This window comes from Clarias gariepinus, chromosome 3 (genome assembly GCF_024256425.1).
Source record: "Clarias gariepinus isolate MV-2021 ecotype Netherlands chromosome 3, CGAR_prim_01v2, whole genome shotgun sequence".
NCBI classification, from domain to species: Eukaryota; Metazoa; Chordata; class Actinopteri; order Siluriformes; family Clariidae; genus Clarias; species Clarias gariepinus.
The window spans coordinates 43,943,778-44,010,000 of NC_071102.1; the positions used below are offsets into that span (position 1 = coordinate 43,943,778).

Consider the following 66,223-nt stretch of genomic DNA (forward strand, 5'->3'; position numbering starts at 1 on the left):
CATTAATCTAATTAGACTACAATTGTCCCATTATACGTACAAGCATGGCAGTGGACCTCCTTTCAGCTAATTACTGTAGTATTGGGGCCAGGGGTAGCTCAGTGGTTAAGGCATTGGACTACGGTTCGGAAGATCCCAGGTTCAAACCCCACAACCACCAAGTTGCCACTGTTGGACCCTTGAGCAAGGCCCTTAACCCTCAACTGCTCAAATGTGTAATGAGATAAAAATGTAAGTCGCTCTGGATAAGAGCGTCTGCCAAATGCCCAAATGTAAATGTAAATGTATTGGATCTTTTTCCAGTTTACCCATTACACCATGAACCAACTGATCAACAAACAAGTTAGCTAGCCATCAACTAGTTGCATGTCGCACGGTAGAAACATAGACGACAGTGCTGTACATCACGTAAGTTTTTGCATTACAAATGTGGTGCACACGTTTTTAGCGGCTTTTTCTTCTGTTACGCATTTGTCGACTTTCAGGTCAAAGCCGGGGTGGGAACAGTGGAGCATGCACAGAGTGCCTCGGCTGATTCCTGGGTCTGACCGAGTTACTGTGCAAAAGAAGCTTGACCCCAACTGCATTATCTGTCTTTGCCAGTCCGACATTAAAAAGCACAATTGATGTCAGTCAATACAAAACGTTTACATGTATTTTAAAACTCATTATATATATATATATATATATATATATATATATATATATATATATATATATATATATATATAAACTTAAAATATGGCCCCTAAACAATTTTGAATTCTATGAGACATTTTGCTTCTGCACACATTGCATCTGTACTACAAAGCACAATTCTAATTATCTAAGAAGGAACAGAACCTTAAAAATGGTAGCTAAGACATTTTCCCATGTCCATGTAATTAGGGCCAGAACTCTCTCCAATGCAGGGTTTCTCTCCAATGCTGGCTCCACTTCAAAACCCACTTCCAATGATGATAGCCATTGGCGCTATACAGTATATTCCCCAAAACACTTCAGACTGCCATTGGCAATGTCCCTTTCAGGTTCTAATGCATTCATCATCAAATGTTGTGCAACAACAATATTTCTTGTTTTTAGCCTGCAGCCACAAACAGAAAATGACTTTGCCTCCAATAATGCCACCTGCGCCAGGGGCAATGATCCTCCATGAATAAAATATTAGACCAGCAAATGACTATTGACGGGAGCATTTATTAACCTCCAGGTCACAAAAAAGGAACAAACTGCTATTCAAGCCTGTTAACAGCCCAGCAAGCCAAGTCTTTAGAAAACATCCAAGCTGCCAAGATAAAGATTAGAGAATGTTGGTCAGAAATTCCGAAAAAAAAAAATGCAACTGTAATATTCTCTTGGACACAAGTTATGTAAGACTAGGTGGAGATCTGCCACCTAAACCAGCTCGATTCAATGTGTTAATAACTTTGAATACAGCTAGAGGTAATACTGAAGCTGTTCCCATCACTTACAAACACTGCATCAAACAGGAAAGTTCATAGTTCAAAAAGTTCGCTCTCATCTTTTTAAAAATATTGATGAATGTCATCTCGACTTGCAACATCATCACTTATACATTGAGTAGGTTTGTTGGGTAAGGTTGAGCAATATCTACAGTAAGATGGAATACTGGTTGTGAAAGTAATGTTGATGTAATACAATATACTTAACCTTTACTGTATATACTGTAAGACCTTTATGTGTCTTTTATGTACCGTAAACGTGAACAAAAAATGTCTAATGGCCTGAAATTTTTTCACATTTTCTCAGTTAAATTTTGACATTTACAACTGACAAGTATAGTTTCTCTAATATAGGTCAGAGTTTTCTTTTCATTTACATTTGTATATGATAGCTTACAATTCCAAGGTCTTGACTAGTATATAGAAATATTGTTTCATTACAAAAGAATGAATCAATTATTAATAAAGAATGTAACATTGTGTTGATGCCAGAACAGCTAATCTGACAGATTCACAGCTGATATCCCATCCAGGGTGAATTCCTGCCTCACACACTGGATTTCCATGAGTTTCCTGGGAAGCAAAATATGGACTAGTTGTTTGTCTGAATTTTCCCCTTTCGATTCCTAAGTATACTATACGTGTTTTCCCATCTCAATTATGTTCTATCTATACAAGGAAATGAGTAATAGGGCCTTTTATCTGTTTTTATTTGTCGTGGTCGAGGGACTTGTTTTTTTATTTATGCAGCACTTTTAACGAGGAATTTTGATAACAAGCGGCTTTATAGAAACTAAGACAGCTCTCTCTCTCTCTCTCTCTCTCTCTTTGCATGGCAGGATGTAAAGAAGGAACAGTGCCTGCATTTCCTCTCGGGCCATTTGCAGAAGTGAAAAGAGCTTCGAGCAGCTCCTTCACGCCCGTCTTACCTCCCTCAACTCCCTCTACATCCCTCTGTGAAGAAAAAGCGAGGGAGCGAAGGAGCACTCTGTGAGCCAATGGTTCACTGCCATGCGCTCACATGAGCGTCCGAAGAAAAGAGGAACGGACTTTAAATAAAGCGCGTGGACTTTCTGGAAATGTTTTGAAAGGGTGTTGTGAAACTGCAGGCTCATCATCAGGCTGGGATTATTTGGGTTGTGTGGGTTGCCATAGAGGAATGTAGAGGTAAAAAAGGGACAAATTGTGGACCGCAGAAACCGATCGACAAGTGAAATCCGACTGCCACAAATAAAGCAGCGGAAATAACAAATGTTTATGATAATGCAATGGAGAGTGATGTAAAGATATGTTTCATGGCTGAGTTAGAAGCTACACACAATTTGTCATACTAAATACTATAAAACCAGGAGTCAGGGGTATCTCAGTGGTTAGGGCATTGGACTACAGTTTGGAAGGTCCCAGGTTCAAACCCTACAAACACCAGGTTGCCACTGTTGGGCCCTTGAGCAAGCTGTGACCCTCAACTGCTCAGATGTATAATCAGATCACAATGGAAGTCGCTCTGGATGAGGGTGTAGGCCAGATGCTCTAAATGTATATAAAATACGTCCTTTAGCTAGATAAGTGACAAGCAACTGTGGTGGGCCAGGGGTAGCTCAGTGGTTAAGGCATTGGACTACGGTTCTGAAGATCCCAGGTTCAAACCCCACAACCACCAAGTTGCCACTGTTGGGCCCTTGAGCAAGGCCCTTAACCCTCAACTGTTCAGGTGTATACTGATGTAAGTCACTCTGGATAAGAGTGTCTGCCAAATGCCTAAATGTAAATGCAACTGATGATCTACCAGTGATGGAATTTAGCTTTCACTCAGTAGTCGATCGTCTAGCCACTATAGCAACCTATTGGCCAGAACACTAACTCAAACTCTTTTCAACACTCCTTCCTGATGCTGAGCTGTAATTCACTCCTGCTGTCAACTCTCCCTTTCTTGCTTTGTCTTTGTCCTGCTGTCTTGCTTTGTATTGCTGGAAATGTCAGCACACAAATGCGCACACACACACACACACACACACACGCACACACCTGTAAATGTATGTGGCTACATCCAAAACCACAACACTATATTACAGCATAACGACACTATTACACTTTCAAATAATTTATGGGGCTTATTGGTTACCATGACCACTGGACAAGAAAACCGCAATACTGCCACGCTCATCAAAACAAAAGATCATTAAAACCACGTGCATACACTCACAGAGTCTGTAATGACGATACATTCACAATAGTAAGGAATATAATTGCGATACATTTATTTCCCCCAGATTTTGTAATCAGTCAGATTTGTGTGATGTGATTCCCTGTGATGTTGCACAATATCGTTCTGCTTTGTTTTTAGCAATGGGAATGTCTTAGCATTCATAATAAGGAAGAAACTACTACTGTACTGTATGTATCTGCTGTAAAGTAATAATATACTGTAGTACCAAAGAATGTCCTCTATCTCTGATAATCCGCAACCTCACCTAACTTACTTTACTACTTCTTCAAAACCTACCCAGTCCAGCCTAAACCCTCTATACCACCTCAGAACCTCACCAACACCACATCAAAACCTTCAATAAAACCTCCCCTCAATTCTCCCCAATACCATTTCAAAACCCTTCTCTAAAATTTCCTTCCTCCAATTCCTCTACTAATGTACCCTCAAACACTCCTTGAATAGATAATATATATAATATAGATAATACCCCCTGACATTTCTGCTAATAATCCCCCTTAGAGCTTCCCAACACCATTTCAAAACCCTTCCTACATTGATCTCGAATTCCCCTTAGTGTCTCCTCAAAACATCTTCAAAACCTCCTAAATACATACCTACAGTAATACACCATAAACATCATCTAATCCTCCCCCAGAACCTCAACAATCCATCTAGACCGCTTTATCCTGAATTCAGGGTTATGGGCAGCCTGGAGCCTATCCCAGGGGATATAGGGCACCAAGACGGGGTACACCTTGGGTACTCAAGGCAGGGCATACAGTACATACACACACTCACACACTTATTTCACACACTACAGTGTCCTCCCTTACAAATATACTCTCAAAATGTCACATAATGTTCTTTCAAAACCTCTTCTCTTCTAAACCCCCCTCAATACCTCTCTTAATAACTCTACAAAACATACCGTACCCCTTAACGCTTTTCAAATGCCCCTCAACATGCTTAATTCCAACATTAGTTCTTGAAGTACTGCTAAACCTTTTCCAATACCCATAAAATCTGAAACAAAACAATGAAAACCTCTTCTAATGCCACAAATAATACCCTATTACAACCTCTTATTTATTGAGCCATATAAGGACATATTTGTAAAGTGTGCACTTTTCTCCAAATTAATTTCCGTCATGAGAATAATGAGTTAAAAGGCCTGGAAGCAACGTTATGCAAGAGTCCAGGTGCTACTGTTCAGCATTCTTATCTAGAGATCACACACACCTCTCATGGCTCGAAGGCGCATGCTGTTCAATGCAAATAGTCACCAAAGTGAAAAACATGAACCTAATGTCCTTGAAAAGAATCCACTTCTCTTTTCTCCGACTTGTCGAAAGACAAGTTTTTTTTTTATGAGCAAGCATGTGGCGCTGTAAATTTTTGGGGACGATAGATCATAGGGAAAAACAAGGACACAACGGAAAAAACAGTCGTTAGTCACTCACTGGCCGACTGGCTGAGAGATACGTGGGCCTTCAACTGTGTGTGTGTGTGTGTGTGTGAACACACACTGATACTCTCCAACCAATGGGTCCAGTGTTTTCGACCCCTTGGAACAGGAAGTGGTACCTAGCGACTAGATGAAAACACAGGAAGTTCAAACTGCGTTCCTTACATTCCAGTATTGTCTTAGTATGAGCACACACATACGCACTTCGGGAGGCCGACAGGCATACACACAAAAAGGTGCAAGACAATAGCTGACACACACATCGTCGGTTATGAAGACAAACATGTGACACAAAGTGTGTATCCTCAGAACAGCATGTCCGAAGAAAGCCGATAAAACCATCTAACGTTCCTTTATTCACAACCCGAAAGATCTTCAATATTTAAGACCAAATTAGACCAAAGTCTCAGATCTGATTTTTTTCATGCCAGTGTGAACAGCCCAAACCACATGGATCTCTGATCTCTCGGGCCACTTCCACAGGTGCTCCAATGTGCGATACGGATCGGATTTGTTGCAATGCGTCCTCAGTCTGAACAATCAAATCGGAATTCACTGCTTTTTCCCGCCAAGCCAACACAACACTCGTCACAATTTTGTACTAGAAAAGATGCAAGATAACAGGGAAGAAAGATTTCAATGACGAGATAGTGAGGGTGCTCCTCCCATTCTTTCCTCCAAATAAGGAGAAATAATATTTACACAATCCAGCTGAAATTTATATGCATTTATATAAACAATCTAATCATTAGATTAATTAAACATATGTCATACAAGGAAATTGATAAAGCATTCTTTCACCTCTATCGCTAAACGAACTAGTTCATGCTTTTATCACCTCTAGGTTGGACTATTGTAACGCCTTACTGTCTGGTTGTTCAACCAGGTGCATGAACAAGCTTCAGCTAGTCCAGAATGCAGCAGCGAGAGTCCTCACTAGAACCAGAAGATACGAGCACATCACCCCTATCTTATCTTCACTGCATTGGCTCCCTGTGAAATTTCGCATTGAATTGTTCAAGCTCAGGTTTGTTGACGGTGAGGTGATTGGTCGCTTCACATCTCAGTTCCCCCTCATGTTTCTGTTCCCTCTGGCTCTCTCCTTTTAGTTATGCTGTTATAGTTAGTCCTGCCGGAGTCTCTTCTTGCACTCTACAGTTAATATACATTCACATTATATATTGTGTAACACTGACCAGACCCAACTGTCCTCTCTCCTTCTCTTCTGCTATCTCTCTTCTCCTGGCATTTTCCCTCACTCTTTTCTCCTCTCTTTCTCTCTCTCTTTCCCTTTCCCCATCTCTCTGTCGAGCTATACATGAGCTGCCAATGATCCAGACTTCCTCTGCCCTCTGGATCTTTCTGACTCCTGCTTCTAGTAGGAGATCTCGTCACATGGATGCCCGGTGTGGTCTGATTGGGATGTTTGTGGTGACTGGGGACGGTTCCACTTTTCCACAAAGACGTTCCTGGCCTTGGCAGATGCTGACAGCTGTTCTCTGAGGAGTAATAACTGCAGTTGCTCGATAGTTCAGGACAGGAGTTTCCTGTAATCTACCTGAGCCTCCAATAACAAACTGGACTCCACATTAACTTAAACACATCTCCTGTTATACTGACCAGCCTCCTACAGTACCACATGGGTTAGGGTTCCGTCCACACAGTATGATGCAGATCAATCCCTGCTATCCGTTTTCACCCAGATGAGGATGGGTTCCCTGTTGAGTCTGGTTCCTTTTAAGGTTTCTTCCTATTACCATCTCAGGGAGTTTATCCTTGCCACTGTTGCTGTCGTCCTCGGATTGCTCATCAGAGACAATCTTATCATTCTGATTCATTTACAATCACATTTTCATACAAACTTGAATAATTCTAATAATGTCTATTGTTAAAAGTGCTATACAAATAGAATTTAATCAAATTGAATTGAATAAAAACAAATGAAATGGTTAATTAAACTTTAGGGTGTGTTGATTAATTTGACATCACATAAACCTTAAAAGTTGGCAATAGGATTTCAGCCTATCCTACTCATCTGGACTGGTAGCTAACTACACCCCAGAGAAATGAGTATCTGGAATAGATAAAAAAGGGAACTGTGAAAAAATAATGCAGATGTCATGAGTCTGTACACGTGCAAATGTGCCCGTGCTTCAGATCGAGCGCCGCTGCTCAAACAAATAGCACTACACCTAATAAACATTTGGAGTGATGTTGCTATAAAACAAAATAAAAAGTGACGTTAAGAAAGCACATACAGTATCGCATGTACTCAGGGTTTAAAGATCTCAAACGAAATGGCCGAACTTGACTTTAGTAGAAAAGGAACGCTAAAAGAAACTAAAGAAATGAGCCAAAGGAATTTTTTACTGTGAGCTTGAACACATCACGTGACATCCTGGTCCAAAAATCTCTACTGAAAAGCAATCCTGGCCCCAAAGAATACTGGACTAATTGACTTAATGCACAAACAGAATCAAGCTACAAAAGTTCTGCCCAGAGCTTTATAACATGCTCAAAGAATCAGAAGTATTGGCTTAATTACTTCTCAAAATAATGAGAATAAATCAATCTTTTTCGGACGGAACACTGACCCATACAAACATTAACCTAAAAAATGAACACTACACTAATTTGAATCTAATCCCGGCATAAACTAAATCCTAGCTAAAATCAATGCTGACTAACTGATACTAGCCTAAACACAGTTCTACTCGAGGCTAACACTATTCTTCTGTAAATTATAACACACTCACCTGAATAAAACCTTTCAGTACCTTTAAAACACCTTTGGTTACTGACACTCCATCACACACTGTTATCTGAAAGAGATAAGATAAGGGAAATCTGTGCCAGCAGGTGTTTTAATACGTGTGAATCATAAAACCAATTTATTTTATGGGCTGTAAAAAACAATGGCTAACGGCTTTTTTGTTGTTGTTGTTGTTGTTGTTTTTATCTGGGGCGGCGGGTGATTACATGGAATTTTGTTAATTGTAAAAATCATTGTAAATGGTTAAAAAGTTAATTATATATCTTTTTTTTTTTAAACATATACATGATCAAATCAATATCTGTAAAATGTTTCTCGACCAAAAGCAAACGAATGTTCACTGATGAATAAAGAATTATCAGCATGTTCATCATTTACTGGATGTAATAACTAGGGCTGTTTTGGACTTTTATATCTTAAGTCTGAGATTCATTTAGGCCAAGATTAATTCAGTCCATGATTTTTTTTTTTTTTATCTAGACTTATTTTGGGATCAGTTTTCAGGTCAATTTTTATTTGGAATAGCATTCATTTCTACTAGTGTTCCACTTTAAGTCATGATTTGGATGACATGGACTTCTGATTCGGATTCAGCCAGAAGTCATTCAATCCATTATCCCGATTTGTCCTTTTTAGAGCTAAAGGCATTTATTAAATAATTGTTACTTTCCAACACCCAAATTCACATGTCAAATAACCACATTTATTTATTTATTTATTTATTTATTTATTTATTTAATAATTGAAGGAAATTAATTTGAGTTAAGGACAATTAAGCTAATTGGACCAGGAGTCATTTAGCATAAATACCTGATGATGTCTCATAATAAAGCAAAATAAAAGATCACGAAGCCTCACAGAGAGATTTCCTTATTAAGCAGTGGAAGAATAATGCCACGTCAGCGTTGTAATCCCTGGGGGTCCTCGGGGACAGTGCTCCTGGTGTGGACGGGAAATCTAACCAAAAGTGGTGTGTCACAAACTTATTCACATCATGGTGACGAGCTCATATTTAATAATGATGATATCACAGTTTGCTCACTCTTCTTCTTTCATTCTTAAAACACAGGCCCACTCTTCTTAGAAACACTGATTTGTTCCTTTTCACCATTTCCTGTGCTTTCTTTTTCTTAGAAACCTTTAGATCGTATACATCTGCTCATTCATTCATCCGTTTAACTGAGGCCACGGTTAATTCAGATTAATTCTGATGAGTTCTGTACTCATCCACAGCGGACCCAGAATCTAACCAACACAATTTATTATTCAGAATGGGTTAAATAATTTCCTTATGTACTTCAAATTCAAATTCTAATTTTTATTCATCACTTACACAACCATACACAGTTGATAGGCAGGGAATTGCTTACACGACAAAAAAAAAGAAAAATGAAGTAAGGAGGCATAAATGCTTATAGGAAAGAACAGAGAATAGAAACTATAAAATCTACTATCATTGTAACAATTAAATAAAATAGAATAAAATAACGTATGAGATAGAAATATGGAAAAACAAGTATGTAAAAATATAAAACTCTTAAAGCTAAGAACTGTATAAATAAACTATAAAGTATGGGAGGTGCAGGCAGCAGCAGTACGGTGTGCTCATGGAGTGTGAAACAGAATGAAATAGAATGATGAGCCGCAGTGATATCGTCCATATGTCTCTCTCCTCTTCTCTATGGATGAAGAGGACTTTCTGACTAACTTTTTGCTTAAAGAGTTGTTTTGTCCAGGGGCTACTGTAGGTCATCCACAATTCTGGTTCGACAGAGTCACTTAGCTTGGATAGCAGGGTTCAGTTCAAACCTGCACCCATTGTGTCCCTGACTCTTTTTGAACCATGAGTCATTAAGCTCATGAGTCTGTTCATGCCAGGAGTCATTTCAATTATGATTCTGTTTGTGTCGGGAATCATGAAGCCTTTGATTCTGCTTGGAAAAGGAGTCATTAAACCAATCACTGTGTTTCAGCCCAGAGTCCTGTAGCTTAAGGTTGTGTTTGGGCCAGAAGTCATTTTAGCAAATGATGCCGTTTGAACTAGGAGTCATTTAGCCCATGGTTCAAGTTGACGCAGACTCACTTAGCCGCTGATAAGTTGTTGTTGTTGTTGTTGTTGTTTTTTTGATATCTCTATTGTGTTTTGCCCGAGAGTCGTTTAGATCATGATTCCGTTTGGGCCAGGAGTGATTTATTCCATGATTTGATTTCAATCAGAGGTTATTCGGCACATTGGTCTCCTTGCTTTGGACTCATTTAGCTACAGGTAACTCTGTATGGACAACATTCCAGTTCAGGCCTTGATTCAGTCCTTTAGATCATGGTTCGTTTAGAGGATCATTAGATTTTTTTTGGCCCAGATGTAAATCATTCAGTGATTGTCGTCCAGGCCACGCCCGTGGTTGGTGAAATAGTCGTTTGTAAAGTCAGGAGTCACTCAGGACATGATTCTGATTCAGAGTCGTTTGCTCATTTAGTCATTAACTCGGAACAGAACGATTCAGTAACTGACATGACTCAACACATAATTAATATCACTCACACAAATCAGCATGTTACTCTAAATAACGCCCCCCCTCCCCCCCCTCTCCACCCCCCTCTCTCCCCCTCCCCCCCCTCTCCCCCCCCTCTCTCCACCCCCCTCTCTCTCTCTAATACAGTATGATAGCTCCATTAGCAGTGATGAAATGAACATTAGTGGTTAATGATTACTGCGTGTAAGTTATAATGAATGTGTCTGCTCTCTCTCGCTCTCTCACACACACACACACACACACACACACACACACACAGCCTTAATGATCTTCATCAGTCTCCATGTGGCTATATAAAGAGCTCCACTCTATCACTACATCCGCCAGAGATAGAGAGGGGAAAAGAACAGGGGAGACGGAGGAAAAGACATAAATTAATACTGCATCCATGCACTAACTTTAGCTCCGAGTGGCCACAGGCAGCGCACACACACGCACACACACACACACACACACACACACATACCTTAGATACAGCTAGGAGCACACACAGGCAAGGTGAGGCAGACAGCAGAGAGAGAGAGAGAGAGAGAGAGAGGGGGGGGGAAGGAGACGGAGACAGACAAGGACAGATGTTGTGATCCGAGACAAACGATGAGAGAAACCTAAGAGACAGAGAGACAGGTAGAGTGAGATAGAGAGCAAAGGAAAGGGAAAGGACAAATGCAGAGGACCGAGACGGTGGAACACGAGAGACACAGAGAGAGAGAGAGAGAGAGAGAGAGAGAGAATGACATGAAGGTGAAATGGAGCGAGGAGGAGAGAAAGGGGTCAGAGTGATAGTGGTAGGAAAGAGAGAGAGAGAGAGAGAGAGAGAGAGAGAGAGGAGATAAGGCTGTGTGAGAAGCAGGCATGAGGGCACTCTGAGAGGGATGATGAGAGAGAGGGAGAGGGAGAGAGAGGGAGAGGGAGAGAGAGAGGGATGATATGCTCAGAGATGGACAGATGTGTATATACTGCATGTAGGCAAAAAGAAAAAGACATGGAAGTAGAAACGTTCAGGTAAAACATAAACACACACACACACACACACACACACACTTGAAGGTGACACATTTGGCAAAGGATCTGCCTCCAGGTGCACAAACACACACACACACACACACACAGGATGGAGTTACACACACTGGCACAGAGTCTCTCTTTCTCTCTGCTTCCTCACACACACACACACACACACACACACACACACACACACTTTATGTTCTAGCAGACAGTGTGTGTGTGTGTGTGCCTGCGCTAGAACTGAACCAATAGAGATGTTGACTGCTCAGAACTTCTCCTCACACACACCAGGAATAAACTCAGCTTAGTGATTAAAAAAGGGCTTGTGCTGCCCTCTAGAGGACACTCTTTCTGTACTTCTGTTCGATGACTCACTCTGTCGTCATCTGGACCACGTTATCTTGTACCGATCCATCACAAGACGCACACACACTACAGGCGATTTGGGAAGGCCAATCACTCTAGCCTACATGTCTTTGGACTGTGGGAGGAAACCCGCGTACCCGGAGGAAACCCACCAAGGACGGGGAGAACATGCAGACTCCATACACACAGGCCCAATGGTGGGATTCGAACCCTGACCCTGGAGGTGCAAGGGGACAGCGCTAACCACTAAGCCACCATAATTATTACATAGAGTATATATATATATATATACAGTATTTATATCCTAACAGCATTAAATTATAGCCCTCAGAGCACCCAGTGCATCATGGGATGTATCAGCAAGTTGGGAAAATCTCTCATCGCACTTTAAATCCTGTATATACAGAAGGACATGAGTCTCTGTAAAAGGCACAGCCCTGCGTGGAGAGATGTGTGACGTCATCACTGAGAGGAATAAGGTTAACACTAATTACTGAGTCGCTATAATTACTCTAAATTTACAGGAAATATAATAATATAATATATATTAAACATTAAATATATGTTTCATTTCCTAAAATTTAATCAGATCCAGACACAAGCTTCTGTCTACTACAGCTGTGTTCTCAACTTCAGTTAAAGCGTCAATAAGGAACTTTTCCCCCCTCACTAATATACATTTTATAAAAATTAATAATGACTTTTCATGCTATCTATGCAATCTGGGTAATATTAATGAAAATATTTTATTTTCATATTTATATTTATTTTATAGTATTTATATTTATGTATGGATTCTGTAAAATGGATGATTTGATATATTAATTACATAACCCGACCAGTTGAAGATGGATGGATGGAACTTTTATTAGAGAGTTTTCCACAACTGCCACCTAGTGGTCGGTATTAGCAACTACAAACACATACTGGGGTTTATAATACATGCTGGGGTTTACATAATCAGCATATTAAATGTAATTTCTTTGGCTTAAATTTGTATTATATTGCACACAATATAATCTAATAACCTAATACAATTCTACTGTAACACTATATATATTATATTGTAATATTTTGTATTGCTTTGTAATTTTTAACCAACTAATCAATACAGTTTTTGTAGAAAATATATGTTTACATTATTATTATTATTATTATTATTATTACTATTAATATTATTATTATCATCATCATCATCTTTACAGTCACGCCAATAAAGAACTTTGAACTTAAAGAGAGAGAGAGACAGAAAAATAAGAATATCAGATAAAAAAAGACAAAGTACTGTAACAAACACTGAAATGAGAGCAATGACGAAAGGAAGAAACAGAAAGACAGAGAGATAAAGAAATGAATGAACAGAGAGGCAAAAAGATAGAAAGTGAGAGGAGACAAACAGAATGAAAGTGGCAGTAATAGTGAATGTGTGTGTGTGTGTGTGTGTGTGTGTGTGTGTGTCTCAGCTGCGAAAGAACAGCAAGATAATATGTACATGTGTATAAAGGCCTCAGATACACTCACTGACAAGAGGAAATACATGCTGGAGCTTTACACACACACACACACACACACACACATAGACGGATATACTGTAGAGTGCATCTCAAAGCTTTTCATTTTCTTTCACAATTTAAAAAGTGAAAGTCTTACAGGTAAATTCAAATATTCCAGGCTTATTTTAGATTACATGAGAGATCACACAAATTACACGAATAATTATGGCTTAAAGATCCTGAAAATCAAACATCCAGTATCTGAAAATATTAGACTATTTCATTTTAACTGTTAGTAAATGACTTGCCATTTTAGTTGAGTACACGCATGGAGAAGACACAGAGTTTGACTTTCTCAAATAAAATTACAAACAAAAGCTGACTTTTTATACCATTTAAAATTTTTCAGGAAACTCTATGGAAACAGTATGCGTGGTTGAGTGCTTGAGTGTGTGGTCTGCTTATACTACAGGGCTCGGTACTGGAGCTGGGTAACTGGTGAAGGAGAGCAGAGGGGCTTCCACCAGGACATACACACTCGCACGTGGCAGGGGACCGAGCGTCTCTGCTGTGGATAATCACTGTGAATGCAAACCAAACTGGAACCATGTTACTCTTAAAAGTCGCGATTTGTTAAAAACCTGAACACAGTTGTGACGTGTCACTGACAATTCCTTTATTGGTTTATATGGTTCAGCGACCATAACCTGCTGTGAGTTCTGTCACCACGTCACCAGAGCATATTACGTCATCGGACATCGCCTTCGCTAGTTTAAACACCTCTGAAAAGTTATTCTTACTAACCTCTGACTGACGGAGGCGTATATCGTCAGCTCCAGCATGGACCACTACCTTGGAGAACCTGTGCTGTCCTGGAGCCCTAAGATTACCTGCTATGTCCGGTGCTCTGGCTCCCGGGATACACCTAACCACTGCCGCTGACGCCCCTAAAGGCCTGGCTAATGTCACGTATTTAAAGTTTAAAATGGCTGTGTGTTTGTGTGTGTGTGTGTAACATTAACATAATATTAAACATTCTTATCTAAAATGGGTGACTTGTGTCGAAAAATGCATTTCCCTGAAGTGCTTGTTCCCTCAGCTCACAGGAGTTCAATTCATAATCTTCTCATGATAAGCTGGACACTTTTCTGTTGCACCACTTGGTGGCCTACTAGGGCTTTTAAACAGGAATGATTTGAAACGAGGTATAAAATGACCACATGGCTGAAGGTAAATGATAGAACGATATAGAACAGTGCACAGGAAGTTTCAAACCTGCTATTGACAACAACAGTTTAAGTATTATGTCAAATTCAAATTCGAATTTTATTTGTCACATACACAAACATACACAGTACGGAATGTAGTGAAATGCTTACACGACTGCCAGTGACCTTAAAAGAGAATTAAAGTTAACAAATAAGAAATAAATATAAATAAAAGAAATACGATAGAAACATTAAATAGAAGAATTAAATTAAACTAGGAAAAATAGAACTAAAAATAAAAATAGAAATATGCTGTACATAAAAATAGAAATATACTGTACAAATTGAAATATACTGTACTGGGTGTGCAAATATGCATAGAACAAAGTGTCTTTGTGCAGAGGTTATTAAAGTGTCTTTGTGCACTGGTCCGGGATGTAAACGTACAACATGTAGTGTAGATATGAAGGAAGGTGTGCGTGTAATTATCCATAGTGTCCATGGATGTAAAAAGATTGATTGATTGATCAATTATGGAAAGATTGTGTTAGTCACGCCATCCTTTGTCTATTCTTTTCTTCTGGATCATGAACAGACTCCTGCTGTCGTCCTGTCTTAGATCAACAGACTGAAAAAAAAAATATATATATATCACAGTTTCAGTTCAGTACAATTTGGTTAAAAATACAAAATATTGATATGTACATGCACACACAGCCTATTGAGAACAGATGCCGTAAGATTATGTTGTTTATTCCATCTCAAAAACTCCATTTCCCATGATTCCTAGCCAATGAAATACAGTTACTTTACTGAGTAATATGGTGGTGCTCCTAAGGGGCAGTGGTGGCTCAGCTGTGGGTTACTGGGTTACTGATCGCAAGGTTGGGTTTTGAGCCCCACCACTGCCATGTTGCCTCTGTTGAGCTCTTAACCCTATCTGCTACAGGGGTGATATAGACTGGATGGATAGTTTTACTGTGCTATAAGGTACATGTGACTATAATTAAATATGATATCACATAATAATAATAATTCTAATAGTTAATGACACTAACTGTGGGTCGCAGTATGGGTGAATGTAGGTCTGTACGGTCCGCTGTACTGAGGAGAGAGCAGCTACCTGCCAAAACTCATATTCACAACCAACTCACGACAGAAGCACTTTCAGCAAGAGAACCCATGTGATAATGTTATGGCATCTTAAACTCTTACATTGTCTTCACGTTGTCATTCTGAATCGCCTCTAAACAATCTGTTTCCTTTTATTTACAGCTACAAAGACACAAGGCTGAATTCCAAATCTCTCTCTGATCTCTGATCAAAAAACTCCTGATCAAAGGCACTACTTGATACTTTGCATTACTGGGGCACTACAGTATACTCTGCACAAGCTTTTTATTTAATGCTATTTGGGATTTAATCCTAGAACCCAGAAGTTAACGCAGCTGATATTCTAAAGTGGAAATATAAGTTTGTCAGGATTGTCCACCACCTCTATGGTTTATTCTTTTCACCTTTTGGCTACATAGTAATCCTAAAACATTTAAAACTACTTTCAAACCTGTTAATTACACTAACTGTCGCTGGCTAAATGTCGGTCGCCAGCTCTGCCCGTTGTGGTTTGTTCGTTCCACCAGGCGTGAGATAAATAAATGGTTAAATAAAGAAACAAATCATTATCTGTTGGTAAAAAGTGGTGTTTGTTGAACCACTGTATAAAAGCAATATCACACTCAAGGTCATGCTGTTGTGCTGAATATCAGCACGGGTTGCGCCGTCGCGTCTACGAGGTCATCACAGCTGTGCTAAAACTCGGTACAAAAACACCACTTCATTTTACATAAATAAAAAGCATCAAATTATTATAGTAAAATGACAAATTTGCAATATAGTGAGTGTCAGGCAGCAGTGTGGGTGTCATTAGTGAGGACACATTGCAACAGGTTCTCATATTTGGTTCTAACGAGATGCTGATTGGATTTTTTTCACTTGCATGGCGGTTTTGTATTTCCTGCCTCATTCAATCCTGTTTGTAATTTTTCTGATTCTAACGGCTGCGCTACCCTTTTGATTTGTTTGCCCTGGTTTCGCTAAATAACCCGAACCTGCTCATGCGTCTGACTTGTGTGTGTCCCTGACAAACCTCGTCAGCTCTCACGTCACGTCTCCTATATTATAATCCTATAAAAGGAAATTCCTAAATCCTGTAATTTAAAGAGAAGGGAGGGGACAGAGATGGGAAAGAGGATGTCAGAGGGGGTTTTGTGTCAGTTTGACACTGGAAGGCGATTTGACCATTAGGGTCAATGTTGTGCTAAGCTAGTGCAGTACATTTCTAAAATGTATCTAAAGAACATTATTCTGCAAGATAATACACTCTCAGACTCAATAAAACCTGAATTTATACATTTAAATAAAGTCTTTCACTAATTCCACAAAGTAAATGGAAATATAACTAGGCTTTTACAAACAGCCAGAACAAGCGAGTTCCCTTCTAGTTACTTAGCTAGCTAGCTACATTTAGTGCTTTAAAAAGCCTAGCTGTCTAGCTAGCTACAGTAACTACCAGAGTTGTCAAGTAACGAAGTATAAATACTTCCTTACCTTACTTAAGTAGAAATTTTGGGTATTTATACTATACTGGAGTAATTGTTTTTTTAGCTGACTTTTTACTTCTACTTCCTACATTTTCACGCAATTATCTGTACTTTCTACTCCTTACATTTAAAAAAAAAGCCTCATTACTCCTATTTTACTTCAGCTCGTCATTCAAAAAACAAACAAACAAAAAAACATCTGGATAAATCGCGCCATCCGGATGGAGTGAATTTGATTGTGGTTGGATGAGAAGAATAAACACACCATTCTGACACCCTATTGGTTGGTAAGCGATCCATCGCACCTGCACATGACGTCACGTCACACACTCCAGCAAGGACGTTTGAATAAAATAGCATTTTCGGTTGATAAGGTTGTGATAAGTAGACGAAGATGTCCGTGATAGAGACTCAGGATTCCAGCGAAATGTCACAACCAAGCACCAGCGAGGAAGGGAACAGCACCAGGAATTATTTATATATATGTATATATATATACATATACACTACCGTTCAAAAGTTTTAGAACACTTGCAAATTTCTTTGTTTTTGTTTAGTGATTTATTTTCTACATTCTACAACAATACTAGGGATTTCAAAACTATAAAATAACACATATGGGATTCGGTAATGACGTAACAACAACAAAAACAACAGTTAGTTGTTATTTTAAGACACAGAGGTCAGCCTTTCTTGCAAGAACAGTATTGTCAAGTGCATTTGCAAAATCCGTCAAGCACCAAAATGAAACTGGCTCTCATGAAGGCCGTCCCAGGAGGTCGAGACCAAAACCTACCTCTGCCACAGACGAGAAGTTCATTTAGAGTTATCAGACTGAAAAATGACCAATTAACAACCAGCACCTCAGATTAGAGGCGTTATGAAGTCTTTGTGTGTATATACTGTATATATATATATATATATATATATATATATTTGTTTTTTTTTTTTTTTTTTTTTTTTTTTTTTGATTAATCACTTGTATTAATCATTCATTCTGACAGCACTAATGTTAATTGTAGACAACCATACAGGGGTAATTGTTACTAAGCCTGCCCTGGGTGCACTAATTTTCCTGTATGTTGCCCTCACAGATTCCTGCAGCTAAGCTTGGATGTACATTTACATTCCAATAAAGGTTACCGATGACACGCCTCTGAAGTTTGACTTTTTGCACCATTAAAATACTTATAGGCAACTAGTTCTCATATCTTCTTCTCCATAAAACATGTTAATGCTCAGTAGTACACATATATGGTTCTTTAATGTATTTGCATTGTACTAAAATGCATTCTTTTTCAATTGCCATATACAGTATCCCAAATCACTATGGCCGTTAAAAAAAATACAACGAAAAAACACCACATTTTTCTTTTTGTTTATGAGGTGTTGGTGCAGTATATCGGCCCGTGGCACAGCCTAAGCTTTTATCCTTAATGCTTTTCCCCTCACGTTACTTTTACTTTTATACTTTAAGTAGTTTTGAAACCAGTACTTTTACACTTTTACTTGAGTTGATACTTCAACTTCTTAAGAAGTCTTTTTAAACCCTAGTATCTATACTTTTACTCAAGTAATGGATGTGAATACTTTTGACACCACTGGTAACTACATTTACTGTAAAAAAAAAAAAAAAAAAAAAGAAAGAAAAAAAAAGCATAGGTAGAATTTAACTTCACAACAGGTAATAATATTGTGGCGTGGGCGGGGCGGCGGCTGACGACCAGCATGCCTTGCGGGAATGTCGGTGTGTTCACCATGATGGGGAAAGGTGTTTGGGTTAGTGACTTCGGCCCTGTTGTGTGTGTGTTGAAGTGTGGAACGTGTGAAATGTGCTCCAGTTCAAACTTGGATGTAGGCTCCTGAGTGAAGGTGCTGCTCATGCCTTACATGCTGTGTGCTTAATAAAGTACTCCCAGCCATTGCATTGGGTAGTAAACAAGCTCACTCGTCTCTCCAGCATTCTTCCCGGCGAAAAAACGCTACAATATTTTCGAATGCTTCCATTAACAATAGTGTACGTGCCATATGCACAGTCCAAGCTGAAGCTCTCAGGTTAAAGGTCACAGACGGCGAGGCGGGTTTAGTGACGAGCCAAACCTGTGTCCAGTCTTCTTTGATGTTTAATAGACTGTAAGGCAGTTAGCTTCTTTTAGTTTTGGGCTGACAGGCTAATGTTGCTTACAAGTAAAAAAAAAAAAAAAGCATCCAGTTCAGCGTCATTAATGTAGCGTCATTTTTTTTTACAAGAGGGAGACGTTCAGCGTCATGAATGTAGCTGGCTGAACTGGACTAACCAGGTAAAATTTATATATGTATTTTATGCTTATCCAAGTGACGTCATATAATAAAGCTCGGCGACACAGACTGAGACTCTGATCAAATACACACAAATAAATACCTGTGTCATGATACAATACAAAAAACTTCTGTCTGGAAAAACATTGTATTTGTACTGATTTTGACATTCATCTAGCTAACACCTTGAGAAAGGTTTATTCATGCTATTACCAATAACACTATTTTAACCCACTACTTACTCAAGCACTGTGCAGTTAATGTTGTAGCCCATGACAACGTAAGGGTTTCAGATGGCACAAAGTGTGTGTGATAAAACCAGTGACCTTAAATCTAGTAATGGTGAAGCCGCATTTATGTGTCAAGGCTTCCCGCCGATAGTTTCACCAAAAGGTTCATTTCATGAAGCTTCATTCAAGGGCTGATTGTACTTGGACTCATTACAAGGGCTCATTGGACACATTGTGTGTAGCAACTAGAACATAACATCGCACGCAGAACAATTAATATGGACATGCAGCGGCAAGTACTGTAATGTTGCATTCATCAGTGACAGTCGTGTGCCAGGTGTGTGTATGTGTGTGTGTGTGTGTTGTTTAAAATTCCACTGTTTATGGTAATGTTTACGCACATAATCACCGTCTCTAAATTGTTAAAAATCAACTGAAGATCTCGAATAGAAAGGAAAAGTAAAGAACAAATAGCGAAGTCCGTCCATTTGTTTTTGTTGTTGTTGTTGTTGTAAACATGAATACAGCTAACAAACCATTGTTTGGATTATTTACTGTAAATAGAATATATACAGTAATTCCAGCAGCGTTGAGGATTTAATATACAAGTCAATGATTAAATGATTAAAACACACAATAAAGAAAATTAATAAAGGAGGGAAAGAAAATAGAGACATGAAAAAAACTACAACAATAACACTAGAATTTTTTGAGATGGGGTTATTAATATAAACCAAAAGCTGTTGTGTGCATTTTCCTTCCTCATACTTTATAAAAGTAAAGTTTATTGTGAAATGCAAAACAAAAAAACGTTTTCCTGAATCTTGATTTATTTATGAATTTAAGAACAAAAATCTCCAATATACTGTAATTCACGTGATTCCGACAAACGCGAGGCTTCGTTTGTCATTGGTCATGTGACTCCCAAGAAACCCCCCAAGAAACGCGCCTCGAAGCGAGGCTTCAGTTGGACATGTCCCCGATACAAACTGCTCATATAATGTAACATCACTAATTATATCAGTGTCTTAACAAGGTGATTAAAGCAACAACTTTGTAACAACCAATATAAACCAATCGGATTAAACAATTAAGTAAGATGAAATTAATACAGTCAGAACTAGTGGGATTGAAATGGTGAGATTAACTAGTGGGATTAAATCTTCCAGATTAACACAGTTGAGATTATATCTTTGGGGTTCGAAATTTGGAATCAAATTTTTCAGTTTAAGACAGATTAAACATGTAAGACTGAACTAATAAAATCAGTGAGATTAAATTAAGAAGGTTAATCCAGTGGTACTAAATCAATGAGATTAAATCTGTGAGATTATAGTAGTGGGTGTAAAACAGCAGTTTTAAACAAGTAGGATTAAACCAGAGACTTTGACGCGAAATTAAATCAGTGATATTAAATCGATGAGATTAAACAGTTAGTTTTAAAGAACAAACAAATACAGGTATTGAAGATTTCTAAAAACATCTCCAGTGGTCTCATTATTATTATTATTATTATTATTATTGTTGTTGTTTAGAAACAGTTATAGGATTTTTTTTTGTTTAAAACCGTCAGCGTTGAGGAAAGATTGCATTTCGGATGTGAGTAGCTCCTTCCTGGGATGGACACACTGTCGTTCTGACACCGTACGGTACAGTAGCAGGTGGGAAGCTCGGACGCCACACGCAGAGGAGGAACCCTGTCACTGGAGACAAAATGTGCATCTTCATGTCCTCAGGCGGATCCACACAATTTAAGTAGATTAAGTAAACATGAGCAGATGTACAATCAGGCCCAGAGAGCCATTACAGGAGCTCGTTGGGCCAAAAATACAGATTTCATCTAATACTTAGCAACAAATATTCTGTTTGATAAAAGAGCAATATGTTTTTCCGCGCAGCTATATAAAATCATCGCGCACACACACGCAAAGACACACACACATTTCACTGGTCACGTTGACACTAAAAATTACATTTTGCCGACTCGTCCAATTTAAAAACTTCCTTTCCAGGGGACGGTAATACGACAATAAATTTATTCAAATAAAGTTTTATCTTTATCTCAGGCTTTAGCAAATAACATCCTGTTGACATTTTATTTCCTGTAGCGCATTTACTGAGCAATAACAGTATATGTGAAGTGTGTCTTGCTATTTATTGCTGTTACTGAAGTACAGATTGAATGAGATAAAAGCAGAGGCTCTCTCGCACTCACTCGTTGTCTATAGCGCGTATCCTGTACAGGGCTGAGGGAAGCCTGGAGCCTATCCCAGGGGACTTAAAGCACAAGGTGGGGTACAACTCCATTGGAGGGGACACGAGAATACTGTACCACAGGGATGCTGGAAATGTTATTGGACTGTGGGAGGAAACAGGACTACCCAGAGGAAACCAAACAAGCATGCAAACAGATCCGAGGTGGGAATCGAACCCCAGGCAGGCCCTTAACCCTCAACTGCTCAGGTGTATAATGAGATAAAAATGTAAATCGCTCTGGATAAGGGCATCTGCCAAATGCCTAAATGTAAATGAAGTGGTGTGTGCTCCTGAGTCTGGTTGTTGTCAGATCCACATCAGTTCAGAATCAGTTCCAAATATTCCAGACTCTCTAGAGGATGGTGTGAGTCACGACCGAATTCCATGCAGTATTGATCCGTCCTGTAACATCCTAAAAAGTTGCATGATGGGTCTTATCCACATCCACTATCCGTGTCTTCCACAGACAATGTTGCGCAGCATTAAAACTCCAGTTAACTGCAATATTAAGTGTCTGCACTAACTTATTCGCCCCTCCAGAGTTATAGTGGATATGGAAGTGCGTTCTTTGACTTTCTGTTTGATTTGTAGCATCGCATGCTGTGCATCAGAAGTAAGGCTTTAAAGAATATCAAGATGTTTAGAATAGCACTTTGCTAGCTAACTATTCATTATTCCCTTATTTATCCACTCTTTTTCGTTTACAGTTACGACAATAAAGGATTGGAGTTCACGCTTTAACCCGGTCTTACAATTTCCCTGAGTTATAGTTTACCTCTTTGTTGTTGTTTGTCTTTCGGCTGCTCCTGTCAAAAGGTTACCATAGCGGACCATCTGATCTGTACATCCGCGTGGCAGGTTTTATGCCACACTTCCTGACGCAAGTCTCTCATTTTGTCCGGGATTGGGACTGGCACTGCATAGTGGCTGGCGTTTGGAGCATTGGCAGCAGGAAATGGCGCGATGCTACCACCACCATGCTTCACAGTTTGGATATGAACCAGTGGCCAGATCAGAACAAGCAAGGCATTAAATGCGTCCTATAAGCTTTTTGTTATATACCACACTATGCATGATTGATGGAGTATTTCTGAGATGGAAGTATTCAGGTTGGGTTTACAGCGATGTAACCCAGCATGCTCCTGAGAACACTTCAAGTTTAATGGTTTTGTATTATTTCCCAGAGGCAATTTGGTCCTGAACAGAAAACACTTCTTGGACTTTATAGTTATGTGGTCTGTGCTCAGTTTGGAGATCTGACATATTTAACACTCATACTGTACACACACTTACTGTACTTTGGCTACTGTACATGAATCCTCCACCTAAGGCAGGAAACGATCTGCACTGAGAAGCAATCGCACAGGAGTTAGTAAAACTTTACCGGTTGTGTTAATGGTTCATTCATTATTGCTAATTTAAGCTAGCACCTGGGCATGGTTGTAAATAAAACATCAGGACCTAACTATCAGTAACGTACCTTCTTGTTTTACAGAAAGGATCTGCTCATTGTTAGGCTCAAAGGGTTAAGGCACTGAGTTACTGATCAGAAGATCGGCGGTTCGATCCCCAGCTCCACCAGGTTGCCAATGTGGGGCCCTCGAGCGAGGCCCTTAACCCTAACTGCTCCAGGGGCCCCGTATCATGGTTGACCCTGCGCTCTGACCCCAGTTACGCTGGGATGTGCGAAGAAGGAATTTCCCTCTGGGTTTAATAAAGTTCTGATTATTTTATTATTATTATTATAACAGCGCTGTGTAGTGCAAAACACAAGATACACACACACCTATGTGAACAAATAGGCAGTTTATTCAATTCATTATAACTTTGTATATAAATGTTATTAACACAATATAAGAGGTTTTAAACTGTAGCAATGCGAGTTGACATTTATATGGAGATATATATATATATATATTATTTTCAAACGTAACAATGTATTAAACATATTTTGTAAGCAATTTTATATTTTTTACACATTTCATGTTTGTGTGTGTGTGTGTGTGTGTGTGTGTGTTCCATGTATAGGAACTGAAATGGAGAAGTTAACAACCAGTGTGGGCATCCACAGAGATCCTCTGCCACACACACACACACACACACACACACGATAGCAATAACTTTCAATCATAACACTGTAATATGTGGTTATGTCTATGCGCACGCCTCACGGCTCAGGAGAGCACGCAGCGTTCATGAAATGATTTTCAGTGTTCCTATACGCTCTCCTGTAAAATACGGAACCAAACCCCTGCCCGGGTTCCGGTACCGTTCCTGACACAGCCCTGTCCACTTTGCCTGTTCCAATTCTTCAGTGAAACTGGTTAGAGCCGGAGGGAACCAGTGAAGGGCATGGAGAGGGAGTTTAACGTGTATAAATGTGCTTAATACTACAGAAATCGAACAATTGTTACAGGGTTTCGTGCACTTATTTCTTTTAAGCATGTACTGTTGCTAGGCAACTGGGAATAGAATCGCTGAGCTAGTCACGCTAGCTAGAAAATATGGTGGCCTTCATTCATACTGTAGGTGATGTGATCACACACGACGGCACACACACACTCACACACATTTTAGTACTCGGTGTTGTACACCGACAAATTGTTGGAATGCGTGACACACAGTTCCCATGGATACTGGTTGACGGGCCTCTTGACATTTGACCCTTGGCGTCTGCTCTCTTGCACCATGAGGGCCACGTCGTCGTCGTCCAGGATGCGCACCAGGTCTCCTTCAGGGTCGCGGTAGTTCAGTGCGATGTCCTCGACCTGAAACACCTCTCTGTGTGTGTGAGAGACACAGAGAAAGAGAGAGAGAGAGAGAGAGAGATAATCCACAGGACGACCAGAGTTAATAATCCTCGAACAAGCGTTGCAGTTTCATTTGTTGCACGGCATCATGGGAGAAATAACGAGAACCCTGATGAGGAAATAAATGAACAAATGAACAATTTACAGTGAAATGAAGGGTAGTGAAGGGTGAAAAACAAATTAGACAGAGAAAGAGAGAGAGAGAGAGAGAGAGAGAGACGTGTCTTGGATTGGCAGAATTTATCCAGGGGTGTGCATATGTGTGCGGGTTTGTGTGTTGACTTGCCTCATGCGTGATAGGAGGTCGAAGTATGATGGCTGGATGGAGAGGTCTTCCTCTACACACACATCCCTTTCCACCCAAACACACACATAATTATAGTTTTTACTTTGATTAGATCAGATAAATCAGATTAAAAAACATAACTGGAGAATGAGATCGAATGTGAAAAGATGTTGGAAGCAGTCCCGAGTGCATCCAGGCTGTTTAAAGGTTTATGATCATGGGATGTTTGTGTCGCTGACCTTTCGTCCACACCCCCGGGGGTCATCATGCAGCAGTGCAGGCAGCTGTAAGCACCTGGACCGGACTTTTTCTTCGAAGCTCCGCCCTCTTCATCCGAGTCGCTCTCAGGTAGAGGCTTAATGATCTTCACAAACGACTCCGGGAAAATGCCAATCCTGTCTTTAACCGTGCCCTGAGAGAGGGAAAGGGGGAGAGAGAGAGAGAAACAGACAGACGTGTACAGAGACACAAAAACAGTGTATGAGATGAATGAGACAGAGATAGAGAGAAAGAGGGAGACAGGGCATATGAAAAAGAAAGAGAGAGTGACAGAACAAGAATGGTGTAGAGAAAAAAGGAATAAGACAGCGAGAGATAAAGAGACACAAAGTATGACAGAGAAGCAGAAATCAGATGAGAGACAGCTGAAAAGGAATAAAGAGAAAGAGATAAAAAGAAATGGAGAGAGAAAGAAAATGTAGAGACAAAACTGTGTGTGAAAGAGAGAGAGAGAGAGAGATAAAGGAAGAGACAGTAAGAGAGATGTAAAGAGAAAGAGGGAGATAAAGTGTATGGGAGAGACACATGATAAGACAAAGAGAGACACGAAAAGACAAAAACAGTGTATGAGATGAGAAGTGAGATGTAGAGAGAAAGAGGGAGACAGGATGTTTAAGAGAGAGCAAAAAAGATGTAGAGAAAGAGAACAAAACAGCAAGAGATATAAAGAGAGAGAGACATACAGTAGAATGAGAGAATTAGATGCAGATGGACTTGAAGAGATAAAGAGAAAGAGACAGCAAGAGAAAGGACAAAGAGAGAGAGATACAGGGAGAGACAGTAAGAGAAATGTAAAGAGTTAGAGGGAGACAGAATGTATGAGAGACAAGGCAGAAAGAGGTAAAAAGAGAGAGACAATGAGAGGATGTGGAGAGAAAGAACGTCAGCAAGAGATGGACAGAGAGACAGAGAGACAGAGAGAGAGACACTTGTCTAATAATATCAAATCCACACTGCATTAACACAGTTGTGATATTTGAGAATATGAATCTTTCTCTCTCTCTCTCTCTCTCTCTCTCTCTCTCTCTCGCGCTCTCATTATGTAAGACTTTGGCTACAACTGTAAAGCACTCCGTCCCTAACAGGCCTGGAGATACAGAGTTCATGAGATGTTCCTGGACTTTTGTGAATGCATTACGCCCGAGACGATTAGAAGTTCATGGTTTTCACATCACAGCGCCAAGACTTTTAATGAGTTGTCCGTCATTTCAGCAATAAGGAACTCTCTGTGCTTCTGAGGTTAAAGCCAGTTAGTTGATTTTGATATCTGTCAGCAAAAAACCTGACGTTAATTCCACAGGGCTACAAATTGTCTTTTTTTCTTTTGGGCGCTCACTTATCACAACGTGGTGTACACTCGCCATCCCACAAATATCAAAGTGGCTGAAATTATAATCAAAAACATTATAATTAAGGAGCCTCCACTCATCTCCTACAGACAAAAGCATCAAAGGCTCGATTGTCACGAGTGAATTAATGCCCAGCCTAAGTGTGTTAACACAGGCCCTGAAGGATGTTTCCGTTCCTCATCACTGTTCAGATGTTTACCGTCTTTCTCTTGCAAAAGATCAGCTAATCAGATGCAAATCTGAGGAGAGGAAGTGTTTTGTCAGGTCCGTGTGTAAAGAGGAGAATGGGACAGGAAGTCTGAAGCAACTCGAATAACCACCTTTTACGCCCATGGTAACCATCCCACAACATGCAACATGTCAAACCTTGGGGTGGAAGAGCTAAATGAGAAGGAGATGACAACTGTCAGTCAAGAATGAGGATCTCCAGACTGGTGGTGGTGTAATGGTGTGGGGAATATCAGTAGTTCAGACTGGTGGTGGTGGTGCTATTATACACAACTTTTTTCCAAGCTTAGAAACATTCTATCCATATCTGATGCAGAAAAGCTGGTTCATGCATTTGTGACCTCCGTGACCTAAAATCTACAAAAAGGGGGTAGAGCGTTCTCATATTTAGCTCCTAAGCTTTGGAATAGCCTTCCAAAGACAGTGTTTGAGGCTCAGACACAGTCTGTCAGTTTAAAAGTAGACTCAAGACACATCTCTTTAATATGGCCTACACATAATTCATTCCATAACCTCGTACTCCAGTATATCTAAAAGCACACTCTCATCTAGTGCTGCTAATATCCCGAACAGGATCTACACTAATTCTATTCCACCTGTTCTTCATTTCTCTACCCATCCCAAGGCATCTGGAGATTGTGCCAGCTCCAGTAGGCAGAGGCCAACCCTGGCCCTGGATGTTGAGGCATCCAGAGAAGGACCACCTCCAGCTGGATTCTGCTTTATGATGGTTGGATCTACACATCCTGCTCCTGAGCTCCCAGTGATCCAGACCCCCCTCTGTCCTCTGCACCTGCTGACTCGTGCCTGTGCTGAAATGGACTCCATGATAACTCGAACAACTTCAGGTATACTGAACTTCCAGCAGTCTAACACACATGATGTCCTTATATAATTCCTGTTATATGTAATCAACCAGATGAGGATGGGTTCCCAGTTGAGTCTGGTTCCTCTCAAAGTTTCTTCCTATTGCCATCTTAGGGAGGTTTTCCTGCCACCGTCGCCATCGGCTTGCTCATCAGGAACAATCTCACAACCTCATTATTATCTAAACACATGTTTTCTGTTATAATGATGGGAATGCTAGCATTTCAGTCTGGTGGTGGTGGTATAATGGTGTTGGGAATCTCAGAAGTTCAGTCTGGTAGTGGTGGTATAATGGTGTTGGGAATCTCAGCAGTTCAGTCTGGTGGTGGTGGTATAATGGTGTTGGGAATCTCAGCATTTCAGTCTGGTGGTGGTGGTATAATGGTGTTGGGAATCTCAGAAGTTCAGTCTGGTAGTGGTGGTATAATGGTGTTGGGAATCTCAGAAGTTCAGTCTGGTAGTGGTGGTATAATGGTGTTGGGAATCTCAGAAGTTCAGTCTGGTAGTGGTGGTATAATGGTGGTGGGAATCTCAGAAGTTCAGTCTGGTAGTGGTGGTATAATCGTGTTGGGAATCTCAGCAGTTCAGTCTGGTGGTGGTGGTTTAATGATGTTAAGAACATCAGCAGTTTAAACTGGGCCCTAACTGGAAATATGAAGGATATAAGATATTAGTTTTTACACTTTACAAGTAGCTCTATGGTCCTAAGGTTCTAAGAGTACTATGGGTAAAATATTTGAGCTTTTGTGCAAGGCATGAGAAGAACTGGGTATATTTTGTGGATCTAAAGGATGTCCTGTATATAATATATATGTATGTTTCGACGCTGGGGGGTACGTGGAGTCCTCGGCACTCCCAGGTGCTGGTTCCCGATCGATCCGAGTTTCAGTTCTGTTAGTAAAAGCCTTTTCTATTTCCGTCTCGAGTGTGAGATTGAACTCAGTGCTCCTGACAATAGAAAAATACATATTTAAAACTGCACAAGTAGCTTTAAAAACGTAACCGTGTGTGCGTGTGTGTGGTCTACATGCCCACTACACACTCCCACACCAAACACCTGCGCACTCGTTCTCTCCGCTCCCTCGCTCTCTCTCACTCTCAATCCCTCCGATGCGTGTCCGTGCCTCTCTCTGTTGTCTAGCCTCTCCGTCACTTTTCCTTTTTGCGCTCTCCCTCTAATCCTGCTCTCTCCATCATCTATCTCTCTTTCCACCAGAGGCTCGATAGCTCTCGCTCTTTCTCCCACCCTTTCCAACAAACTCTCCTCCCCTCCCTCTCTCTCTCTCTCTCTCTCTCTCTCCATCCCTCACTGTCTCTTTCTTCGTCTCTCGTTCTCTTTCTCTCTCCTTTAGCTCACGCTCACCTCCAGCCAGTCGGCGTTGACTCGGCGCAAAAGAAAGATCACGTCTCCGCTCTTCAGACTCAGCTCCAGGCGTCCGTTCCCGCTGAAGTCAAACAAGGCCTGAACACACACACACACACACACACACACGCATTATATATTGATTTTATATACAAGCACCAAGTGAACAGCATTGTGAGGACGCTTGAAAGGTAGGATGGAAACTTTTTGAGTAACTGAAAGTGTAAACGAGTGAGTGAAGGAGAGGATAAACTAAGAAGAGGAGAGTCTGAGTGAAGTGACAAACGAGTGAAAGAATAAATGATGTCTGGGTGTATGTTTGAAAATTAAGAAAAAGAAAGACATAGAGAACTATAGAGCGTACTCTGACACTCTGTGTGGGTGTGTGTGTGTGTGTGTGTGTGTGTGGGTGTGTGTGTGGGTGTGTGTGGGTGAGAGAGATTATAGAAACTACTATATAGGAACTAAACAGAGAACTATTGCAAGACAGTAAAGAGCTTTTGTAATGATTTGGTGTGTGTGTACAGTATGTGTGTGTGTGTGTGTGTGTGTGTGTGCGTGTGTGTGTGCTCACCCTTTTTTGCATTAAGACATTCAACATTGGTAAAGCAATTCTATTTCTCTCTCTCTCTCTCTCTCTCTCACACACACACACACACACACACACACACACACACACACACGAGCTTTGCAAATGTACTGTGCTTACAGCTCTCTTACTATACCGTCTCTTTTATTCTCTCTCTTTCTCACACTGACACATTCAGAATCAAAATTATAGTGAAATATGGTGTGTGTGTGTGTGTGTGTGTGTGTGTGTGTGAGAGAGAATAAAAAGAATAAAAACTGTATCATACAGTATAGTGAGAGAGCTGGAGGCACAGCAAAGCTGAAAAGCAGCATGTGCTTGTGTGTGTGTGTGTGTGTGTGTGTGTGTGTCTAAGTGAGTTGAGAGAGAGAGAGCGAGTGAGTAAAGAAAGCTTTGTTGCTTTGTTTGTCAGAGTGGGAGTGAGTAGGTGAGACACTGTTACATGCTATCAGCTAATTATGTATTGGCAATAAAATCCCTTTGTGTGTGTGTGTGTGTGTGTGTGTGTGTCCTTGTGGGCAGTCTTGTATATACTGTAGACACAGAGATGGTGTTAAAAGCTCGTGCTATGTTCATTAAAGAGTGAAGGCGCGCGCGCACACACACACACACACACACACACCTCCGTATAAGCCCACAGTGTTACACAACTCTGCAATACTCAGCTCGATGTTACACATCTCCTCAATACACAACGTAGTGTTACACAACTCTGCAACACAACTCCGCTATACAATACACAAATCAGCGCTGTACAACTCTGCGAGACACAACAGCACATTACAGTCACACGGTGGAGTCATGAGTGTTCAGGATTCTGCAGTCTGATTCAAGGGGTTTTCTGGAACAGCAGCCCTGACGGGAACTCGTCGAATATGCGTCAACGTTTCCATGGCAACGGCTGCTACGCCGGACGGGAGATTCTTAAACAGTGAACACAAAAGCGCACATTTATGAAGTGGAACTAATCCTGCTTTCCTCTGGAGTAGTAGTAGCAGCTAGCTAGTGCGCTTCATTTAAACTTTAACGTTTCCGCTAACGCTATAAAGAACGAGTGCAGAAACTCGTACACTCATAAACAGGTAATTTCGAAACAAGGCAATGTTCCCTTTATTCCAGGAAGTTAACTTTTGTCCTTTTTTCCAAACCTATGTTACGCAACAAAATCTAAGGTTGCTACACACATCGCCCAAAAGCGCTGTCCTTTCGGAGTTCCGCGTGTCCTCATTATGCTAAACATGGCTTCCGTTGCAGCTTAAAAGTATAAAAATAGAGCAATGTTCAGAATTGTAGTTGAGTGTAAAAGTGCGGCGTCAGTCCCGTTCGGTCAAGAGCCACACCTTTAGTCTCAGGGCTTCTTCAGGTTTTTTTAAAGAAGCACTGATCGAATTTAGATTAGCATATAAGACTCCTGGTTGAGGGGGTATTGATTCCGCTCTGTGGAGAGCAGGGCAAGGTATCTGTATTTATAACCACATCTGCTGAGGCCAAACCATTCGAAGATTGACAAGGAGCGATGTTCGGTGGGTGGTTAAACACTATAATGATACATCAAACCAATTATACTATAAATACACAGACAGTAAAGCATGATAAAGCTAAAAAAGTTACTTTAAATTAAAATAAATAAAAAAAATACTTGAGTAATAATAATAAGCTGATAAGCTACAACAAGTCATGGGTTACACCTCAGAAACCTCATAAATATCCTGATTCAATATTCAATTTATTAATATTTTTATATTTGCTCCTACAATTAGTATAGTAGAATAGTTTAGACCCGTAGGATTATATAACATTTAACCAACTCAAACACAAACATAATTCAATCATTATAATAATAATAATAATAATAATAATAATAATAATAAATTATTTTGGAGTCAGTGTGGTAAAACATGACTGGCCGCACAAAAAAATTGATACGTAAATGAATATTTTTTTTTCTAACCTCTAAATTAGTCAATGATTAATCAATAATCAATCGAATGTTGGTAATTATTAAACTGGGAAAAAATTTATTAACTAAAAATGTTTGTTTTGTAGTGCGTTTCCTGTAGCACAGACATTTATTATTTTGTACACCAAAATACGGCACACATTTCAGGTAAGGTGCAGCATCGTGAAGTCAACTTTTGCAGCAGCGTTTTAAATGAGGACAAAAAGACAAGCACTATTTGACAGCCTGTGGGGAAAAAAGTAAATTAATTTGTTCTATATGGCTATTTTTCCAGATTGTGGCACTAGAACATTTTAAATAAAACTTAAAATAATAATTAAAAAACGTTTGCCATGTTACAATATTTATTAATAATTAGGCGATTATTAATGTGGTCAAGAAAAACGAACAAAATTTCCTCTAGAGAGTTGTACTAGCTAGAAATATGAACTAAAGTTTGCAGGCAAACATCCTGTTGTCATGTTAGACTTTAGCATTAGCATAAAATTATTATTTTTTTTATTCATACAATATTTATTATTTTACATTTTTTATTTTAACATCTAATGTTAAATCTAGGTTTAACATTAGATGCTGTCACAAACCAACTTTTCAGAAATCTGGATTCAAATTCAAATTACATCCAACTCAACCCCAGAAGTGGATTAACTCTGTACTACAAAGTGGGTCTGAAAAACATGCTAGTTTTATTTAGCAACGGTCTAACTAATGATAGTGAGCTGGGTAAGAGGTTATGAAAAATGAAGCCTATGTGGAAGTGCCAAAATGTGCAGTTCTTCAGATGTCCACTGGGCGCTCCCCACTGACCAGTCCAAAAAACGGTTTTGGTCTCAATAATAATTTTTAATGTAACTCACTAGTTAAAATTATATTAAATAGTAAAATTATGCATAATTGGGGTTTTTTTTTATTTAAGTGTCAGCTGCATTAAAGGTGTCAAACTGCTAGTGGTTTGCTGCTCATCAATTTAGCTAACCAGCTAACAGAAATCATTGTAGTTTAACTTATAAGAAATGTAGGAGCTGACACGGAATAACACGTTGACTGATGGTTGACTGATAAATTAAATGCACTAGCATATAATTTAATCTTATAATTTCTCACTACTTCACCTTGAGTTAGAGGTAAGCAGGTTCCAAACAACAGCCAGGCTCCGTTCGTCCTGCATATTTGCCTTAAAACCGCTCTGGGTAACGTCACAGAGAGTTTGTCCAGTTCTTTTTATACAGTCTTTGGATCGAAGTGATGGATTTACATCCTTAAAACAATGTAGTTAGACTTCTATTAGAGATTTATGAATCAATGACTGATTTGATGTCAAGTCCAGTATATTAAGGATATCTTCTTGTCCAATAAGGCGCACTACAGCATTGACACGTTTTTTTGGGGGGTCGAGGACACTTTGCCAAGCTGAGGGGACATTTTCCTTGTCGGAGGTCTGAAAATCAGGACATTCAGCATAAGAGCGCAGGTTGGAAACAATGCTGACTTTTCATAAACATGCAACTATGCCTTTGAGTCATAGGACCTGTGTGTCCTGTCCATTTGTCTCGTGTTCATGCCTTTCGACGCATTCAGGGCCAGATTGTCCCAGGCTACATGGAGAGAGAGAAAGAGAGCGAGAGAGAGAGCGAGCACCTAACTTTAGACACCTTGGTGAAAAGAAAACAAGGCTACGTTTCCAATTCCGCCACTGTCGACCTGCTAAATGAGCTCATTAACACGTGAACGAGCCAATGGGGAAGAAAGAGATGGGCTCCTCCAGTTAAATGAACTGACACACTTCGCGTTGGGGTGTCCCCAAGAGGACTCAAGTCTATACGAAAGAGATGAATCATGGCCCTGGGGCGCTGACATGACACTTTAAAGCAGATCCCGATAGAATGAGGGTTATTAATTAGTATTGTACATAATTATGCGACATTTGTGTCACGTAACCATTGAACAGACTCAGGTACCACGTTTGACGCTGGTGATCGACCCTCGGATGGATCTGCTTCTAAGCGATGGCCAGTAAGATAAAACATACACCTTAAATTGTCTTCCAAGTCTGAAACTGTTGCAGCATAAGGTCCTGAAAAGCATCCTGTAACAGCTAATTGAGATTCAGATTGCTCTGTGTAGACATTTCACGCTGCTTCAGACCTCAGACAGGGGAGAGAAGGAAAGAAAGAGAGAGAGAGAGAGAGAGAGAGAGAGAGAGAGTTGAAAAAATGATTGACTTCTACCTCAGCTGCCCTTCACGCTAACTCTCAACTACACGTCTGGAATTTTTTACATTTAAAAAAAATCTCAGTGGCTAAAATACTGAGCTAATTATCAGAAGGTTGTGCGTTTAAATTGCCATGAGTGTTGGCCAGTTAAGCAAAACCTTTACCTTTTATGCAAGGTTTGTCTCATCAATGGTACCTTGCATAAACATACTTACATAAAAATTAACCCTTAATTTCCACAATATTGTTTGGGGAATTTTTCCCTGATTTCCTCCCTAATATAGTCGTAAGGCTGCACCCACCAGTCAGGGAGGGCATCACATGACGCCAGCCAACAGCATCTTTTCAAACTGCTCACTCACACATCCTTGGTAGTGGCGTAACACACTCAGAGGACAGCGTCATCTGCTCCTTCCGCTTGCATGACCTAACAGGTGCCTCCCATCCCACCCCTCTAGGCTCCCAGCTGCGAGAAGCTACAGCATTACCTGGGATTCGAGCTTGCAATCTAAGAATGATAGGGCAAGCATTCAGGGGCAAAAACTAACCTTTCTTATAGAGACTCTGAGAAACAAAGCTAACTAGCATGTTCCTTGTGTTATACTAGCTAAATGAAAGGATTTCTGGTTAAACGCGATGAAAAGATGTAAACGGGTTGCCAAGTTACCGTTACCATTCAGGAGCTGGTTATTGTCCAGTAAAGGAATGTCCTGGAGTGTTTTATTGCTTTTATACTATTTATTAAAGATCACTCTAGCAAGGATAGCATCACGGTTGACCATAAGTAAACGCGTGAGACGTTACGGATGTTAGCTGCAGACGGGATCATTTCCAAACCTAGCTGTGAGAAGATAGATGTCTACCTCCCTTAACACACCACCCTCTCTATCTTGTAAGTGTGCGTGAATTTCCAGGAGATAAAACATGCACACTTAATGGGATCAGCTTCCATTTCGGAGAGTCTAATATGTTCATTATTCTTCTTTCTGGAAGAGCTTTTATCCGTGTGACGTGCGGCACGTCCAGCACTGGAGTCGCATGAAATCGCATTTCGAGCCTCGCTCTCAGGGCTTCCTTATTCAGATCTAATGAAGCTTGGAAGAGTGTTCGTGTGTGATGCGTCCAAAACACACAAACAAGTCCGGCAAAAGTACCCTAATGCCAATTTCCATATGGAGATTAATTCAGTCACTAATGAATTTCTAATAAATAGATAGTTTTGGTTGGTGTAGCATGTGGTTTTGAAGCACAGGGGGTAGGAGGCTGTAAAGAGTCCGAGGATGGAAACTGAAGGGTGGCACAAACTCATTTCGAAATTAATGCAGCTTGGCAGGTGATATGTTCGCTAAAAGGCTCCTTTGGTCATTGGAAATAAATTAACACACTGCCATTACCTCAGTCTTCTCTTAGCAACAGCTTCTGCAGCCATGTTTGCACCAAAATATGGTTTTCATTTGTTTAATAGCGCACAACATTTTAAATAAAGTTGACAGTTTGTGCTTTGAAAGGCAAATTGATAGACATACCATTTGTTCATTCATTCTTTGTCTATATCGCTTATTCTGTACAGGGTTAGGGGGGCCTGGAACCTATCCCAAGAGACTTAATAAATGAGGCAGGGTACACCATTGACAGGGTGATAATCCATCACAGGGTACACACAAACACACACACACACTCTACGGGCAATTTGGGAACGACAATTAGCCTACTGTTCATGTCTTTGGACTTTGGGAGGAAACCTGTGTACAGGGAGGAAACCCACCAAGTACAGAGGGGAACATCATGGGGTGGGAACAAAGACCCAATAAGGGAATCGAACCCTTGACCTTAGAGGTGGACAGGGCTAGCCACTACGCTACTGTACCAATGCCTTTAGGTGTATGTCACAAAAAAAGCACAAAACAGCAGTGATGCCCCTTCAAATGTTGTTAGATGTTCTACATTTATATCCCTCCACACTGATATTTTTTAGTTTTTCTCACTCCCACAAAATCATCCTGTCCACACAACCAGCATTTTTGTAAAAAGTCAGTCCACACAGTGTTTTTTTTATAAATATTTCTGTCAAAATGAAGAGCGTGTTTAAAAGTATTTCCATCCACAAATACAGCATTTGAACAGACAGCTTTTTCGTGAATATTTCTGTTGTAACGGGTTTGACGCATGGGCGGCACCACAAACATGGCGAGGTCTTAGAAAAAAGGACAATTACATTCCGAAACATCGGGAATGAAAAATGGTTTAAGGAGGGAGAATGCGAAGCAAGGGAAGTATAGTAGTGAAGGAGGTGTGTCCACGTGCAGGTCTGGTGGGAGCGCCCAGCTGGTTTGCAGGCCCACGCTGGCAAGCGATGGCGACGGGCAGAACGGCAGAGTGGGCCCATGTGGGCAGAGGCACCTGAGTCTCCATGGGCACTCCCGCTGATCTGGCCAGCTAGCCCCTCCCAGCTCTCCATTGGGTGCATTCTCAGGTGGGAGTCCTTTCTGACGTCCGCCGGCTGAGCAGATTTCTCAGGGACCTTAAGGTGGATGTGCAGTGGCCTTTTTTCCCCTCTTCGATGCCATTGCAGTTTGTGCAGCGTTCAAGCTGCTGCCCTCCATCGACTGCTTAAAGTTTCATCTCTATGAAGTCCCTGGGGCGCATTACAGCACATCGCTCGCATGCCACTCTTGTTTGTAGCGTCCGCCGCACGACTCTGCTCTGTGGATCTTCAGCGCTAGACCAGACAGACCAGACAGACCAGACCCAGAGCGACACTCCCCGCCATGCTTTTATAACGCGAGGAGAAGCGCGCAATCCATTAACATTAATTATGCCGCAGCCGTGCTTGTTTCCAGCAGCTCCGCCCCTTCACACACCCGCAGAAGGGAAGGCTGCCTACCTAGTGATCGAGAAGCGACAACAGATCAAGGGCAAGGCCATCACGGACATACACTGTGACACTGTCCACATAAACAGCGTTTTCATAAATATTTCCATCCACTCATAGTGTTTCCCTAAATATCTCAGTCCACACCAACAGTGTTTTCGTACGTATCTGTCCACACAAACCCTTGTTTTAAAACATATTTCTGTTCACACAAAAAGCATAAATATTTCGGTATAGACGGAAAGCAGTTGTAAAAATATATATTTTTTATTTCTATATATTCAAGTTCACTTTTCGCTAACTGAAAAAAATACATTAATTAATTAAAATCTGTATGTGGACTGGGAGTAAATTATGTTCATGTATTTTCTAACCAAATAAAGAGTCTTCTTCTTCTTTGTCTTTCGGCTGTTCCCTTTCAGGGGTCGCCACAGCGAATCATCTGCCTCCATCTAACCCTATTCTCTGCATCCTCTTCTCTCACACCAACTAACTTCATGTCCTCTCTCACTGCATCCATAAATCTCCTCTTTGGTCTTCCTCTAGACCTCCTGCCTGGCAGTTCCAACCTCAGCATCCTTCTACCGATATATTCACCATCTCTCCTCTGAACATGTCCAAACCACCTCAATCTGGCCTCTCTGACTTTATCTCCAAAACATCTAACGTGGGTTGTCCCTCTGATGAACTCATTCTCGATCCTATCCATCCTCGTCACTCCCAAGGAGAACCTCAACATCTTCAGCTCTGCTACCTCCAACTCTGCCTCCTGTCCTTTCTAATCTAAATTGAGAGTCCGAATAGTTATTTCTTTAGCTTTTAATACAAATCAATCCAGACAGGTCACGTGTCACCAATGTGATGTCACATGCTTTGTACGCGTCTAAACCTTACACGCTGCTCTGTTGTGTGTTTAGCGCCATAGATTCTGTAATGTAATTATGTCATCTCTTAGTGAGCGTACTACAGTAGATAAAAATAAAATAAAAAAAAAGCTGGGATTTGGTCCAAAATCATTTCTTCTGCATGAAGGCATGATGGAGACGTGCAGCTCAGGGTTTAAAGACGAGAACCGTCAGCCCGTGGACGCGCTCCAAACGAGAGTCCCTTTTTGTTTTTCTTTACAACTCCTTCACTTCGAATGCACACTTCGATGTCCACGCCCGCCTACTGTACACCTGCAGCTGACATGTGTGTGCTTGTTTGTTTGTTTGTGTGTGTGTGTTTGAGTGTGTGCGCGATGTATTTTAGGTATGAAGTGTTTCAAGGTCAGTGGGTAGGAATAAGTGTGAGCGCTAAAACACTGACAGATTGAGCGGAGTGAGAGGAAGAGATCGTGGTTCGGGTGTGATACTGAGAGGGGGAGAAGAAAGAAAAAAGAAACGAAAGAGAGAAAGAAAGACACAGAAGAGGGCGAGAGAAGGAGAGGTGTAAAGAAATTAGGAGTGGAAAATAGAGCAGGGCAGGAACTAATGATAGCGTGACCTCATGACCCAGAAAGCAGGAGGGAGGGAAAAAATGTGACACTCCTTGGCTGAAGAATGAAAAGAGAGAAAGAGGCCGATTAGTGTTAGAGCATCTGCCTTGCGGCACAACACAGCATCCTATTACCAACGATTTATCAGGATTTCAAACTGCTGCTGCTGCACACAAAACTACACACACGCACGCACCTCACATACGTGATTTTGTTTTTGTGTGTGTGTGTGTGTGTGTGTGTGTGTTTGTGTAGGAGTAGCGCAGGATTGTTGTCTTAACCTTTTATCACATTCTAAGGCTATAAATCCCACGCGTTGAGTGTGCGTGTGTGTGTAAGTGTGCGTGTGTTTGTGTGTGAGTGTGTGCGTGCGCGCGTGCATGAGCTCCATTGCACAACAATTGCGTTTGCTTCCACAAGGCGCGCGTTTGTGTTGTAATCATACAACCACATGCTTTCGAGAGTTTTGACACTTGTGCACGCATGTGTGTGTGTGTGTGTGTGTGTGTGTGTGTGTGTGTGTGTGGAGGATGAGTTTTGAGTGCAGAAAGAGTTACCAGGGAAACAATTACAGTACCTCAGCTCTGGGGGAAGAGAGCAGGTCTGTCTTGGGCTGTTTCTCGGTTTTTCTGGAAAGGGAAACAGAGAGAGAGAGAGAGAGAGTGAGAGAGGAGAAGCAGGCAGCCTAAAATAACTGTTGAAAAAAAAAAGAGAAGAAAAAAAAACCCTCCATATTAAGCAAATCATAAAACAATGAAAAAAAAGGACTTAGGGGTGTGCGCGGAGGCTATGAGCTTCTCGTATTTATTTAAAATCTCTCGAAATCTGGGCGTAATTTCCTGAACGCATAAGGAATGAACCTTGCGAGGCCATGTAGACGTATCTGGGTGCATAATACAAGATATATAAATAAGATTTGTTAAACCTTATTTGCTCCTGGTGATGGTGCTGTAACGATGTCTGCACGACTCAAGTCAACCCTTCTTTCTCGACAGAGTACAGTAAACGGGCAGCCTGTCCATCATGATCTAAAATACCACCTCGTTTGAGAATCACCACCAAACCCCAGAGGTTTTTTGCCCCGTTTTTGAAGTGACTTCAAATGAACATGGCCGCTCATCTGAATTTGTCAAACATGTACAAATCCAATACCTCTGAAGTGATATGTGAATATTTGGCTACACGACCGTGCATTGTGCTGCAAGTTGAAGCTTTGGTGTTTCAATTCAATCCGTGGTATTATCGTATGGGGAAAAATGGAAAATATTTGTTCAAATGACGCTCCGGGAATGAGTACGTTTATGACCATTTCTTCCTGTTTAAAAAAACACGTGGTATAGTTCAGCACGATGCCACAAGAGGGTCAAAATGGCCCCACCCAGTTGAAAAAATTAAAATGTGTGCTCTTATTCGTTTCTTGCATATTTGAAGGGAAACAATGCGAAGAAGATTCCTGATGAACCTGGTTATCATGGGGTACAAAATTGTGCCTCGTCCCCCCCGCCCTACTCCCCCGACCTCGCACCCAGTGACTTCTTCCTCTTGCATCACTTGAAGAAACCACTTTGTGGCAGGCGTCTCAAAGACGGTGACAAGGTGATTACCGAGGTGGAACTTTTCGTCAGAAGCCAAAAAAGAAGGCTTCTTCAAAGACGTCTCCATCAGCTTATCCATTGTATTTTTTCTCAGCAATAACAACAGTTTTATGACCGCCTCTCGTAGCCTACAGTATGTTGCCACGCTAATAAGCGGAAGACACAAAGCTACAGCGGTTAATTAAGGCTGCAATACAACCATCAAAGCAGCGTCACCGACTTGAGCGTACTGAGCAGTATGATGAGTGTCCTCAGTAAAAATGATTGCAAGATGATGTATTTTGAAAGCAGATTGTTTTGTGCAAAACTGCTGTGACCTTTATATCGTGTTTGAAGGTAAAAACACGCGTGGTATCTTGAGGGAAATGTGTTTAAATCTGGATGTAAAGGAAGTTGTTATTTATACGCCATGTCTAAACAATTAGCTGGGGTTTCAAACTGAAGGACGGAACTGATCTTACATTTTGCGTGTGGGGGGTCGAAGGCGTCGGAGTGCTTTGGGGACCTGAAGGCTGTCGTATTCAGTTTGATAGAAAAACATCCTGATCAAATCGTCCAGCAGAACCCAGACTGGTAACGACAGCAGCCTCTGCCAGAGAGAGAGAGAGAGTCATGGATTGCAAACCTGAAACTGAACACAGATGAGTAGATGAAAGTAATTGAGGATGGCAACTGAAAGAAGAAGTACACTTCAAAAAGAGGAACTGGGATTTTTTTTTGCTTATTGCAATGCTGTTACATAAATCAGACACAGATACACTGCTTTGCATAAAAATTCACCCCACCATTTTATGCATGTTACAACCTAGAACTGATTCTATCCTTGTCTGGGCTTATACTGTATACAAAATACTTCTGTATATAAAGTAGCATCAGAATTCAGATTCAATCTAAACAGATTTGACCTTTGGTTAAATAAAGTGTCACGTGATCTTAGTACAAATACACCTGTTCATGGATGGTGCCAATACTTACGTAAAGTACCGTAGATGCAAATAAACCATCTAGAAAAGTTAATAATTAACATAAAAATCACCTTTATATATGTGTTGAGCTCCGGGATCCTGTTTTCTGCTATTTCCTGTTTGTTGCCCATGTACACTTTGCCTGCAGCCAGACAGAACAGCAAAAACACATCAACTGAATAAAGGTCTAGAAATTAATTCCCTTATGAAGCAGAACCATAAAAGTAATCAAATAATTTCCCAAGGCCCGCATAATATCTTGCTTCATAAATACACCCCTCGGCTGGACGACTTTAAATGTCACAAGAAATTGCTTTATTGTTTATCTATGTGTTTAAACCCTGTTGGACCTAGCATGGTTCCTTGAGGCATGCAGTGTTAATCAGAGCGCAGCTGAGAATCCCAGCACAGTGCTGATCAGCTCATCGCTCTAAAAGGACGCCTACAGCAGTAAAGTTTAACATCAATTTAACAGCTCTTCCTCTCTCCTAATATGCCGTTTCTCTCCCATCTGTTTGTCTTAATGCACTCTGCCAACAGTATTCTGTAATCCTACAGTAATTATCTTCACAGGGTGTATATTTAACACTGTAAGATGTAAAACAGAGAGACAAATATGAGGCCCATTATCTTGTTTCAACATTACTGCGCTTCGATCAAACAATCATCGCTGCTTGGTCTATTAGCTAACGTTACAATTACAGTACGTTATATGTTTTGGCCGAGCTACCACAATGTGATCTGTTATCAGCTAGAGTAATACAAGTGCTAACTTGTAAGGTAATTAGCTGGACTTATAACCAAAAATCACCAAAAAAGTGCCAAAGATGTTTGATGTTAAATCCCAAAAATTATACATTATCGGAAGAAATGTACTGTATTTTAATTTCTGTGGCATCGTATTACTTTCACTGAATGATGTTGGTCTTTGCTTACATTTTGACTTGAGACTTGTTCCTTTTTTTTTATGTACAACCCCAAGAACATACAGAAATGCTACATCCTGTTTCTTTCCGTCCATAGTTCAGTCCTTATTAACAGCAAACACAGACAAAGTTTAGTCATTATCGCTGTGAATCACAGGTAGACTGTCGATCTGATTTTGCACGTTGTCACTGTCGATTTGGTGCGATAGTGTTTACCTTATATATCTTAAGCAGTTATATGTCTTAGAAGTATATATATTATTTGACATGACTTTATACACGCTGTATAACTTTTTTTGTTTTCTATTTAAATGTCAAAGCAACTTGATTTTTTTTCTACTTAACACCACAGTCCAGTAGGGATAAGATGAGAGAAAAGAGATAAGATGAGATAAGATAAGATATAGCTTTATTTATCCCACTGCGGGATGTTACAGCAGCAAAGATAAATGTGCAAATGTAAAATAGACACATAGTACAAATACAGTATATATAGGTGGCGGTTTTGAACCAACCACCCATAAACTAAAAAGAGGAAGACGTATATTTGTCCAGTACTGTATTTGCTGAGTTGAAAGAAGTTTGCATTGTTGTTGTTTTTTCTTTGCAAAAGCCATAGATTATCAAAGACTGGGATATTTATATACAAAGAATTTGCCAATTTAGGACCATTTAATATTTGTAAGTTTACCTGAATCATTTTTCAATTTAGCAAAACCATGCTATGCTTAGCCATGCGCCGATGTTAAAAACTTGAACCGATACTCGGCTGACTTCACAACAACTGGGACCAGGTGATAGTGTGTGACCTTGAGCTGGTGCAGCTAATTAAGACGACGTGAAACAGCGGCTTTAATCAAATGCAAAGAAGCTAGCGAGAGGCAGAACCACAGCATCTTTCTCTAGCAATGGGTTAGATGGTTACGTTTAAGATGCAGAACATGATTTGTAACAGATCAGCAGTCAGTCTGAAAGAAAAGGTGTTGATGCATCCATAAAATGTGTAAAATATTCAAAAGCATACTGTTCAGCAGACAGTTAGACATTAAAGTTTTCTACTGACGACTATGTACAACCTGGGCATTCTGTTCATTTGGAAGGTGTTTCATGTTTCTGACTTTCACAGGAAAAGAGGGTGACGGACGTGTTTGCCGAAATAATTACATTCACCTTTGTGTCTCCCTCTGTCAGCCAGACAGCACGGTGTTTAACCAAATCCTCCCAGGAACTGTATGCTGGCAGTAGCGCCACGTTTGCGGCCATGGCTCATTTGATGTGTCTGGCAATTACCCTTTGTAAAGAGACTCTGTCTCGGCCATCCCATTAGAACGCTTTCTGGCGGCAGTAACGGAGATGGACTGAGACGTTTGTGCAGTTTAGTTATGACTGAAGAAGTCTGATGAGAGCTTTGTATTCAGACTGGGCGCATTTTAACAACACAGCACAATAGGCTTAACTTGAAAATGGCCACGATTCAGAACCTGAATAATGAGCAGGATGGAAACTGCATCAATGCTTAAGGGCCAAAATGGAGTGGCTTGAATTGATGTGGCTTAAATGCTAGGTCAAAATGTGGTCATGGGTTTACTGAGTTGTTGAGAAGATCTCATACTGTAGGACTCATAACTGCTGTGTCAAACTCTGATATCGCAAACCAGATTGATGTGTAGTTATCGAACAGTACGTGTAGTTATGTTGTACTTTTTAAGTACACTGTGTGTTTAAACAAACCAAAATATTTATCAATTGTTCGTGTACTGGATAAAGAGCAAGGTAAATGAGTGAAGTGTTTCTCCCCTCCAGTGTGTAAGGTTTAAGGCTATCTTCTCATTGTGCCAAAAAGAGACCTAAATACTGACCTGGTAGCGTGGGCAAGGTAAAGGTACTGGGTCCTGACGCAGACTCGGGGGAGAACTTCTGCTCAAGGTTCTGGTGCAGGGTGTAGAACTCACGATACCTGCGATAGATCAAGTACTTGCTCCCTCCTTTAGTCTTCACTTCGATCACAAAGCGCTACCACCAGAGATAGATAAAAAAAAATCAGAAGCAACAAAATTAGGCATGAAACAAAGGGAACATTCTTCATAAAGTGGGACACACCCTGAATCAAACACACTACTGAAGCCCACAGCTAGAGCCCAGACAGACATTGGAAGAACAAGTGAAACTCCAAACTTTTGTATTAAGAAAACAACACCTTTAAGACCCTGAACAACTCAAACTAACACATACAACAGGGACCTTCAACTTCAGTCCTAGAGGGCCAGTGGCAGTCTCAGTTTGATAGTTCTTCTGCTCACTCATAGTTGATTTAACCAGTCTGTTCATTACCAGGTTTAGTGGGTGAGTTTAGGTGCTGGTGAATTGCAATGTGTGTCCTAGACTGGCTCTCCAGGACTGGAGTTAATGACCACTGACTTACAGGTTTTGTAAGAGAAGATTTCGAGTTTAACGTGAAGATAATGTATATGAGAAAATTTGCTAGAATCTAGATGTCTATAGCACCATGAAATAGGTTCAACCTTGAATGACAACTTCCAGAACTCTTCTGCTAAATGGCCAAACAAAAAAAAAAAAAACATAAAAATTTTATCTGAGCAAAGTCTAAGACAGGCGTCTGGTGATTTCCTACACTTCCTACACAAACCCCAAACTGGTGAAGAACCCTTAGAAATATCATATCACTTCCTCATGGGAATTAGCCGAGTGGTTTCCATCACCACGCTATATTTCCACAAATGATCTAATGAATGTCATTACCACAAGCGTACTTTTTTATCTTGTTATTCCATTACAGATCCAGGACATATTTGGTAAATCAAATTGTGATATTTCAGTCTAATCCGATGAAGTTCAGGATGAACGCTGGTGTCTGTAACCCATGAGACCATTTTATGCATTTTAGATAAACAATAAAAACCCGGGTGATTTACTAGTCCACTGTGAAAAGCCGACAGAGGTGAATTCTCTCATCTGGTATGAACATTTTGGACCGGTTTGCCTGGTGATGAAGAAAAACAAACCATTATAAACCCAGTAAGAAGCAGTAATGGTTTCCAGCACTGGCACCACTGGCTTGTTCAGGGGTTTTGTTGCAGCACTTGGCTTTGAGTTAGACTTCACACAATGACCAGATGAAACATTTTCATTATTCAGATAAACCGGATGAGGACTCACGAAGTAGACTATAAAGCCTCTTGTCTCCTCGACGTCGGCGATGGTGGCGCTGATCGGGACATTGTGCGGCAGCTGCTCAAAATCACTGGGGGGTTTAAAAGAAGAAACGAAAAATAAAGGAGAGATTCCAATCAAGAACTTCAAAGACTTTTTTTTTTTTTATATAAATCTTTATCTTTCACTTTTTATCAGTTTACTTTCATTTTTATTACGTCATTCTCCAACAGGTGTTTTTTTTTTCCAGTAACCGTCATTTTTTTTCTTTTTCAATTTAAATGCAGCGCGAGACTAGAGCGAGCGCGCGGCTGTCTCGCGCGGCACCGTAGATCCATAAAGACGGGTTAAAGTTTTAATCTAACTTATCTAATATAAAGTTTATTTATTTATTTGTTTGTTGTCTCACCTTTCGTCTCTCAGTTGTCGTGGCAGCGACATGGCGAAGTCGTACAGTAGAGATATTAAAGTACAGCTCTCACTGCGCGCGCTGTCATTTATCTTCCCTGCAGCTGCACCGCAACGTGTGGGTCTGGGTTGCCAGATTGGATTAAAATCACAGTTTTGTTTAAAGTTACTTCATTTACTTATCACTAGAGTAAGGTGCCTGTCGTTGACGAGTAAAGAGTGTGTAGAAATAGTTACAAGGTTCATGTAATCAGTGATATTATTATTATTATTATTATTATTATTATTATTATTATTATTTCAGGTTGAAGCCCACGTACATGTCCCTCTATCTGTCTAACTTATTACTACAAAGAAATCCCATTCTGTAAGGTTGAGTATCTCATACCTTATTTACACCAAGTTGTCCTTCTTTCATCATCAGACAAAAACACGAAGCGTGAATAACAGATGAGAAATGGAAAAAGGAGATAAAAGGATAAAGATGAAGTTTTTTTTAAATTCACTTATACCACTTCAGCGCTGTTATTTCAGCCAAAGTGAAAATATGAACTAATCCCAGTAAAAATATTCACTTTATCTTTTCTAATTAATATCTATTGGTGCAGGTGTTTGTTTACATTGAGACAGTAGCGCATTAGTAGATTATTATAAAGTAGATTATTAAATCCCACACATAACTGTTCATAACATCGGTTTTACTCAACATGTTGATTTCACTGATGGTGCAGATTAAACGTCAGGCAAAAATCTAAGTACTGCAGGAGATTACATTCTCCTCCAGCGGTCGATTTAATAAATTCACTTATAAACTATGTAATTACATCTCAGGGAAGGTAAATTGTTGGCTCGGCTCGGCGTGAGCTGGACCTGTCAGCTGCATTTGACACCGTGAACCACAAGATTCTATTATCTATTCTTACAAGCCTTGGAATTTGTGGAACAGCGTGGCAATGGTTTGCTTCTTACCTTAAAGATAGGTCATATGAGGTAACATGGAGGGGATCTACATCTGCCCCACGTAGACTCTCTACTGGTGTCCCGCAGGGCTCAGTACTTGGTCCTCTTCTGTTCTCCCTCTATACCCGGTCTCTTGGTAAGGTCATATCATCGCATGGATTCTCATACCACTGTTATGCAGACGACACACAACTTGTCCTCTCCTTTCCTCCCTCTGACACTCAGGTTTCCACCCGGATCTCAGCATGTCTGGCAGACATCTCATTTTGGATGGCTGCTCATCAGCTGAAGCTCAATCTCAGTAAAACCGAACTGTTGTTTATCCCTTGTGACTCATCTCCAGGTCAAGACCTTGTGATATCCATGGACAACAACCAAATCACTCCCTCAACCACCGCCCGCAATCTTGGGGTAACCGTGGACAATCATCTGTCATTTTCCCCACACATCGCTAACCTTACTCGCTCTTGTCGATTTCTTCTTTACAATATCAGAAGAATTCGCCCATTTCTTTCTTCACAGGCTACTCAGGTGCTTGTTCAGTCCCTTGTTATTTCAAGACTGGACTACTGCAACTCACTCCTGGCAGGCCTGCCTCTGTCCACGATTCGTCCTCTGCAACTGATCCAGAATGCAGCAGCACGACTCGTTTTTAACCTTCCCAAGTTCTCCCACACCACCCCACTCCTCCGCTCCCTGCACTGGCTTCCTGTAGCTGCCCGCATCAAATTCAAAACACTGATGCTTGCCTACAAAGCCAAAAATGGCCCAGCACCCACTTACCTCTCTGCGCTAATTACACCACGCACTGCACCACGTTGCCTCCGATCCTCCAGCACTGCTCGCCTCATCCCACCATCTCTCAGGGATCGAGGGCGGCATTCATCCAGGCTCTTTTCTGTTCTGGCACCTAGATGGTGGAATGAACTTCCTCTAGATGTCCGTACATCAGAGACTTTGACTATCTTTAAACGACGACTCAAGACTCATCTGTTTCTCCAGTACTTGGACTAACCCCCCTCCCCCCCAAAAAAAAAAAAAAAAAAAAAAAACTCAGTTGTGTTGGACTAATGGTACTTAGTTATTAACTTAGTTAACCCAGTGTAAGTATGTATCCAATGTTGTAAACATTAAAGCACTTTTTGTAAGTCGCTCTGGATAAGAGCGTCTGCCAAATGCCTAAATGTAAATGTAAATGTAAATGTTTTAGTTCATTCAGTCTGTGTCTCCAAAGTTTACAAAGAACACAGTGTTTGTTACCTGTTGTCTCAACAAATACCACTGTAAGAAATTGGGCCAACAATATGATATTAATGCATTCAACATTAATCATGTTGTAGTTTCTACAGTGCAGTCGCTTGATGGATTTCCCATTAACATGATGCGCAGCGTCAAAGGAAAATTCCTGCCAAACACTGACAGTGGAGACACCTTCCATACATCTTACATTAACGTATCCTAAAGAAAATCTTCACCATTACATAAACATTTATATATCACTTTCATTTGTTAAACATAACTTTATTGTTTTATTGTAAGTGTAGTAGATTATAGTGTGCAGGTGCTACTAGTGCAGGTTATGTCCTGTAAATGTACATGTTCACCCAATCTGGCAACCCTGTGACTGGGGAAGCGAAAGTGAACATTACACACCATTATCAGGAGTGACTGTAGGACAGAAGGCCATGATTACATTTCATATATGTGTGTGTGTGTGTGTGTGTGTGTGTGTGTGTTTCTGTCTGTCTGTCTGTCTGTCTGTCTGTGTGTATATTATAATGTGTGTGTGTGTGTGTGTTATATTGTCCTACACACTTTTTTAGTCTGTTTAATGTGTGTGTGTTTATTTTGTCCTGCACTGTCTTTGTTTGTAATTTGCATGCCAATCATACTTTGGCTGATCAACAAGATTTGAGGAAACAGAAACATTGTTTATGAACAATTTATGTCTGAAATATTTTCTTATCTCAGGTGTAGAACTGGCTGTGACATTATGCCCCCTGGTGGTACACAAATGCATGGCAGAGCCAAGCTAAGGGGTAGGATGGAAATACCAAACATTCCCTGAGATGGTCCAAGGCCAGTCATGATGCAGAATGCACAGGAGCATAGTGTTTTCCTGTAAAAGTACACTAGGACTAACTTGAAAATACACAAACGTGAGCATTTCCTTCTTTGAAAAATGATGTTTTAAACTCATATTAACTGAGACACTCTAGAAACCCCGCCTCCTTCCTCCATTAGAATACATCTACTTACATTTATATTTCAGTCACAACTGACAGTAGGAATATGTTTAAATCAGTTACAAATATTTATTTAAAAAACTCTACGGAGTCTAGATTAAGACCTAACATGCATATTAGGAACAATATTGCCCCCAGATGGAGACTCAGCATGCGTGCAAATCAGAATCTTTCATGGCTGAGGCTCTGCATGCATAACAGGGACTTCTCTGAGACGGTGCATAGCAGGGATTATTACACTCCCAAAATGGACATCTTGCATACACAACACACAGGGATGTTCCCGTCCTCAGAACATGCAGAGTCTGGATTTCGTCTCAGATTTGAACAATGAATTTTCTTTCTTCAGGAATCATCAATTGATCTTGTGCCTTCTGTAAAGAATTCCAACACACCTGCACTCCATGACTGCATGCCTCTGGGCCTTTGATCAAGCTCCAAGCATCCACCTGGACTGCTAAAAGTGGAGCATGATCTTCTCTTCAAATTAAATGTGACTCAACATTGTACTCGTGTTCCAGTGACAAACTTCACAGTCAGTGTGGAGAGCATGGGAATTCAGAATGACTAAGACCAACAGTAATGTACTAATATGCCCTTTAATTTTGTTTTTGATTGACAGATATATATAAAAAAAATAATAATAAACCTGAACTATCAAAGAATCATCGCACTGTTCCATGTTATATTCACTATATTCCAGGTTCACTGTTTATACTATCCCTCTTTGTGCCTTAAAGTTCAAGTGAACAGCTAGCAAATGCAAATGTAATACTCAGAACCACCTCTAGGCCTTTTGTCTGCCTTATTACGCATGAGGAAATGGGGTCCAACTGGCCGTGCAGCTGTTTGTCAGCCATGTGTTCCATTATTTATGAGCCACCAAAAAAAGGTGTGGGTGTGTGTGTGAGCAAATGGCTGTAATTACAGAATGGTTAATTCAAAACTTTTATCAAACCCCTTTAATTAAAGCTGAAAGCATTGACTTCACTGTTGTATAATTTACATTGTGAGGACTTTACACTGACATCACTGTTAATGAACGATTTAGGGCAGATTCTACATGTAAATGTATCCACTTATCCTAAACTCAGTAACTAAAAGGAAAGGTTAGGTTTTAGTTTGTTTGGTTATTTAAGTTTTATTATTATTATTATTATTATTATTATTACAAAAGTTCATATCCTTGTGGGGACATTCGGTCACTAAAATATAAACTTTTTAACAAAATTAACATCACGCAATCCTAGCAAGCTATGAAAATCCAGGAAGTGCTGTTATCTCGTTTTTAGCTAGCTAGCTGTGCACATAGTACTGTAAAACCTTAAATCTGGCAGTCTAGCTAACACTTTCTCTTCTCTCACTCACTTAAGCTAATGTTACAATTGTATAAATGAATTTCTCTAAATAATTCTAGTCCAAAATAAACTATTGATTTTTTTTGTTCACACCTCAGGGTTCTTTAGGGTTTTAGGTTTCACGCTATGAAAGAAAACCTTCCCCACATTAGCGGCACATTAAGTGGGCCTCCTGCGGAAAGCTAGCTTTGTCTTGCTCTCCCTAAACGATCAATAGTGGAGGTGTTTTTAATGATTCTCGGGTGGAGCAAAACATTTGCAACAGCTGTAGTTTTTTTTTTTCTCTCTCTCAATATAGCGCAAACAAATAGCTATTGATTTGTGTATTAGCATGTCATCATTTTTTCTAAACAACCATAAATTATTTACATTAGCAAGCTCTTTAACTGTGGCATTAATCAGTTAAGTGATTAGCCCTTAGCTAGGAATGATGTTATCAGTCTGGCGCTGTATCTGATGTTACACAGCTGGCAGAGATCACCGTTCATCCTGAAAGGGTTAGCTATGCAGCTGTGTTTTTATAGGTTTTAGGTTTGTGTTTCATAATAATGATTATTAGCAAAGCTAATCATAGCCCCACAGACAGACTGTCCTGTGTGTGTGTGTGTGCGTGTGTGTGTGTGTGTGCGTGCGTGCATGTGACTTTGTCATGTCCTCTAGCTGTCCCTCAAATTACATATCCTTATTTATTTGCTGGTAGTTGTCTGCTTTGCGAATCTATTTCTGTCTCTCTTTCTGTACACCCATGTGTGTGTGTGTGTGTGTGTGTGTGTGGAGAGCAATAAGTGCTGAGGCAACGTAATGCAATAGCAGTTAGAGAAATAGTACACAGAGTAACCACAGAGAGCAGAAGGTTAAGACAGTGAGAGACCGACACATGGAAAGATGAACAGAGAGAGAGAGAGAGAGAGAGAGAGAGAGCACAGATTAAAAACCTGAAACTAATTCCCTTTTTAAAACACCCTCATCATCTTGCCCTTGCTATTTCACTTTGGACACCATCTTAAAGGTCGTTCTGTTACTTTCTCATATCAAGTGAACGCCATTCGATTTCACACTGGTAGGTCTGAGCGACCGACTGATGGAGGGGAATTTAGCCAGTCGCCGTTGCTTAGAAGCTCCGAAGTGGGTGCGACAAACATAAAAGAATTAAATTATAGTCAATTTTAAATAGAATAGGAGTCGGTTATGGCATCTACTTCATGCACAGGTAACTGTTTACAGATAGATTATTTCACTTATACTGTAGGTCACTACATCACAATTCTACTGGAACTAAAGTTTTCAGAAAATTCTGTCATGAAGTTTCTAATAGGCTAAATGACATCATCTGAGTCAATTAAAGGTGTACCTCTGGATGGAGTTTAAGGCCTACCTTTAAACTCATTTCCTCTTTGTTTGAGATCAAGGAGACCTGTGAGACCACAAGTCTGGTTCATCCATGGAAACAAATTACAAATGCCTGAAATTACCACATTCATCTGTACAAACAATATTACACAAGTATAAACTTTGCCATATATACTTTGTAAAAAAAAAAGTATCTATATCCATGGTTAAACGAGACCTGAAAGCCTGCTCAGAAGGGAAGGAGCCACTGCTCCAAAACTGCCAAAAAAGCCAGACTACGGTTTGCAGCTGCTCATAAGAGACATCTTACTTTTTGGAGAAATGTCCTCTGGTCTGTTTGGCCAAAAGGACAGTTGTTATGTCTTTAGGAAAATGGGGGAGACTTGCCAGGAGAAGAACCAGGTGGCAGCATCAGGTTGTGGAGGGGGATTTGCTCGAGGTGGGACTGGTGCGCTTCACTGCCATACTCATGGCATCATGAGGATTGTAGTATTGGAGTCGTCCAGGCCTTAATCTGAAGACCTCTGTGCAAACACCATATTACAGTAGAGCAATTTGGAGCTAAGACGCCCCTCGTGGTAATATTCCAGAAAGAAATTAAAACAGAGAGGTAACAACACAATGTCATGAGATACACACACTATGTGCGAGAAGCTAATGTGTCCATCCCAATCTCTGATTGAAATTCTAAACCTTGTAAAAAACGTATGAAACCATGGATTTGCTCAGACGTTGGATGAATGGATGATAGTCCATGTAAATGCTCCCAATAAAGGTTACAACTTTGATGTTTTGAGGTTGTATTTGCAACGTTTTGTTTGGGTAGGTTATTTAACATTATCTCATCATAATTTTGTCAAAGTTATTCTAACTTAAGTTATTCAACTACAAAGTAAACATCATCTCAACCTTGTTGCAACTATAATATTCTAATGCTCGTTTCCGCCGGGTGGTTTGTTACAGTCAGGCAAAAATCATTCTATTTAGTGCTAAGTGAGTCCACGGTGAGCTTCAATCTCTCATCTCTCCCTCTCTCTCTCTTTCTCTTTCTTTCTTTGGCCTTGTGGATTGAAAACGTTAAACAGCTGCTTTAAAGTAGTTCGGTCAGATAACTCTCCGTGCCTTTCTCAGCACTCCTCTCATCACACCTCAGAGATTCAATCAGGTCTCTGTGAACCAGTGGATGAATTCTGTCTGAAATAATTTCTCTACACATCCTCTGCACACCTGCTCCTTTTCTTTCCTCTCACTTTTATGTCTTTTAACAAGCAATCTCTATTTTTCTATTCCAAAAGTTTGCAGATCTTTACCGAAGGATCTGGTCACCAAAAGTATTTAATCACCCATTCAAATCATTAAATTTAGGTTTCAAATAATATTCCATCACTTCCATGGTTATAGGGGTATAAAATCAAGCACCTACTGTAGGTATGCAGACTGCTTTTTAAAACATTTGTGAAAGAATGTGTTGCTCTCAGGAGCTCAGTGAATTCCAGTGTGGTACAGTGATAGTCTGTCACCTGTCTAATAAAAGTCCAGTCATAAAATTTCTTCTTAATTTTCCACCGTCAACTGTTAATGGTGTTATAACACCATTAACAAGTGGACGTGATTGGGAATGACAGCAACTCAGCCATGAAATTCTAGGCCACATAAAATCACAGAGCGGGTCAATGGATGCTGAGACGTATAATGCACGGGTCACAAACGTTCTGCAGAGTTGATAGCTACAGACCTTGAAACTTCATGTGGCCTTTAAATTAGCACAAGAACAGTGCGTAAAGAACATCATGGGATGGGCTTCCATGGCTGAGCAGCTGCATCCAAGGCTTACATCACCAAGCGCAATGCAAAGCATCTGATGCAGTGATGTAAAGCACACCGCCACTGAACTCTAAAGCAGTAGAGACGAGTTCTCTGGAGTGATGAATCCCGCTTCCCTGTCTGACAATCTGATAGATGAGTCTCAGTTACCAGTAGACCAGTACTTGTCTGACTGCATTGTGCCAAGTGTAAAGTTTGGTGGAGGGGGTTTATGATGTGGGGTTGTTTTTCAGGAGCGGCGCTGGGCCTCTTAATTTTAGTTAAGGGAATTCTTAATGCTTCAGCATGTCTAAACTTTTTGGACAATTTCATGCTCCCAACTTTGTGGGAACAATTTGCGGAAGGCCCTTTCCTATTCCAACATGACTGTGCACCAGGGCACAAAGCAAGGTCCATAAGGACAGGCTTAAGCAAGTTTGGTGTGGAAGAACTCGACTGGCCTGCACCTGACCTCCTGACCTCAACTCAATAGAACACCTTTGGGATGAATTAGAGCAGAGACTGTGAGTCAGGCCTTCTCGTCCAACATCAGTGTCTGACCTCACAAATGCGCTTCTGGAAGAACGGTCAAAAATTTCCATTAAGATTTGACGGGGCGGGGTCCACATCATATTTAACTTTATGGATCAAGAATTAGATTTTACTCAAGTTCATATGCATGTAAAGGCAGGCGAGCAAATACTTTTGGCAATATAGTGTATATATTTGGGGGGTGGGGTGCCATTTTTAAGGCGTTTGCCTCTCTGTGATAAACTGTGCTTTTGCAATCTAAAACCTGGTTCAAACGAATTGGAAAAGTTTCCACCTCTGAGCCACAACAGATACATTTTTGTACTTTTTATTAGTAAATATTGTAATTTCTGTAGTGGTCGGTCCACCTTAAAACATTTAATATTAAAAACATTAAAGTTAGGCTAATTCAATAAATGGAAAATCATAGATTTCCCACCTATTGAATGAATTCGATTAAATTAGTTTTCGTTATTGTAATTTTCAAAATCGAATTTGATTCAACAGCACTAACGTTTCCTCTCCGATTTTACTCAATTAGCTATATTCCTTACAGAATTTCAAAGTATCTCATCAAAACTGAAACGCTCTGTAACTTGTGTTGTTGATTTACACATTTAAATGATATGCACTGTACAAAGTGATCATCTTATTTTCCAGCCAATATTCTGCTCCATGGTCCAGTCCAGCAGGTAGCGGTATTGCACCAACTGCTAATAAAGTCAAAAGAAGAAGATAACACGATAATCTTACGAAAAATGCAAGCAGTTTTTATTTTCTGTAAAATATTTTGCAGAATATTTTCAAGGAATATTTTTTTATGTTTGCTGAAATTATTCTAAAAGTGTGGATTGATTTTGAATCGATGATCTTTTTGATTTAGTGAATCGACTCAACAGGCAAAACATGGATAAAATTTTATAATAGATTTAATCACACAGGTCAAATTTCTAAACCACTTCCTTAATAAGCGTAAATCATTTAAACACATACAGTCACGATAATACACCGGTGGAATCTCCGACTTCAATTTCCAGACGGGGAAAGTCGGTGCACACTTAGTGCCGACCCCAACCCTGAATAAAATGTGGAATAAAAATTGTTTCAGGAAGTGCATCTGGGGCAAAACCTGTGTCATGTCAATCAAATATGCAGATCGGACAACCCACTGCAGCGACTGGCTAACAAGAGCAGGTGAGAAAAGAAGAAAAAGAAGAAGAAGAACATGCTAGGATATACATAGGCTGTGTGTGTGTGTGTGTGTGTGTGTGTGTGTGTGGGTGGGTGTTTGCGTAAGTCATCCTTCCAGGCTGTCAACAGAAGTGTTAAGTATCCGCATGAGAGACATGATATAGTGTTAACGTCACACTTACACTATATACATCATCGCATTCTCTTGGTTGCATTCACGCTAAACATTTACGCTAGGTGCGGAATCCAAATCAACTTCAATCTATCTGGCTCAAACTTGAGCTTTTGAACTTTTTGTTTTTGGTAATTATACTCCTGACACATATGATTCATTGTTCATTCAAACGGTCGCATTTCAGCTCAATCATGTTTTCTGTATGGAATGCAGGTTTCCTCCAGGTTCTCCAGTTAAAACATTAAGTAGATTAGGACTGGTTACTGGTAAATTTCCCTAACATGTGCTTGTGTGTTACACGATATATGATATAGTGTCGTCCCATCCAGGATGCATGCTTGCCTTGTGCCCTTTAGGTTTTTTTTTGTGACCTAATGATAATGATGATGATGATGACATCTAACATTAATTCCTTTACTCTCCGTCACTCGTTTAGTCGTATTTGTCCAAGCTGATTTCCATCAATGCAAACCCACTTGGATTGTAAGGAATCTTAAACTTTTTTTTTTTAAACGATTAAATGAAACCTGTGCAAAAGCAGAAGAAACATCTGAGACGGTTACAGAAAGAGGTCAAGCAGTAGCTGATTATTAATAGTTCAAATCGCAGGCAGAGATCTAATCCCACAAGCACATACACACCCACACACACACACACACCATTCCTCCTACGTTACGCTTCAATCCAACTTTTCCTGAAATAGCCTCAGTATATATAAGACTCTACACCGATCTCTGTTTCTCACCTTCGTCCCCCTCTCTCTTCTTCTCTCACTCTCCTTTAATCCATCTCCTTCTTCTTCATTCCTGTGTCCCTTCCTTCATACAGGTAAGCCAGGAGGTGCAACAACTTTTAATGTAACAAGGTGCTTGGTAGTGTTTTAATGGGCAATAAATCCACTTGACAGGTTAAAGGTTTATCAATGAGAAAGGTTGGATCTAAAAAAGATTTCTTTATTAAGTTTATGGTGCAACTTTACATACAACGTCGTACCGTCATGTCAATTTCGTGTGGAATTTAGAAATTTAATATGAACAGTTGCTTTCGAAATTTCAAATAGTAACCAGTAAGTTAAATGTGACATATTAGTAACTTTTCAAAAAATAGCTAGGTTTCCGATTTATATCGCAAAATTTTCTTAGCTAGCTAACTTGTTAGGTTGGTATTGTTAAGTTTCGATGTTCCAAAGTGATTAACATTAACTAACAACTGACTGTCCTTCTCGAATTTAATGCTTATTTCAACTAGCTACCAGAAGAAAGAAATGTAGCTAAGTTACCTGTGTTCATCTGGAGTAGCTGGATGCATGAAAGTACTAAATATTATACCTGGACGTGTTAATGACAAGCAAAATTTTCAGCTGTTTAAGAAGAGGAACTGAGTCATTTGGGATTAAAAATAGCTTGGATGCCTAATTTTCATTTTTATTTTTTAATCTATAAATTTTATGCAAGGCAGAAAACTAATAGGATGCTGCTCAGGACCATGCCTTGAATTGGAAGCTTTGTTAAAGAAGTCCTGCACAAAAACCCATTCTGAACTCAACCCTCCTGAAGCTGGAGCCTCCTCGACATCCCAGCACCAGCTCTACTGACCTCACTAATGCTTTTTAAGCTGAATGAACACAAATCCTTACAGTGACACGTCAAAATCTTGTGTAGAGCATGAGAAGAGTAGAGCTTATAATAACAGGAAAAAAGGGGAATAAATCAAGAACAGGTTGTACAAATACAATGAGGGTCACGGGTGCATAAAGTTTTGCCTATAGCGTGTGTACTGTAATAGAACACAGTCACTTTTGCTCGATTTGTATGCATGGAAGTACAGTATACATGTATAGTCTCGTCAGACTGATCTTGATGGATTTGCGCAGCTGCGTAAATCGCTGGCCTCAGTTTACAGAGCCGCGTTGCGCATGTCGTCGCCTGCAGCCGAGAAAAACGAGTCATTTCGAAGACACGACGCCTTTGATAACAGTATGCGACTTGGCCTCCTGAAGGACACCCAATACGCCATGTAGACTCTCATGGGAGGAAAAGGGCAGGCGGGGGTCTTCAATCCCAATGCCGAGTTCCTGGATAGAGTTGCATATGGAATCAGTTGAATATGAAGTTACCATAAAATGTTAAAAAATATATATATAAAAAAAAATTTTTACAGAAAATGTGTGACAATCAGGTTGTGCAGCTCGACGTCAATCAAGGCGCTTTATTTGGCTGCATGATCGCGATGCATTGGATCTCGGTCTTCCTAATCCTGAGAGTTTTCCGGTTTAAAGTTATAAAATCTTTGCATGGTGCTGTAAGTTCATGGTGCAAGATCCCATTAAACAAATCACCACCGTGTGATGTTTGCTTTTGCGTTCAAGTTACTTTAAGTTACTGCTTGGAAATATTCTTTCCCTGACTTTGAGCGTGGCTTGGATGTTGGTGATATACTGTATAAGGGGCGAATGAAGATTGCAGAACTTGCTGATGATCTCCTGGGGTTTTCACACAACAGTGCAGAATGGGGAAAATATTTATTTTATCTTTTTTTTTTAAAACTTAACCATTTGTGTTTGTAATCATGGTGAGCAGAAAAGCGTTTTAGAACGAGCACATCTACTTTAGTATGTGTGTGTGTGTGTGCAAGTGTTCCCGAGTGTTGGGTTTAAGGGGTGCCCCAGAATGTGGTTAACCTCTTATGAAATTCTATCCTGTCCAATTTGTACTTGTGTGTGTGTGTGTGTGTGTGTGTGTGTGTGTGTGATAACCAGCTATAAAGCTCGGTGACATTTTAAGTGTGGGTGCACTGGATCAGATACTCTCAGGAATCTTGGTGCGATCCCAAAACATGGAACAGCAAACCACTTGCGCACACACACACACACACACACACACACACATAGAGTTAGTGTATTCTCCTGTAATGTCCATGAATCTGTACTTGACCTTAGTAGTTTTAAGTAGCTACTTTTACTTCACTACATTGTACACTTAACACCTGTACTTTTACTTCGCTAGGTTTCTGCACAGCGTTGCTTTACACAACCCCACTCCTTTGTGATATGCCTAGGGACATTACACGTACTTCGAAATCAAATACAGAGATGGTTTTAGTCAGCAACTAAAACAGCACATTCACAATCGGTAAGAGAGAGAGAGACAGATTAAATGTAAAGAAAAGGATTTGTAAGCTTAAACAAGTTTAATCATTTTGATGTTTTAGTAAATTTTAAGGCGTTTTACTCTAGTTGACTTGTAAACTGAGGACTTGAGTAATATTTGTCCCAGGGTATCTCTATCTTTATGTAAGTACAGACTTTGTGTCCAGTTGTAGGGTGAAACACTAATGATTCTTAACTCCATCTTGTTTAGTTCCCTGAATCGCTTAACTGATGGAGGTTTAAGCACAAAGGCATCATTATTGGGATAGGAAGCCACACCCACTCCACCACACAGTTCCCAGATCATTTTTCAGATCAGCCAATGCAGAGTGGATGTATAAATGCAGTGAGGTGTGTGGTAAAGTGTCTTTACCACAAAATCAAAGTGACTGGTTTCACTAATACCCCTATCTCACCTGTGCGGTTTTACGCGGTGGCCGTACATACGGTTTATCGTATTTCACCGCGAGTATTTGCGATGTGATTACGTTTCCATCTTTCCGCACAAAAAATTTAACGTTTAACATGTTTAATTGTTTTTGGCTGTCGCCGCGGAAGGGGACTTTGCGGAATGTCAGCGGAACGTCTGCGGGAAATCGCGGCGCAACACCGCATCTAAGCGTGAGTCGAACCGCATTGGTGAGATAGGAGTATAATAATCAGCGGACTCTTTTTAGTCAACTGCTCTTAAGCCACTGTGGTGCAGAGCTTTCCCCTCGAGTTACATGAAGGTACACTTTTAGAATGAAACGTGTCTATAGAAGGACGTTTTGGTATCTTATCATGCAAAACTTTTTTTTCTCTTTTTTCTCGACAGCCAAAATGTCAATGCAAGACTTACTCAAAGCTGATGACATCAAGAAGGCCCTGGACACATTCAAAGGTTTGTGCTTAGCATGTTCAAAAAAGCCGAGTGTGTAAGCAGAAACTCTGCTACGTTTGTACATCACCTAGATTTGGCTAGAAATTCTGATTTCTGTAATAATGTGTGTATTCCACCAGGTGCTACACTAGGTCCATTACAGTATGAGACATTCTAGTGAAATGTTGATATTTTCAACAGTTTATTGTTTCAATGTGCTTCTACATATAAATAAATAAATATAACATCACAGCTTCTTGCTAGTAGCTCTACCTACTTGCTAGCTAGCTTCTATAATGCCCCTGTTGCCTAGCAACAATGTGATTTAACATTGCACAAGTTGCATTTTGGTAAAAATTTTGATTCTGCATGTGTGTGTGTGTGTGTGTGTGTGTGTGTGTGTGTGTGGTTATCTAGCCGCTGACTCCTTTGACCATAAGAAGTTCTTCGAGCTTGTTGGTCTGAAGGCCATGTCTGCAGAGAACGTCAAGAAGGTCTTCAAAGTCCTGGACGTCGATGCCAGCGGCTTTATTGAGGAAGATGAGCTCAAGTGAGACACACATGAAAACAAACAAATACACACTCACACACACACATGTATACAGGGAGGTTATTGTACAGTAACAACAAATGCTGTGGTTGTGTTCATCAGGTTTGTGCTGAAGGGCTTTTCCAAGGACGGCAGAGACCTGACTGATAAGGAGACCAAAGCCTTCCTCACCGCTGCAGACAAGGACGGAGACGGCAAGATCGGCATTGACGGTGAGAGACAGACAGACAGAGAAACAGACAGATAGACAAGGAGGTAGACTAAGAGAGATAAGGAGAAGGAGAGGGAGACAGGCAACACATACAAAAACAGACAGAGAGACAAACAAACAATCAGAGAGAGAAACAGACAGAGGAACAGACAGACAGAGACAGAAAACCAGACAGTGGGCACACAGAAAGACAGACAGAGGGAGAGACAAAGAGAGACTCACTTTGGCAAAAAGGGAAAGAGAAATACAAAGAGAGGGGCAAACAAAAAAGAAAGACAGACAGACAATAAGTAGACAAAGAGACAGAGAGAGAAAGAGAGACAAATCAGGGAGAAAGACAGAGAGACAGGAAGAGACAGGTATTAACAGGACAGTCAGAAATGTATCATAAAGAAAAGAAAAACAAATTTATTTCATTTTTCACCGCTGTGTCCACTTTGTTCTATTTCAGAGTTTGAAGCCATCGTGCACCAGTAAACAGGAAAACACCTGGCAACCCCCACCGCCTTCTCCTGTCCCTCACTCTGTCCCTCCGTCCTTCTATTTATTTACATCATTTTTTTATACAGAAAATGTCAACATCACCTTCCGGGAATCCAGCTTCCTTTTTTTTCTTTTTTTTTTAAACACACCTCTCTTCCTGTTCCTCTCTCCTCCATTCTATTTCTTTTCTCCATCAATGACAACCCCTCCACGCCCCAGCCCCTTCCCCATCCCCCGCTCCCACGGATAGAGCCGGTAAACCAACGTTACGCAAAAAGACGACAAAGCGACTGAGAAACACGACTGAGTCGTGAAGCAAAAACGAGAGAAAGATAAAACTGACGAGAGAAATAAAGTGATAAAAGTCTTGCCTTGAACTAAAACATCTCGACCTCTTCTTTTTCATGACTCAAGCATTTGCCTTTCTTTATCTCTTTGCTTTGCTTAACTACCAGGTTCTACATCAGCATGAGACTCTAAGATTGAAGGCGTGGTCTGCAGTTTGAAGGCGGGCCGTATGCTAGGATTATAATAATTCAATACTCGATAGCTAACCTAGCTAGCAAGTCATGACTAATCTAATGAATGAAGATGAACATAGCGAGTAAAAGATTAATTTTTTCAGTTGATAAAACAAAATTTGAATGAAATGAAACATAACCTAGCTAATATAAGCTAGCTTAGCACTTCACCACTAACTTACAATGAACTAGGATGTACAGTTATAGAAGCTAAGTTAGTAAGGTAGAGCTGGAATTAGCCTAGCAAGTATGTCATTTAAATTAGACCTAGATTCTGCGTTAAAGACAGGTCAGAAAAGGAGTGGCCTGTGTATTGGAGGCGGTGTTATATGTTAGAAGTGATTTATATCAGATTACTCAGTGTCATGTTTTTTGATGATTATCAGATGCTATGAACTGGAGGACTCACATCAACATCAACCTTGCAGCTCCAGGACAAAATTTTAGGGACGGGAATCCCCAGGGGGCCACACGATACGATATTAGCACGACACTCGGGTGCTGATTCGTTTTGTATCATGATACATTATGATTTTATAAATATCTCGATTAAATATAAATTATATTTTAAGACTCTGTTACAATTCTAAACAAATACATAGCTGCCTACCAAATAGGCAGTAGTTCAGAGCACCACCTGTAGGTTTGTAGAGGAAACACATATAAACTCAAAATTAAATTATACACACTAAATCTCTTTTTTTACAGATTGCTACAAAATTTTACCAATGTCTGATAAAGCGAATGTTAACAAATGTTTCAAAACACTAACGTTTAATAATATTTTCACATTCTAGGACACTAAGCATATAATACCACATAAATACTTGAAACATTTTTATGTTCTGATTATTCATCTTGTAAGATAACAAAAAAAATGAAAATAAAAACCCCGCCCACACACATACACTCTCTGACATGAGCGTTTGAAAATCGCGATGCCTTAATGTGTTCAGAGCGGAACGCTCAGCACAAGATCTAAGCTATAACGCAGCATAAACACATGACACTCTCCACTTAACACGTGTACATGGTGAGATCAGACAGAACACACTCTTGGTGACTGACTGGGTACATAAAAAAAACACAGAAGTCTAAGGAAAGGAACTAAACCCAGTGACTGATTTGTGACGTTCTATCTAAAATTATTTCACCAAACTGGTGATTGAATGTAAAGGAAGCGTGGCTAATGCCAACAATTTTTTCAGTGCCAACAATGCTGGAGTACGGGTTTTGAGCAGATGAGAGAACGAAATCTAAACCAATCTTGGTAGCTAACTTAACAAGTATGAGCTAATCTTGGAAGACGAATCTTATTTAAGGGACCGTAATCCAACGCTCACCTAGCAGATTAAGGGACTAACACCGGGACTAAAAGTTAACCCAGCAAAGGAAAATTTTAAATGAGCTAATAAAACGTTATCCGAGTAAATGCTAACCCTTGAAACCAAACTAGCAAGCGAGTAATGCTAACGTAGAGGCATGTTACGTAACATTCTAAGTATATTTCAGGTCAGTTATAAAAATAAACAATCCTCATTTTTATGTTAGGCCAAGTCCTGAGTGATTTTTTGGGGTGATGTCATCATGCTTGTGTATTTTTACGTTTTTTAGATGTTTGATCCTGGGGGGATTTAAAAAATACAACATGTTTTAGGAAATAAGATCAAAGGGAGCGTTTGCAAAAACAACTTTCTGTCTCCAAGATTCTAGTGAAGTCTGTGAGCCAATCAGAGGGACAGGTTTCGCCCGCTGTGATTGGTCAGTGGAACCTCGGCGCCGATCTGTCGTTGGTCACCGTGGGGCGGAGCTTCACCGTGGCAAAAGGATTTGAGCCCCTGTAGCACAACGAGACAAAACAAACAGCAACGTCAAAATTGCACAGAGAAAAACAAACAACTGTTACAAAAAAAAACAACATGGTAACAATGTTTTGACTCGTCCTTGAGCTGCGCGATCGCACAGATTAGAGCGTACCTGGGAAACAGAGGATGCTCTGGCATCTGCCTGTGAGGGTTCGACCTCTGACGAAGAATAACAGCGACAAAAAAAATTACACAACAAATTTGGATAAAAACTCTTAAAATCTGTACAAAAACTTGTTACACACACACCTCTAGGTTTGTCTCCACCTTCCTCTCAGGAATGATGTAACCGGTCATGCTTTCAAAATGAGACTCCGCCCTCCTGTCGAGGAGCGGTGACACCGGACGGAAATCCGCCGACGGTCTCCGAACCTGTTGCGCCGGGGCCGGGATCTCGCTGTAGCTCTGACTCGCCTTCACCTCATACACAGACTCCGCCTTCCTGTCGAGAAGAGGCGAGACGGCACGAAAGTCGCTGGAGCTTCGGGGAAGGGGCGGGGCCGGGGGTGGCATCTCGCCATAGTTTCTGGTATTGACGGATTCCGATTGGCTCGCAGGCTCCAGGAGGTTGTTCATTGCGTGGCTCCGGAGCGACACGCCGCTTTAAAAGAGCAGAAGGTCAGCAGAAAGGTTCAGGAGGTCAGTTTCAAATGACACAGTCTAAAATAGAGATGGACCGATTCCCACCTCGAGTTCAACGACGAGAGATCTTCCACAGGAGCAACGTATGACGCAGGAAACCAGCCCTGCCTGTGAAACAGCAACAAACCATGCTGAGTTTATTTCATGTTTCACATCGTGTACTGAATAATTGATATAATATATTAATGAAGGCTTAAGGTTTTTTTCATTAGCGTCACTGTAAAAGCATTAGTAAGGCTGTTTAACCAGGTGTGTTAATCTAGTAACTGATAACTAGTGAAAAGTTAGGCTTTCACATTGCGGTGGTGCGGACTTTCTCACCGCAGGCTGGCGTCGTGGCGACCGTACATCCACCCATTGCGTGGCTCGGGTACGAGCAGCGTGAGCGTGTCGCCGCGAGAGAATGACAGCAGCACCGGGTTTGAAGAGGCGGGATGAGAGACGAGCGCTCGGACTGACTGACCTCCGCTCAGGCCCGGGGCCTCGCTCACCGAGCCGGAACGAGAGCGCGTCTGGAGGGGAGACGGGGCTAGAGAGAGAGAGAGAGAGAGAGATGGATGGAGAGGGACAGACAGAAAAACAATGCGAGAGAGAGAGGGAGAAAGAAAGACACACAGGCAGAGAAAGAGAGATTAAACTAAACAGACATGAGGTTCTGTTTTTTCGTACCTCTAGAGGGCACCCTGCCCAACTGGTGCTCCTGCCCATGCCAGGCCTCGTCCCTGTCTCCGGGCTGGAGCAGAGAACTCACCGCGGCCCTCAACTGAGAGAGAGAGAGAGAGAGAGAGAGAGAGAGAGCATATGTTTTAGTGCAGTGCTGCCTCAGTGTGTTGACGTCGTGTTATGTTCGTGTGTCTCACGTGTGTGTCCTGTTCTAATGGCGTAGGAGTGCGTGACCTAGAGCTCTGACTCTCGTTCACTCGATCCTTCCATCCCTCTGCTTTCTGCTGCAGCGACGCCCCTGTCTGACCACACACACACACACACACACACACACACACACAAAGGTTTAGGCTTAGAGAGGAACCTGTGTGCCCAGTGAAGATAAGATTGTGTGTATACTGTAAATGTGTGTGTGTGTGTGTGTGTGTGTGTGTGTACCTTGTTGAAGAGGAAGAGCAGAGACTGTGCTAATCCACAGTGTTTCTCTGTGAGAAAGCGATATCTCCTCTCCTCTTCTCTCAGAATATCGTACTGGCTCTGCCTCAAATACTGCATGTACTCGCTGCCCTCCTACACACACACACACACACACACACACACACACTGTCATTCACTAGGCGTGTTGCCAGCAGTACTGCAGTAAAACTTCACTATGAAACTTTAAAGACACTGAACACATCTCATAAAAAAGAAGCAACACACACACACACACACACACACACACACACACCAGAGAATCTCTGTACGCTCCCCGTCTCAGCTGCCTCTCCAGAGTCGTCGCCTGATTTCTTACCTCCAGCTCATACACTCTCCTGCTGCCCTACACACACACACACACACACACACACACACACACACACACTGTAATGCACTCTCAGTAAAACCCTTATCTCTTTAATCGGCTCTAATGATGCGTTATGACCTTGTTACTAAGAGCACTCACGCCTATGTACTCCTCATCCAGCCTGACGTTCTTATCCAGGGCCTGCAGCACCTCCATGTGGAACCAGCGGAACTGCAGGAGCAGAGCAGACCGTTACGTTATCAGTAATATCATCACTTTTTTGGATAACTCTGCCGTTCGGTCCCGGATGCCCCCAGAACAGGATTCGTAAGAGGGTGAAAATGTCGCTCACCACTCCTTCGACTTCTGCCGTGAGCTTCCTCTGTGTCTCTGAGATCTGGATCAACACATCACCTGCCGAGCAAATGAATCACCAGGGAGTCAACTGACCAGTCAGTGAATCATCCTGCAATCCAACACTGGATCGATTAGTGCAACCGTAATCGATCTCCGATTCAATCATTCATTCAGAACGCGAGCTGGTAATGGATTAATAATAAACTGTCAGTGAGTCACGGGGAATCTTTTAATCAGTCGATTCATCGCAAGCAAGCAATACTGTAAGTCAGTTAATAGAACTTAGAATGCATGATGCATATCTCAGAGAATTAGTTAATAGATCGATTAATTTTCAATCAATAAATAAAAAAACTAATGAATGAATGATACAATTAATCAATGAATTGTTCAGTGAAACAATTCAACCAACCAATGAATCAGGAAATAAATGGATGAATCAATTAATGAATCAAACATGTGATGGATCAATACTTATATCAGAGAATCAGGATCCGTTCTCAATCAATCAATAAAAACTAATGAATCAGTTAAGTGATCAATTAATCAATAAACAAACGAATAAACAAATACATAATTTAATCAATAAATGGATTATTCAGTGAATCAAAAACAAACAATTCAGCAAATCAGGAATTAAATGGATGAATTAATTAATGAATCAAACAAGCAGCGAAACAATAAATCGATTAATCAAACAGGTGAGAAATCCAGGTTTACATCAGAGAAACATTCCAGCAGTGTATCAGTTTTCAACCAATGAATAAAAACACACATGAATCAATGAACTGATCAGTAAATCAAAAAACAGTGAATAAGCAAATGAATGATTAAATCTATTAATGAATCAATAAATCAGGAAATTAATGGATGAACCAATTAATGAATCAGACAAACAGTGAATCACTCACTCACTCATAGGGTGGCCCTGAAGTGCAAAACAAATTAACAAAACTGAAAACAAAATAAATCAATAAGTCATCTTGAGTGACAGATGTCTCGTCCAATCAGCGTTAAGCATTTCATTCGCAAACTAAACCTACCTTTCCTGGTTTGTATCTGACTGGCCGAGAAGTGCAATACAAATTAACAAAATGGAAAACAATTTAACAAATTCAAAACCAAATTAACAAATCCGAAAACAAAATAACAAAACCATAAACAAAACAACAAAACTGTGTGTTTTGAATTTGTTATTTTGTTTTGGGTTTTGGTAATTTTTTTAGTTTTGTTAATTTGTTTTGCACTTCACGGCCACCGTACAC

The 66,223-nt window shown here is 40.5% G+C and overlaps 3 protein-coding genes across 4 annotated transcripts in view; 1 reads left to right on the top strand and 2 right to left on the bottom strand.

Annotated features, from left to right (window-relative positions):
• Positions 1 to 23,697: 23,697 nt before the first annotated feature.
• On the bottom strand, positions 23,698 to 45,381 carry ncf4 (neutrophil cytosolic factor 4). The gene is made up of 10 exons (XM_053491981.1): positions 45,260 to 45,381; positions 44,857 to 44,941; positions 43,539 to 43,692; positions 40,825 to 40,895; positions 40,250 to 40,377; positions 38,771 to 38,822; positions 29,083 to 29,181; positions 25,236 to 25,408; positions 24,997 to 25,062; positions 23,698 to 24,681 (listed from the first exon to the last, which is right to left on the bottom strand). The coding sequence occupies exons 1-10, from the start codon at positions 45,289 to 45,291 to the stop codon at positions 24,474 to 24,476; spliced, it is 1,068 nt and encodes a 355-aa protein (XP_053347956.1). The 5' UTR covers positions 45,292 to 45,381; the 3' UTR covers positions 23,698 to 24,473.
• pvalb7 (parvalbumin 7) lies at positions 29,189 to 60,510 on the top strand. 2 transcript variants are annotated; one of them, XM_053491984.1, is made up of 5 exons: positions 29,189 to 29,273; positions 58,838 to 58,903; positions 59,300 to 59,432; positions 59,535 to 59,644; positions 60,095 to 60,510. In XM_053491984.1, exons 2-5 carry the CDS (start codon positions 58,843 to 58,845, stop codon positions 60,118 to 60,120), a joined length of 330 nt encoding a protein of 109 aa, XP_053347959.1. In that variant the 5' UTR covers positions 29,189 to 29,273; positions 58,838 to 58,842; the 3' UTR covers positions 60,121 to 60,510. The 2 variants fall into 2 exon arrangements, with proteins under 2 accessions (XP_053347959.1, XP_053347957.1); XM_053491982.1 differs by lacking the exon at positions 29,189 to 29,273 and adding an exon at positions 55,604 to 55,700.
• Positions 60,511 to 61,232: 722 nt separating this feature from the next.
• Positions 61,233 to 66,223, bottom strand: part of baiap2l2b (BAR/IMD domain containing adaptor protein 2 like 2b) — a 7,079-nt gene continuing 2,088 nt past the window's right edge. Inside the window, exons 5-15 of the mRNA XM_053492992.1 lie at positions 64,954 to 65,015; positions 64,761 to 64,832; positions 64,548 to 64,637; positions 64,256 to 64,387; positions 64,015 to 64,119; positions 63,824 to 63,917; positions 63,476 to 63,683; positions 63,200 to 63,262; positions 62,762 to 63,113; positions 62,625 to 62,671; positions 61,233 to 62,485 (exon numbers count right to left, since the gene is read on the bottom strand). Of these exons, the coding sequence (XP_053348967.1) occupies positions 62,410 to 62,485; positions 62,625 to 62,671; positions 62,762 to 63,113; positions 63,200 to 63,262; positions 63,476 to 63,683; positions 63,824 to 63,917; positions 64,015 to 64,119; positions 64,256 to 64,387; positions 64,548 to 64,637; positions 64,761 to 64,832; positions 64,954 to 65,015 (1,301 nt within the window). The 3' untranslated portion in view covers positions 61,233 to 62,409. The remainder of the gene's footprint in view (positions 62,486 to 62,624; positions 62,672 to 62,761; positions 63,114 to 63,199; positions 63,263 to 63,475; positions 63,684 to 63,823; positions 63,918 to 64,014; positions 64,120 to 64,255; positions 64,388 to 64,547; positions 64,638 to 64,760; positions 64,833 to 64,953; positions 65,016 to 66,223) is intronic.

Bases quoted from the DNA above. Each gene is read 5' to 3' on its own strand.
- pvalb7 (XM_053491984.1), top strand. From the start codon at position 58,843: ATGTCAATGCAAGACTTACTCAAAGCTGATGACATCAAGAAGGCCCTG. The intron at 58,904-59,299 runs GTTTGTGCTTAG...GTGGTTATCTAG, and splicing joins GGCCCTGGACACATTCAAAG to CCGCTGACTCCTTTGACCAT. The intron at 59,433-59,534 runs GTGAGACACACA...TGTGTTCATCAG, and splicing joins ATTGAGGAAGATGAGCTCAA to GTTTGTGCTGAAGGGCTTTT.
- ncf4 (XM_053491981.1), bottom strand. From the start codon at position 45,291: ATGTCGCTGCCACGACAACTGAGAGACGAAAG. The intron at 40,378-40,824 runs GTGATTTTTATG...TCTCTCTGGCAG, and splicing joins AGCTCAACACATATATAAAG to AGGCTGCTGTCGTTACCAGT. The intron at 38,823-40,249 runs GTAAGATCAGTT...TTCCCTTTCCAG, and splicing joins CGACCCCCCACACGCAAAAT to AAAAACCGAGAAACAGCCCA.